The 72,089-nt window shown below is 35.6% G+C and overlaps 1 pseudogene; it reads left to right on the forward strand.

Annotated features, from left to right (window-relative positions):
- The first annotated feature begins 8,767 nt into the window (after positions 1-8,767).
- On the forward strand, positions 8,768-9,264 carry LOC100583962 (annotated as a pseudogene).
- The last annotated feature ends 62,825 nt before the right edge of the window (positions 9,265-72,089 follow it).

Below are 72,089 nucleotides of genomic sequence, written 5' to 3' on the forward strand. Positions count from 1 at the left end.
CATTTATAAGATAAAGAGGAAGCTTTTCCTGTAGGTCCTTCAATGCTTACACATATGCTGTGTGGGCAAGAGTAAAAAGTTGTAGGAAAAAATTGTATAGCAACGAATAATATACTACACTTGGAAAGTGCTTGTTTTGCCTTATTAACAAAGATAAATCTATAAGAAAATCATTTGGCTGATTTAGTTGGTTGGGGAATTCATTTGTTCCCAGAGAAGTTACATTAGGATTCCATCCAGTTCCTTATAATGTATCCAGATGCAAGAAATTTAATTTATGTTTTAAATATAGTAAATATTCTAGATTAAGGACTGAGTGCCTGCCAAATTTTAAGCTCAGCTGTTTTATTTTATTTTTTTGCTTAAGATATGAAATAATGTCTTGAACTATATAAAACCAAGTTATTTACTTCCTAATTTTTTGAATGTGCTGATTTGTATCAAATTTTGTAGTGATCTTGCCAGGCAGGCTGAGAGCCTATATATTAAAATGTAGCCCAAAGGATTTGTTTTAAAAAATCAGCTTCTATGAGATTGAAATTTAACTAAACTTACTGCCATGTGCATCTAACTTTGCTTTGTAAAATGACTTCATTAAGCACTTATACTTTTAATTTGCTACAATGTACAAAAAAATCAGTATTATCTGACAAATAGAGAAAATTAAGCATTTCTTTTCTGTTCTGGTATATTTATACATATGATTAATCTTTTAAATAAAGCATATACAGTATGGGTATTTCTTATAAAATAAATTGTCTGTGTCATGGCTGTTACCCACCATCTTTTTTCCTTAATTCTACTTATTTCTTAAATATATTCATGAAAATATAGATTTCACGGCCTTAGGTTTCAATGATTTTGTGACTGCTCTTTTCCCATGTTGTCTGTGGCTAAGTTGGATAAGAGTGAAGTGTTTAAATGTCCCCTGATTCATTAAGATAAGATGTAAGATCTCTCTACTGACGTTTAGGATATACATAGAGCTTTCCTATGCCTTTCAAAGCTCCTCAAACTAATGAGAAACAAATGGAAACAAAGAAATAAAAATAGTTACAAAAAGAACAGTTCCTGTTGTTGTTCCTTGGAGGTTGTCTCTTCACTTCCAAGGTTAAAATAGGAGACAATTGTGAGAATAACTCCAGAAAATGAAAAGCAAACACATTGACAAAAGAAGCTGGCTCAGATAAACAGATAATGACCAGCGGTTGATGGTGTTTTATTGCACATTAAATTTTAAAAAGAAGGAGTAACTGGCCGGGCATGGTGGCTCACGCCTGTAATCCCAGCACTTTGGGAGGCCAAGGCGGGTGGATCACGAGGTCAGGAGATCGAGACCATCCTGGCTAACATGGTGAAACCCCGTCTCTACTAAAAAATACAAAAAATTAGCCCGGCATGGTGGTGGCCCCCTGTAGTCCCAGCTACTGGGGAGGCTGAGGCAGGAGAATGGCATGAACCCAGGAGGCGGAGCTTGCAGTGAGCCGAGATCGTGCCACTGCACTCCAGCCTGGGCAACAGAGCAAGACTCTGTCTCAAAAAAAAAAAAAAAAAAAAAAAAAAGAAGGAGTAACCAAATTTTCAGAAAAGTAGGAAACCTCTTGCTATTCTCCTGTGAAGGTCTATGTTACTGAAACATCTCTAATGTTTGAGATGAACCTAACTGAAGTAGGGGTTTATTAAAGGACACAAAAGGCACTCCATCAGGACACCCACTGCAAGGTAGGTGGTTGTTTTCTGTGTTGCTTTGTTTTGTTTTTTTCCATTTATAATTCGTTTTTAACTTTGAAGATGGGATCCGTTTCTAGTTATTTATTTTGACTTGTATTTCATTTTATTTAAATTTTTCCTAGCTTTAGTGAGGTATAATTGATATATAAAAATTGTATATATTCAAGATGTACTATGTAATGTTTTAATATACATACATATCATGAATAATTACCAAAAACAAACAAATGAGCACATCTATAAGTACATATAGTTACAACTGTGGGGTGTGTGTGTGAGTGCCTGTTTGTGTGTGTGTGGTATCACTTAAGATCTACTCCCTTACCAAATTCCAAGTAAACAACACAATATTATTAACTATATTCACAATAAACCCACGTGCACTGATGGTAGGAATGTAAATTGATACAGCCCTTACGAGGTGGTTGTTTTTACTCCTTTTTTGTGTTTGTGTATGAAACTCTTATTCAATGAAAGAAAACAGTGTATGATCCATTTGAAAGAAAGCATGAATCCATTTGTCCATAACAGCTGATTTTTTTTCCTTTTCCATTTTTATTTTATTTTATTAAGTTCTTGGATACATGTGCAGAATGTGCAAGTTTGTTGCATAGGTATACATGTGCCATGGTGGTTTGCTGCACCTATCAACCCATCATCTAGGTTTTAATCCCCGAATGCATTAGGTATTTGTCCTAATGCTCTCCCTCCCCTTGTCCCGACCCCCCGACAGGTTCCAGTGTGTGATGTTCCCCTCCTTGTGTCCATGTGTTCTCATTTTTCAACCCCTGCTTTTGAGTGAGAACATGTGGGGTTTGGTTTTCTGTTCCTGTGTTAGTTTACTGAGAAGGATGGCTTCTAACAGATGGATATTTCTATAGGCCAATGAGGGCCCAAGGAAAAAGAAAAATGTTCTCTTAATGTATTGTAAACTTTTGCTTAGAAAAGCATCACATACCATAAATTCTTCCATTTAACGAAATTGAAGAGTTAACGATGACTTTCTCAGAAAGCAAGCTTCTCTTTACTTCTTAGGCACAATTTCTATATTTCTATGAGACTATTGATGCCTCCTTGAGAAAGCAACATCTAATAAGTTCTCAATGTTTGCTTACAAACTCTCTTTTTCTGTCAAACTCATTCATTTGCTGGGTGTCCTCTCCTCATTGCTTATTTTTGTTGACTTTGTTGAAGATCAGATGGTTGTAGGTATTAAAAACATACATCGAAATAATAGCCATCTATGACAAACACACAGCCAACATGAAATGAAAGAGTTAATGACGAATCTTTTTTAGAAAGTAAGCTTCCATTTATTTCTATGGGCGTATTTTTCTTTTTACCTTTTCTTTAATAATTTCAACTATTATTTTAGATTCAGGAGATATATGTGTAGGTTTGCTACATGAGTATATTGAGTGAAACTAAGGTGTGAGGTACAAATGATCCTGTCACCCAGGTAGTAAGCATAGTACCCAATAGGTAGTTTTTAAGCCCTTTCCCTTCTCCCACTCCTAGTAATACCCAGTGTCTATTGTTGTAATCTTTATGTCCCTGTGTACCCAATGTTTAGCTCTCACTTATAAATGAGAACATGACCTATTTGGTTTTCTGTTCCTGCATTAGTTCCCTTAAAATAATGGCTTCTGGCTGCATCAATGTTGCTGCAAAGGAGATGATTTTGTTCTTTTTTATGGCTGTACAGTGTAGTGTGTTTGCAGACTTTCTTTATCAGTTCCACTGTTATGGGCATTATTCCATGTCTTTGCTATTGTGAATAGTGTTGTGATAAACATATGAAAGCATGTGTCTTTTGGCAAAACAATTTATTTTCCTTTGGGTATATAACCACCAGTGGGTCAATGATAGTTCAACTCTTAGGTCATTGAGAAATCTCCAAACTACTTTCCACAGGGGGTGGACTAATTTACCTTCAAATTAACAATGTAGACGTGTTTTCTCTGCAATCTTGCCAGTATCTGTTATTTTTTGACAGTTTATTAACAGCCATTCTGCCTGGGGTGAGAAAATACCTAACTATGGTTTAGATTTGCATTTCTCTGATGATTCCTGATGATGAGCATTTATTTCATATGTTCATTGGCCCTTGTATATCTTCTTTTGAGAAGTCTCTGTTCTTGCCCTTTGACAAGAATGGAGTTATTTGGTTTTTGCTTGTTCAATTGTTATTTGTTTTTGTTTGTTCAATTGTTTAAGCTCCTTATAGATTCTGGATATTAGGCTTTTGTTGGATGCATAGTTTGTAAATATTTTCTTGCATTCTGTAGGTGTTTGTTTACTCTGTTGATAGTTTCTTTTGCTGTGTCAAAGTGCTTTACTTTAATTAGGTCACTCTTGTCAATTTTTTGTTGTCGTTGCCATTGCCTTTTAGGAATGATAAATTATTTGTCAAGGCCAATGTCTGGAATGATATTTCCTAGGCTTTCTTCTAGGATTTTTATAACATGAGGTCTTACATTTAAATGTTTAATTCAAGTTGAGTGGATTTTTGTATATGATGAAATGTAGGGGTCCAGTTTCATTCTTCTGTATATGGCTAGCCAATTATTCCAGCCTCATGTATTGAATAGGGTGTCCTTTCCTCATTGCTTATTTTTGTTGACTTTGTTGAAGATCAGATGGCTTTAGGCATTAAAGGAACATACATCAAAATAATGACAAACACACAGCCAACATCATACTGAATGGACAAAAGCTGGAGGCATTTCCCCTTAAGAACAAGAATAAGACAAGGATGTCTATTCTCACCATTTCTATTTAACATAGTACTGGATGTCCTAGCTAGAGCAAACAGGGGAGAAAGAAATAAAACACATCCAAATCGGAAAAGAAGTCAATTTATCTCTCTTCACTAACAATATGGTTCTATATCTAGAAAACTCTAAAGAGACCTCCAAAAGGCTCCCAGAGCTGATAAATGACTTCAGTAAAGTTTCAGGATACAAAATTATCATACAAAAATTACTGGCACTTCCAATAATGTTCAAGCTGAGAGCCAAATCAAGAATGCAGTCCCATTTATAATAGCCATGAAAAGTTGAAATACCTAGGAATACATCTAATCAAGGAGGTTGAAAATCTTTACAAGAACTACAAAACGTGGGTAAAAGAAAACATAGGTAATATAAGCAAATAGAAAAACATTCCACATGCATGGATTGAAAGAATCAATATTGTTAAAATGACCATACTGACTAAAGCACTCTACAGATTCAGTGCTATTCCTATAAACTACCAATGTCACTTTTCTCAAAATTAAACAAACAAAATATGTATATATATAATTCATACAGAACCATAAAAGGGCCCAAATAGCCAAACAAATCCCGGCAGAGCAAAAGGAACAAAGCCAGGGGCATCATGTTTCTGGATTTCAAACTATATTATAAGGCTACAGTAACCAAAATTGTATGGTAATGGTACAAAAACAGATACATGAACCAAAGGAACAGAATAGAGAGCTCAGAAATAAAGCTGCACACCTCACATCTTGTTTTCACTTCTAAGCCTGGGTGTGTCTCCAGATTTTTCTGGGTAAGGATTTGTTCTGGGCATAGCACGTAGTTGAGGTCAAAAACTCCTGACTCAGACAGACTAACACAATGGAGTTGCATTGGCTATGGAGACTGGGAGTGAATGTAATATTTTTTAATGCTACCAGACAGTCAAGACTGATAATGATGCTGTCTTCAATAAAAAAATAGCAAAGCACAGGGCAGGGGCATGGCTGAATTTTGATACTAGTAGATTAGATATGTGAGTGAAAAAACACCTTATGTTCAGGAAACCACAAGTAATATTTTCTGGAATCACATTAATTGTTCACTAATTTTAGAAGTGGGAAAGTACATAAATTTGGGATAAATATAAGATACTTGTCTAATTCTAGGAAAGGTAGAATTATCGATCTATTTTAAAATAATGGAGTGATAATCAGTGTATTTTAGGAATAATTAATGCAAAATTAATAATGAAATCAGATAAATAAGAAAACAGTAAAACAGAATAAATACTTGAGATTAGACAGGAAAGAGAAGAAAGATTTGAGAATGAATGCAAGTTTTTGGCTTGAAAACATGATTTACAGTGAAACTATATACCATTAACTGACAAAGAAATATAGAAAGTCAACCATGGTATTGATTTTTTGTATAAGAAGAAAGAATTTGGAAAAGAAAATGAAGTCCTTTGTAATAGGCTAAATTTAATAAGTCATGAGACTTACATGAAATTTAAGACATGCAAAGATGTCCAAATGGCAGTTATATCTTTATATCTATGGAGAGAGTTAGGGATTAGATAATTAATTTTCAACTACTTTGTAAGGGCTAGTTGAACTTGCCCGTGTGAAGCCCTACTGAAACACACACACACAAAAGTATGGGTTTTGATTTATCTATGTTCTTAGTTTTCAAACCAGAAATTGATAATAATAAATAGATAAAAATTTTCGTAGGTAATATAAATATAATTTGCATTTATACTCATTTGCATGTTGAACTTAAATTAATCTGTGATTTCATGAATTCAGAACTGATGTTATCTCTAGTCATCTGTATGGAGAGGAGCAAATCCTTGGGTAAAAATGCATCACTTTATGGTTGTTTCCTTTCAGCAGAGTGAGTACCCATTGCAGTTGTGTTTAAAAAACACTTTAACTTATAGTTAATACTGATGTTTTCTCTTCCACAGATTCATGTAAGAAATGTCCACAAATATTCTTGCTAGGATGACTCAAGAGGACAAGCTTGGTCTAGGGATGAAAAACCATTCCATCTGAATGCTAGCTTTTCACATAGCTCTTCTACGATCTCTATCCCTGAAAGACAAACTAGCCTACCACGGCATGTTTTAACTTCTTAAATATTCTACATTCCTCTGCTTTTCAGAATTCTAGATTCTGCCAAGTAGAAATGAGTGGGGTAGTTTAGCTAACAAAAAGTCTACTATCTAGGTATTTACTCTTTTGTTTAGGATGAACAGATTTATAATTCAGGTGAAAGTGAGAGGATTATAAAAAAATAAAATATTTGTGAACTCAGCAAATCATAAGCATATCTCCTTTCTCTTAAAAAGGTTTTAGATAAGTAAAACTGAAAAAAAGATATTCCTCCATATTTTCTTGTTATTGCTTTTAATTTTTACAAATTTCATTTATTAAAATCTTTAAATATATAGTACAATAAAAAAGTAGCATTCGTCATATTGAAATAAAATGCATAAAATTTTTTGATATCAAGGCAGCTAATAAACTTAGTAGGAAAACAATTTAGATACTAACTGTATCAGTTAAGTATTGCTAAAAATTGCCAAATCACAAACCATGTTCAAACTAAGTACCTGAAAGCAACATTTGTTTCTGCTCACATATCTCCAAGATAGCTGTGGTTTAGTTGGTTAAAGTAGGAGAGAAGGATGGAACTGTTTCTCCTTCACAGCCCTCAGAAGGAACCAATCTTTCCACCACTTTGATTTCAGAATTCCAGACACCAGAAATGTAAGAACATAAATATCTATCATTTAAGTCACCCAGTTTATGGCATTGTGTTACCGCAGCCCCAGGAAACTAATACACAGGGTCAAACAAAAAGTCAAGAGGCAAGCTATGATGAACTGTAGGGAAAAGTATGGAAGCATGAAAGGGTAAAGTATTGAGGCCAATAATTGAATCTACTACACTCCCAAAATTATTTTAAATAGATCTCACCCACTGCACTGCCGAGTCCAAACAAAATAGGGAATGAGAAACCCAAACTAAAATTCTTCACTCCTGAGAAGCATCAGCATCCTAACCTAAGCTGTAAGAAATTTTCTTGTATGTTTAATTCAACTTCATAAATGAAAATGTTTAAAATATTGTAAAACATTTCTTTAAAGTATAGAAACCATTGCTTTTAACTATACTTAGCATATACAATGGGGAAAAAGGGAATCACTCAAACAAGAGCGTTTTCAAGTCATTTTAAAAAGGGAGATAGCATTATTCAGAAAATTACAAAAACAATTCTGAAAATACTTCTCTGAGTGAATAGTATGTACGTTGGGCAAACTTAACCAATGAGTTCAATAAAAGTAGAAAATCTATTAAAAACCTGCTATAAATCACAGCTTGTTATGGATGTTACAGAAATTTCTTTAGAAAATTTATTTCCAGCTGCTTTGTCTATTAAGCTATTCCATCAATATTTATTTCATTCTCTCTGGATATAAACTGCATAATGCCTAGTGTGGTTACTAAGTAGAAAAAAAATGCTTACTTCATACTCTATGCATTTAAGAAATTTCACTCTTGAATATATACGTGTGTGTGTGTGTGTGTGTAAAATGAATACCTATAAGTAAATAATTCTTTATCATAAAGATATTTTTCCTTGTATAAAAAAATATTTAAACAATCAGCAGTAAAGTTTTTTTAATCACAGACTACAAACAGAAAAACTAATAGCTAGAGACCATTATGAACACTTTTCAAATTCAGACATAGAAAGATTTGCCATTAAAGTATAAACCTTAGATTTCGGACCTGTCAGTTACATCAGCCCCTCCCAAGGCCCCAGGAAGGCTCATGTCAATGTGATTACATGATTACATGCATTTATAATATTTTAAAACTAAAAAATGAATGACAATAACAAAATATTTAGCCATGATAATATAAAACCATTCTCCCTTTTCACTTTGAACGTCTTGCTACCATCTTTCCCTGCTTGAAGAATGGCTTTGGAGTATTCATGGACATTTTGGAAGATGAAAGCCAAAGGAAAGTTGAGTTGAGACATGTTTCTGTTGGATTTACTTCATCGTACAGATTAGTTGTTGCTGTTTTTCTGCCATTCACTTTCATCTCTAATTTTGTATTTCTATTGTATAAATTTCAACATGAACAGCTTAGAATTTCAGCATTTTTTTTCTAATTGGCTTACTAAAAATATCAGTCTATCTGAGAAATTGTTGCTAATCAAGAAGGAAGAGAGGCTTGTTATTTCCTCTGTTTCTCTTACTGAAATAGATGGTCATGGAAGGACTCATGACCACAGTCCTCGCCATCACTGCCAGCCAGAAGACTGTAGATGGCCCCTCTGGGAAACTGTGGCATGACGGCTGTGGGCTCACCAGAACATCATCCCTGCATCTACTGGCGCTACCAAAGGTGTAGGCAAGGTCATCCCTGAGCTGAACGGGAAGCTCACTGGCATGGCTTTCCATGTCCCCACTGCCAATGTGTCGGTCGTGGACCTGACTTGCCATCTGGAAAAACCTGCCAAATATGATGACATCAAGTAGGTGATGAAGCAGGCATCAGAGGGCTCCCTCAAGGGCATCCTGGGCTACACTGAGCACCAAGTCATCTCTCCCGACTTTAACAGTGACACTCACTCTTCTACCTTCGATTCTAGGGCTGCCATTGCCCTCAACGACCACTTTGTCAAGCTCATTTCCTGATATGACAATGAATTTGGCTACAGCAACAGGGTGGTGAACCTCATGACCCACATGGCCTCCAAGAAGTAAGACCCCCAGACCACCAACCCCAACGAGAGTGCAAGGGGAAGAGAGAGGCTTTCAGCTGCTGGGGAGTTCCCTGCTGCACTCGGTCCCCCACCACACTGAGAATCTCCCTTCCTCACAATTTCCATGCAGACCCCCTGAAGAGGGAGGGGCCTAGGGAGCCCCACCTTGTCAGTTACCATCAATAAAGTCCCCTGTGCTCACCTAAAAAACAAAAGAAAATTATAGCCAATTTCATTTAAAATAAAAATTAAAAATAACACACTGTCATAAATTAATGTAAGACTATACTAAAATCACATTTCATTATACATTGGGGTTATTTTTAAAGTGTGAAGCTTGTTTAATGATTAAATATCTTAAATTAGTTTATTATGTGAAAATATTTTTATTGATAACAATAATTACCTAATAATATAAAAATTAATTCTAAAATTTTCAACAATTTCTAAGTATAATTTTTTAGAAGACTAGAAAGAATGAATAGCTTCTTAAAATGCTGTTTTAAATTATCTATTAGAATTCAATGGACAACATTTGTCATAATAATAACCTAGAAGGACTCATGTTAATTTTAGAAACACAAATTGCTAATGGTGAGAATACATTCTGAGCAATGCATCATTAGGCAATTTTGTCACTCTGAGAAAGTCACAGAGTGTACTTACACAAACCTACATTGTATAGCCTAGGCTAGATGGTAAAGCCTACAGCTTCTAGGGTAAAAACCTGTACAGCATGTCACTGTGCTCAATTATGTAGGCAATTATAACACAATGGTCAGTTTTTGTGTGCCTAAACATGGAAAAGAGACACTCAAAATACAGTATAAAAGATAAAAAATGGTACACCTGTACAGGGCATTCACCATGAATAGAGTTTGCAGGACTGGAAGTTGCTCGGGGTGAGTCAGTGAGTGGTGAATGAATGTGGAAGCCTGTACACTACTATAGAATTTATCACTGTACAATTAGGATACGCCAAATATATAAAAAATATTTTTCTTTTTTCAATAATAAATTAATCTTAGTTTACTATAACTACTTTATAAACTTTTTTTAACTTTTTGACTCTATTGTAATAACACTTAGATTAAAACACAAACTCATTTCACAGATGTACAAAAATATTTTCTGTCTTAATATGCTTATTCTATAAGATTTTTTCTTGTTTTTTTACTTTAAACTTTTTAATTAAAAACTAAGACACTAATACACACATTAGCCTAGGTCTGCACAGGGTCAGGATCATCAATATCACTGTTATCCACCTCCGCATCTTGTCCCACTACAAGGTCATCAGGGGCAATAACACATGGAGCTGTCATCTATGATAACAATTCCTTCTTCTGGAACACCTCCTGAAGAACCTGCCCGAGCCTATTCTACCATTAATTTTCTTTTAAGATAAGTTTTAAAAGTATGCTCTAAAATCATGATTAAAAGTATAGTGTACTAAATACATAAGCCAGTTACAGTCTTTTATTATCATTATCAATTACTATGTGCTGCACATAAATTGTATGTGTTGTACTTTTATACCACTGGCAATGCAGTGGGTTTGTTTACACCAGCATCACCACAAACGTGAGTAACATGTTGCACTATGATGTTATGATGGCTATAATGCCACGATGCCACTAAGTGATAGAAATTTTTCAGCTCCATTATAATCTTACGGTATCACCACTGTATTTGTGGTCTACTGGTGACCAAAATGTTGTTATACAGCACATGACTGTATACTAACTGTGGTGTCATTTAATATACTCTGTGTTCTGGAAAGGACAATACTTCAGAAGATAATACAAATTGCAATGTGTAATAATTGAAAAAATAGTGTCAAGATCATAGTTTCTTGTATTTGATATGATTGAAGACTACATAAACATTGTAATAACTCAGAATTTATAAATATTAACATTTACTAAGAAGGCTGATTAAAATAACATAAGAATATAAGAATCCTTATTGGAATACTTAGAATACTTAGTTTGTAATATAAACTGCTGTGTACATTCTCAATCCTGTATTAAAAGACATTAAAATAATTAGAAATAAAATTTGCCAGATACTTGTGGTATAAAAAGAGATATCTAAAAATCTGACTGAAACACATAAAAGACATTTGGCTCATTGAAGAGATCTACTATGTTACTTGATAGTGCAAACTATGTATATTGTTCCTCCATTAAGCTATAAATGGATATCAATTTTAATTAAAATTCAATTTTGGTGAGTTTAAGAGGCATGCATTAATATTTAAATTTCCCATGGGAAAGTAAATGTTCTAAAATAACCATCAGCATTTTAAAAAGAAAAAAAGGTTGGCACTGGCTATAAATATTTAATAAGTAAAGTCAAAAGAACTGTCAGATTAATCTATAAGCAGAACTGTCATCTATAAAAGAACTGTCAGATCTATAAGCAGAAAAATTTGGTGAATTTTATGTGGGAAAGCTTACATCCATCTTTTTCAAATATATATGTCTATATATATATATATATATATTTAAGAGTGTAGGTGCTAAATAAAAATTTGCTGAATGAATGAATGAACAAAGTCAGGTTTTAAGACTGCAGTAGCCCCGGCTGACACCTTGATGGCAGCCTTGTGAGATGCTCACAGCTTGAGGACCTAGCTAACCTATGCCTGAACTCCTTGCCCACAGAAACTGAGAGACAATGTTGGTGGCTTTAAGTTGCTATGTTTTGGTGTATTTTTTATACATAAATAGATAAATAATACTCATGGAAAGATCCAAGAATTAAAACAAGTTGAAGAAAATATATGAGAACATTTGTCTTACCTTTCCCAATGGAAGGACTTCTAAACACAATGATAACTAAAGAAAATACAAAGACTGAAGATTTTGCGGCATAAACATACCCAATATACAGTTTGTAAAAATATACAAATATATAACAACCATTTGTGAAATGGCTTATGGTAAATACAACAGGAAGATGTTCAATATTCTTACTAGGTGGGCGCAAAAGTAATTGCAGCTTTTGCCATTACTTTTGTTACCTTTATTAAGAGCTTTTTCAATTAATAAGAAATAATTAAACATCACATTTTAAAAAAGGGAAAAATGAATAAAAAATAAATTTAAAGGTTACGAAAAAAAATCAAAATAAGGTTTAACCCTTACTAGTCATTAACAAGCCATACATTTAAAAAAAAAATCTACAGAGACAACACAAAAACACCGATCGGATCGCTTTTCTCATTGCTGAAAGACTTGTTCTCTGCTTGCTTTGGCATTGAAATTTCTCCCCATACACATACAGTTTCAGCAGGGTATGGCAGTTTTGTCTTCTTCATTTTGTCTTCATTTTCAATTTTGTCTTCTTTATTTTGATTGTACAGTGGGCCCACAGACTTGCCTTTGTGTATTTTCTTATCATATTTACCTGTTTTCTTGTCCATAGTTTCTATTTTAACTATACAATCGAAAGGTTATCTTTTCATTGATCTTTTGAAGCTGAAATAATAGTTCTCTTTTCAAATAACAATTTCTTATGTTTTCTCAGTTTCTGATTGTGTTTGTCTTTGACAGAACAACCTGGCTGTCAACAGCTTGTATGAACTAAGAAATTTTTTTTCTATAATGAAATCTGCATGCATTTTAAATCTGCACAACATTCTTCTTACTAATATCTCTATTAAAGTGATTATTTGTTTCCCATTTCCACTGTTCTTCAATCCTTTCTACTTTTCGATCCTTAAAGCATCCTCTTGGTTTTATTTTTTATTGATTTTCTCCCCAAATCAGTCCCCAAAGAAATAAATATCTCTTATATTACAGAGGTAAATATTGATCTTTCTATTTTTATTAATTTTTTTGTGTATGTTGTATAAGCAAATGTGTATCATTCTTTGGGATTATAACTTTCTCAAATACCCTCAGTCTCTCAACTGTGAGTAAAAAACATAAAAAAGAGTTGAAAAAATCCTTGACCTTCATGGCAAGCTTTTGAACTCTCGCGATTTTGTGCTTTGCATCATTCATAATTATATTTCCTTCCTCCTCCAAGAGTTGTTCAAAATCAAGAAAAATAAACACATGTACATATTTAGATATAAATATGAGATGTACAATAATAAATGCATAATGCATATGATTAAAAACACAATACATATGAAGTTCGAGATCCCTCCTTTCACGGTAAAGAGCTTCTTTTAAAAATCACTGCTAATATTTCTTCAATAAATGAGACTATCTTGAGATACAAAATATGTTTTTAGCAGGACACCAAAAGAACAAATAATGAAGGCTGACAAATCAAAATATATTTATGAGGAAATCTGCCAAAAGAATAAACATCATAAAAATAAAGTCAAAAGACACAATGCAGGATGACTGTGACAGACTACCAGTCCTCCTGAGAAACGAAGGACACTGGATAAATTAGAAAAAGACATCGCTTTGGAGAGCTACCAGGGGAACTGGGATTTGAGGTCAGAGCCCACAGATAATAGCCACACACTAAGGTAAGTCTTATGCCTGGGAACTGGGATTTGAAGAGGTCATATGGCCGGAATTGGTGCGTTCTTGCTCTCACAGACTTCAAGAACGAAGCCGCGGACCCTTGCGGTGAGTGTTATAGTTCTTAAAGGCGGCGTGTCCGGAGTTTGTTCCTTCTGATGTTTGGATGTGTTCGGAGTTTCTTCCTTCTGGTGGGTTCGTGACCTCGCGAACCCAGCTGGCTTCACTCAGTGGATCCGGCGCCGGGGCCGCAGGTGGAGCTGCCTGCCAGTCCCGCGCGTGCGCCCACACTCCTCAGCCCTTGGGTGATCGATGGGATTGGGCGCCTTGGAGCAGAGGGCGGCGCTCGTCGGGGAGGCTCCGGAGGCACAGGAGCCCACGGAGTCGGGGGAGGCTGAGGCATGGCGGGCTGCAAGTCCCGAGCCCTGCCCTGCGGGGAGGCAGCTAAGGCCTGGCGAGAAATTGAGCGTACAGCAGCTGCTGGCCCAGGTGCTAAGCACCTCACTGCCCGGGGCCTGCGCGGCCGGTTGGCCGCTCCGAGTGCGGGGCCTGCCGAGCCCACGCCCACCTGGAGCTCACGCTGGCCCGCAAGCGCCGCGGGCAGCCCCGGTTCCCGTCCGCGCCTCTCTTTCCACACATGCCGGCAAGCTGAGGGAGGCGGCTCGGGCCTTGGCCAGCCCAGAAAGTGCCTCCCACAGTGCAGCGGTGGGCTGAAGGGCACCTCAAGTGCCGCCAAAGTGGGAGCCCAGGCAGAGGAGGCGCCGAGAGCGAGTGAAGGCTATGAGGACTGCCAGCATGCTGTCACCTCTCAGAGCCCACAGATAATAGCAACACACTAAGGTAAGTCTTATGTCTGCCCCTTTCTCCTAAAAGCATTTTCTAGCAATATGTGGTAGGAAGCTGTTGGCAGGGAGAACTTGAGCAGAGCTTTAAGCAGTCTTCTAGGACCACAAAACACACACACACACACACACACACACACAAATGGAGTGCAGGCACACTCAGGTGGAACTGCCCCAGTAGACATTGCAGGTTTTTAGTTGGGATGCCTGAAAGACTAAATCCAGGAATAAGAATGAACTGAAAATACATAAGGACTAATAAAAACTGACCCTTAGCCTTGAATACACTTAATCCATGGTGATTGTTTACAATACCGTCAGTCAGAAGCAAAAGAAAATACTCTCTAAAGGAAGAAGCATACTCTAAAACCTCTAAAATTTTTCATACACAATGTATGGAATTAAATCAAAAATTGGAACATGAATGAAAGAAAAAATTGGAATAAAAATTTTTTTAAATGACAGTAGAAACAAACTCAGAGGTGATAGCTATAAAGATTATCATTCGCCAACTTTAAAAGAAATATGATTTATATATTAGGAAGAATATATCAATATAAAAGATTTTACTATAGATTTGGAATCTATAAAATTATATAGTTAATATAATTAATTACAAATTCTAGAAATGAGAAAAATAACTGATTTAAAGCATGCAATAAATGGATTCAAGAATAGACTAGGTACACCTAAAAAAATGATGCATGATCTGAAAAATAGATTAGTAGAAGATATTCAGGATAAATCACAGAAATAATCAACATGCGAAATACAGAATGAATTAGAATTATACAAATAGACACAGAGAGGGAGGATAGAAAGAACAGAATACAGGCGATTTTTTGAAGACATATAATAAAGATTTTTCCATAATGAATGAAAGACATCAAATTACAGATTTCAAAGCAGTAAAGCTCAAGAAGACTAAATACAAAGATTATCAAACCTGGGCATATCATAATAAAAATATTAAAAGTCAAAAATAAAGAGAAAAATCATAACCAGCCAGAAGAAAAAAGACACGGATTCTCCAAAGGACCCACTAAAACATTTACAATGTTTTCTTCAACAGAAATGTAAGAAACCAGAGATTAATGAAACAGAATGTGTAAAGTTCTACAACCAACTAATATGGAAATAATAAGTTCCCTGACCAAAATAAAAAATGAGAAAACTCATCTCTAAAAGATAAACTGTATAAAAAAATACTAAAATAGTTCTATGGGAAGAAGAAATTTGATCTTACATACAAGAATGGGAAGTTTCAGAGGATTGAAGAACAATGGAAATGAGAAACGTATCATCATCCTATCATCATTCTAATAGTAAGAGGAATGTTGTGTGTGTTTGAAATGCATGTAGATTTCGTTGTAGATATCAGTAGAAAGAAATCTTGGATTTCACAATAAATGACAAAGATTTCTATCAAGAATGTATAAAAATTCGTTTAAATGTAAATATAAATACCAAAGATTACAAAATGATAATTCATTAAAAAATATAAGATAAAAAAGAAAACACATCTATATATTTTATGGCAATATGACATGTATATGATAGCTATAGGATGCTGTCATACATATGTCATGTTGTCATAAAATATATGGATAAGAACTTGAAGTAAAGCAAAATCTCATGCTCTGATGGTGGGAGTGGAAATGGATACTACAATTTTTAAATAACGATTTGATGATTTCTTAAATGTTTACATATGAGAAAAGAAAACATACTATAATGTATACTGCAACACTTTGAAATATCAAAAATACATATACAAAATGATATGTATATATGAGAATGGATAAATTATGATATATTTATATAATGAAATATTGGAAAGTAGATAAAATGAGAGAGAACTACAAATAAAACAATGGATACATCTTCAAAATATATTTTTAAGCCCAAAAATTATTGCCAGAGGGTATTTAGAGCATAACATAATTTACATAAAAATTGAAAACATACACAATACTCATATATTATAAATACATAAATATATATGTAAGGATTTAAGAGTGTGTCAGACCAGTTTTAATTCTAGAGGGAACAGAGGAAATTGCAATAAGATAAAGATATACCTTCAGGAACTTAACTGTAATTATAATGTTCTATGTCTTAAAATAAAAAATCTTAAGGAAATATAATTTTCCTGAAATGTAAGGCAACTGATGAGTATAGAAGGCATTCTTTTATTTTGTATTCTTGTTTCTTATATTTTTATAGTAATTTTATAATAAAATACTTTTTTAAAAGTCTGTTATGATATGAGTAGAACCTGAAAGCAGAAAGCTAGAGGGTAAGATAATGGTCCAAGTACAAGATGGTTATGTCTTGGACTTAACCATATGGCTTGGACAGTAGTCACCAAGTGACAAGTGGTAGAATTAAGGATAGTTTTTTAAGTTATGGCTAACAGAATTTTCCAAGGATAAGAACTGAGAAATCACAAACGACTCCTATGTTTTTGGCTTCAGCAATATATTTCATGCAGTAATGTTGAACAAGAAATAGATTCGAGAAGGAATTAAACTGGGAGTTTAAAAGGAGTAATGTCTTTAAGATTCAAATTTATGGCATCTATCAGGTGTTCAACAATATATCAAGTAGGCAACTGAATGTATAAGTTAGAGTCAAGAGTGAGGTCAGGTCTGGGAATATAAATTGGGGAGTTAGCATGAAAATGATACTTAAGGCCAGGCGTGGTGGCTCGCGGCTGTAATCCCAGCACTTTGGGAGGCCTAGGCGGGTGGATCACGAGGTCAAGAGTTGAAGACCAGCCTGGCCAGGATGGTGAAACCCCGTCTCTACTAAAAATACAAAAATTAGCCGTGCGTGGTGGCAGGCGCCTGTAATCCCAGCTACTCGGGAGGCTGAGGCAGAGAATTGCTTGAACCTGGGAGGTGGAGGGCAGTGAGCCGAGATCACACCACTGCACTCTAGCCTGGGCGACAGAGCCAGACTCCATCCCAAAAAAGAAAAAAAAAATGATACTTAAAGCAATGATACTACTTCTGGACAGAGTGAAGATGGAGTAAAGAGGGGAGTGTTAAAGACTGTTTCTTGGAACCCTACATAATTAATAGTGCCTGAAAAAAGAGAAGGCAACTAAATATGTAAGAAAGAATAACCACTGCATCAAGAAACAGGCTCAGGGCTGGGCTTGATGGCTTACACCTGTAATCCCAGCACTTTGAGAGGCCAAGGTGGGCAGGTCACTTGCGGTCAGGAGATAGAGAACAGCCTGGCCAACACGGTGAAAAATACAAAAATTAGCTGGGCCTGGTGGCACACACCTGTAGTCCCAGCTACTCAGGAGGCTGAGGCAGGAGGATCGCTTGAACCCATGAGGCAGAGGTTGCAGTGAGCTGAGACTGCACCACTGCACGCCAGCCTGGGCGACAGAGTGAGACTGTCTAAAAAAAAAAAAAAAGGCTTGGAAAGTGTGGATCCAAATATTTAAAAAGGCTTTCATAAACAGATAATATAAATGCTAAAGATAACTGTTTAAAGTGAGGGCCGTGGATTGAATTAAAGAAGTAAGATGGATGAGAATTCTGTTTAAGTTTGTGGCTGTTATAGTAGCTGTATATTCTAATGGAAATTACCCAATAAGAATATATTGATGATGGAGAATGGGAATGGGACATAATCTTGAGCAAAAGGTATGTACATAGGGAGCATGAGTAAATCAAGTGCACAGTGCAGTAGTTGTCCTTGGCATAGCCATGCACTGCAACAGAAAGGAAGACTGTGTGGGTACATATGCAGACAGTTGTTAAATTTGCAAGTGGAAAGATGATTCAGTTCTCATCTGATTTCTTCTATTTTCTTGGTGAAATAAGAAGTGTTATGTACTAAATTGTGTACCCCACCCAAAACTTATATGATGAAGCCCTAACCTCCAATGTGACTCTATTTGGAGACAGAGTATATAAGGATGTAATCAAGGTTAAATGAAATTATAAGAGTGGGACCTTGATCTAATAGAATTTCTATCATTATAAGAAGAGACATCAGAAAGCTCTCCATCCCTCAGATCCCACCCACACACAAAAATTATGTGAGCACCAGGCAAAACGACAGCTGCCTCCAACGCAAGAGAAGAGGCTTCCAAATGAAAGCTACCTTTGGCCAAGCAAAATAATACAAGAAGCAAGATTATCATCTGAAAGTAGAAAGGAAAGGGATGATGAAAGTTTGAAAGAGAACTGAGATAGTGATCTCAGAGAGTGGGATAGTGAATTAGGGAAAGAAATTTACCTCTGGGCCATACTGAGGACTCCATAAATATTGATGGAGTGACTGAACTAGAGGAAATGAAAGAAAATAATTCAGAGAAGCACTTGAGACTAGAATGAGTGTGGAGTTTGAGGGCACATTAGAAGTGGCAGGGTGATACAGATTTGATGTTCAGAGGTATGTGGGACTAAATGAGTGGTGACTGGCGACTTGTAAATCCTAGAATTCTGCTCAATATGGAGGAAATGAGCCTGCAAGTTATATGAGGATAAGTACTAATGGTCACTTAATGGGAGATGGGCAATATTTTGAAATGTAATTATTCAACTTCTCTTATATATTTATATCCCTTTCGGTATTAAATGCTGGTAGAGGGATCTCTCTACTCTTCATTAAGTAATTAAGTAATATTACCCTTTTTTGCTTGAATGATGGGAAATGCAAACTAATTTGCATGTCCCAATGAAATAGTTTCTCACAGGCTAATTCCTAGTTATTGGTTTTGAGTATAATAATTTTTAATCAGCCTCATTCCTTGTTCTTATTCTTTTGGGCCTTATTTCAATGGACTACTTGCCCTATGCTATTTATTATAAGCTTCCTCTGTTACTTTTTGATGCAGTCAGAGAAAAAATGTTAGTCATTTATTTTAGCTCTTACATTATTTAGAGCTCACCTTTCTTACTTTAATAGCTTTACATCTTCTCTTGCCTTATTTGAAAAATGTCAATTACAGAAAAATCTACTTATCTAACTCTGGCTCAGGTTTACCTCCCCAAGTTCAATTCTTCCGAGTTGAGCCCCATCTATTAAAATCAGAACTCATTTCCTCTTTTTTAGGTTCTTCAATGAATCAAGCCTTCCTTGGGCATTTCTACATGCTCTTTTATTTTCAACATTCTCTTCACTCTTCCCTCTTGAATTTAACTATCAAAGGTTTCCCTTTAGAGGTCAATTATTTCTTGACCTCTTGACTTCTCTGTGTTCTTATTTTCTTATCAGATCAGATTGAGGGCTTGCTGTGCTTCTGCAAATCCTCCCCTATCACAGCCCTTATGATGCTATATTTTAATTATTTGTTTATATAATTTACTCCTTACTATATCATCACGTCCATGAAAGTAAACAATTTGTACCTTTTGCTTATCAGTACATCCTCCAGACTATAAATGCTTAATTCACATTTCTTGAATAAATGTATATATGCTTCTTCTGACCGAATACATTAGAAATATTCTAATTAACAGTCTTAAAATGTCTACTTTTTATATTATAACTTGAATATGAGTCCTAGTCAGTAGCCATACATTCCATCCAAAATAGCAGTGATGGTTATGAAATTATTCATTGAAAACTTTATTTCCTGTGTTATACAGATAATTTCCTGACTTTCTGCTACATTTTAATTGCCTGAATTTGAAGGCCAGCAATATAAGGGAAATTTTATTGGTCAGATTACTGCTGGATTTATTCAATTTTGTTTTACTTAACTGTGGTATAAAGAGTTTCAATTAGCACACTGGCAGTGGTAAAATCCTTTGTCAATACATTATAGCAATATTCTAAGCATGAATAAACTTTATTAGGGACACAAATCATTAGTAATGAAGTGGTCCTTTGACAGATTAAAAAAAAAAAAAACCTTAACACAGCAAAATGAGCTTATATGCATTTTGCTTATCAAGTGGAGACTGGGAATGAGTTGCACTGACAGGCAGGCTGCAGACTATCAAAGTCAGTAGTTGCCCCAAACTTTTCTGAATGTAAAGCTTGAGTTACCTGATTCTTCTTCCCTAGTTTATAAAAAATTCAATACATTTTTTTCAGAAGTAATAAAATTATAGGAAGTTAAATTATGCATTTTTAGTTGATTATCTTATTAGATGTTAAGGCTAAAACTCAGTGGATGAAGTGATTTTCCCGAGGTCTTATACCTTATAAATGACACAAATGCACCTAGTATCCAAATGTTCTGACTCATAGTGATTTATATCTAGATCGAAGTCCCCGTTTGGATTATTGGTTCCAGAATGTATGTGTCACACTTCCACGTAGAAATTTACAAATTTGTCTTCCTCGTTCTTGTCTAATTTATATTTTCCTGAAGAAATACCTGTACTCAGACCCCTGTTTCTAATATATATAGGATATTAAACTCAATTGAAAACATGCAGGCATAGATACCAGATTACAGGTTATGCTTCATTATAACAGAATTGACCCTTGGATTAGTACATTCTCATGCTGCTAATAAAGACATACCTGATACTGGGTAATTTACAAAGAAAAGAGGTTTAATTGACTCACAGTTCAGCATGGCTGGGGAGGCATCAGGAAACTTACAATCGTGGAGAAAGGGGAAGCAAACACATCCTTCTTCAGATGGTGGCAGCAAGGAGAAGTGCAGAGCAAAGTGGGGCAAAAGCCCCTTAGAAAACCATCAGTTGTCCTGAGAACACACTATCATGAGAACAGTGTGGAGATGACCACTCCCGTAATTCAATTACCTCCCACAAGATCCCTCCCACGACACATGGGGATTATGGGAACTACAATTCAAACAGGTTTGGGTAGGGACAGAGCCAAACCGTACCATTAAATCTTCATAATATGGGGACTATTCTCCTGCAGGGATAAGAATTATTGTATATTAATCTCATTTAGAATATAAAATATTTGTAACTATTTATTTCAGAGTTAATAGAAACCTCAAATTATGTATTTTTAAGGAGACAATGTTTATTTTACTAAACATACATAGAGGAATTGAAACAAATGGATAGAAAAGTACAAAGTGGAGGTCCTGACACGGCAGCTATCATGACCAGAAAATTAACTGAGTACTCTTTTTTTTTTAAACGGGCTATTGTACTTGAAAATACTCTATTAAATAAGTTGGACATTTCACCTACAAACTTATTTAAAAGTTAATTTGCTTAGCAATTCCTATAATTTAAAAATAGTTTAAAGGTAAGTTTTAACAGAGCCCACTTGCAAATCTTTACGAAATCTTATTTTAAATTAATGAGATTTTACTGTAATAAGAAAGAATTTAAAGTCCTTATTTTTATTGTTTACGTAGCTTAATCTTGTATTCATTTTCCACTTACCTAAGAATCAACTTTATGTTACAGTTTTTCCACTCTTGTAAACAGCAGATTCATGTTAGAGATTTTCTCTCTAAAATCCAGAATGTTAAATATAAATGATGATCTACTCATTTCTGACTTTACTAGCTATTCTCATTAACAATAAGTTGTTTAAAGGAATGAGAGATATAACCACAAGGAGATACAAAATTCTTGTGTGGATGGCTAGTTTGATTTTGCTATACCAGTACCTTAGTCCTCCTAAGTATTTTGCATTAAATTCCATTTAAATGAATTTTCTTTTGAGATCTGAGAGTGACTTTTTAAACTAAGAGAATTATAGATATTTTTCCTTGAGTCATACAAATGAGAATACAGCATTGTGATTTGAATGTAATCTGTGCATTAACATTGCAAAGGTTGAAATCACAGTTCAGCTGTTAGTTGTGAGATTTCCACCTATTTACTGCATCACCTTTACACTTCTCCAGGTGTGAATAATGATGCTATTAGAATCTCTAAAGATTAAATGAGATAATCAAATAAAGCAGTTAGGACAGTGACTGACACACAGTATGCACTGAACACCTAACTATTAAAGTTTATCAACTCTTACTTATGATTTGAAAATTAATGACTGAGACAATATTGTCCTTTAAAAATTAATTATGGTACAAAAATGAATCAAATGAAAAAAAGCCTCAAAATGTAAGTAAGGTAGCTTTGAATAAAGATGATAGATATTTGTAATGTATTTCACCCCTTGAGCATCATTGAATACAACAAAATAAACATATAATGAAAAGAATCAAACTCCATACTCAAAGCAGAAGAAAGTAAATTATCAAAATCTAAAGCACCAGTCAAGAAGAATATATCTCTAATAGGGAAACTGGAATAAAACAAGAAGTTGAACTCAGAGCTTGGAGCTCCTCAAAATCAAAAGAGATATGGACTGAAAAAAAAAAAAAAGAGCTTTCATCATTGAAATGTCCCTATTATGCCAAGACACTCCCTAATTGGGAAATGCCCCCTGCATGCTCCCCACTGTACCCAGAAAAGAGCAACAGATCACCACTGCACCATGCAAAGCAGCAAGTGAGGTTTTCGAAAACCTGCTCACCAGCTCTCTTTGATTACTACCGTAAGGTTTACAAACTGCAGATATGGAAGAATGAAAAAGGGAGAGAAAAATGAGCACATCATGGAGATCCTGAAGTTAAAAGGGGTCGACGGAAGGTATATGATAACTTCATGCTGAGGGAGTACACAAGACTGATAGTTGAATGGAACAGTAGAACATTCCTCTTTCCCGTGTCTCCTTCTCCACACAATTCTGCAACAATATTTGAATAAACAGCTAGCTCACACTCAACAGTATTACTAGAAAGGAAGGTGTTTGGTGAGAAGGTATACATAGGAACAGAGGAAGAGGAAAATACAAGAAGCAAAATGCAAATGCATACCTGATGCAAAATGAGAAAGCACTCTAAAAAGAAAGATATTCTTGAGAGTCACAAGTAAATATACAAATAATGTTTCCAATGATAAGGAAGCTTTGCAGCTTGGAATTTATCCTTATTTCACCTGCATTCTTAAATGATAGCTTAGCTGTGTATAAAATTATACAATGAAAATATTTAAATTTCACACTTGGATGGTAATAATTTATTTTACATCTGATCTCTAAGTATTACCGATGAAAAGTCTGCTGAAAGTCTTGCCATCAGTAACTCTTTTATACCATAAAGTAAAATTTATATATTTTAAGATTTTCCTTTGTCTTTCCTGTTCTCTGGTTTCAACACCTAGTTTCTCAGTGAATATAATTAATATCTCCCAAGTAAATGCTCCTAGTTTCTTTTGGTCTCTTTTTCAGTTTCTGTTTTTGAAAACTGTATTGCCTCATTTATTTTTCCATTTTCCTTTTCTAAAAATAGTATTAAATAAATCTTGAAATTTTCCTAATCTTCTGTATCTCTTGCCTTCTCTTTGATATTTTCTGCCTCTCTTTTGAGCTATTTCTTTAGATTATCTTCCAATTCACTAATTTTATTTACAACAATATTAATCTGGCTACTTACCATATCTGTTCCACACGCCATGGCTATACTACTTGTTTATAGATGGTACATTACTGCATTTTTCTCATACTTCTTTTTGTTTGTCTTATAACTTCGGTATCTCTTTATTAGTTCTGAAAGTTTCAGTTCCATATACTTATTTTTAAATCTCTTAAGATTATTTTATTCTCTAGTACTGGGGGCTTAAATACTCTCAAATGTTGCATCGGTTGGTTCTTTCTCCCTGTGTATTTTGCAGTTTCCTATTGTGAATTTATTCTCTGGGATATCATGTTCTATGAAATTAGGTGACCTCGGTTTTGGAGTCTTTTCTAAAGATCAATTTTGCCTTGTCTAAATGTGACCTTACAATTTTTCACCTATTATCGCATAGTTTTTATTGTAAATACTCAGCTCAGGCCTCTGTATAAACAGCATACAGTTGTGTAGATCATACATTGAAAAAGAGCACCCGACTGAGGGGATACTGGTGCCAGAAATTCAGTCTTGTGCTTTAATCAAGCCATGTATTCTGGTGTGAAAAGGCAATCATCCAGAAAAAGAGACTTTTTTCACAATTCATGCAAGGAACTATTATGGGCTGGAATCAGTCCTGCTCATCTACCCATGACCCAAGCAGATTTTTAGTTTACTTATCACTTTCTTGAGCTACTGGATGCTGTGTTTCCCAGCATATTGAACAAATAGCCCTTTGTGGCTGCCAATTTTTCACAGAAATCTCAGTTTTAGCTCATGGGTTTCACAGGCCAGATGATCATCATCCAATATTGCATGGACATGTCAACCTTAGCATCCAGTTTTAAGGCCTGTATGTAGACTTTGTACTTTGCTGAGCTGCTAATTATCAAATACCACTCACCATTCTGTCTCTGTTACCTCTGGCACTTAGGTATTTCACTTTCTTATGATTTTTTGTCTGCTTCTTTTATCCAAGAGACTTGTTTGTTTGGAAAGGAAAAATACCAGCCCACCAAATCTAGTAGAAACTTAGAACTTTCTTTTTTAATTCCTTACCATTTTCTTCATGGACATCAAAATCTCAATGTTACCCTCACTTCACTGGCTGCTTCTTTTAAATCTCTATTCTGAAAAATAATTTTTCTAATTCGGTTGACTCTTCTACCTTGGTTCTAATCCTTTGTTGTGGATTAATCTGTTGTTAATATGGTGCATTTTTTAATGTGGACAAATGGTAGGATTATTAAAATTATGTTAAAAATTCTATATCCTTAAAGATATGACAATTCTTAGTGCTCATTTGTTTCCTGGAAAGAGGTTGTATCTCCAAGAGGGAAGGCATGGAGGAAGTTTGGTGATTATCCAATCCTTTTCTTTTGATCAATCGTATCTCCCTGGAGTCATAACTTCTACTCAAAGTGCATACCAGTAATGTTACTCTTTTCTTTACATTTTAGTATATATAGTATTGTAAAAGTAACATGTTCTCATTATAAAAAAATGGAAAAAATATAGAAATGTTTTTTAAAAATCAATTCCATAAAAATAAATGTACAACCACAGTTTCCAGCCCTTGGTTACTAAATGTTACTAATATTTCTTGACTATCATTTCAATAATCTTTCTGTATTCATATTGAAATGAATAAAGAGATGTACAAAATTTTCTAGTTGTTTTATTTAAATGATTTTAAAATGTTGTATTTAATTAAGTTTAATTTGTGTTTAAATTTCTAAGAAGAAAAAGAAACTGAAGGATAGATACCTAATAGTCAGCCAGGACCACCCTAAAAGGTATTCTTCCAACATAATTACACTTAATGCAGTGGCTGTCAATATTTTCCATATAACCTTTGAAATTTCTTCATAGACAGATAAACTGTATCTTAATAATACTAAGAAAAGAGGATTAGCTGTGATACTTTATTATCCAAAGACCTGTAACTACCTGAAACTTAAATCTCCAAAATGAAACTCTTGATCTCCTCTGCCAAACCTGTTCTTCCTACCACCTGCAAATCTCTGAAATGGTAAATTTATTCTGCATATTATTCAGGCTAAAAATTTTTGTCATTTTTTGTCTCTTTACTTTTCCTTATACCCCAAATCCAATGCTGCCAGTTTTATTTTCTAAATATACCCACAACCAAAACACTTTTCATAGCAACTTAATTATAATCCTGGTCCAAATCACTATTATCATCCATGAGAAACTATTGAAATAGCATATTTTACTGCAATAGCATATGTTATTAGCATGGTCTATTTTGCCTACAGAGCTAGCTGTACTGGCTAATCTCATGGTCTGCTGGTAGAGCTGATTATATCTACCATAAGTAAAAATTTCTAAGAGATTTCCTGGAAATATAGGAAGTAAGAAATACATCTACAAGAATGTAGATAATTAATTGTCAGTGTATGATGACTTAATAACTTTCTCTAATCAAATAGTATGGACCAAATGAATTCAGTGAATGACTCCAAAATAAAAAAGAAGCAGACAACAGAATCAAGGGCTGGAGAGGAAAGGATGGACTACTCTGAAGATCTACAGACACCAAACAATAAATCTTGTGAAAATGATTCCAGCAGAAATGACCCTAATAACATAATGGACCACAATCCAGTGGTATTGAGTCCCTTCAGGAATAATCTGATGAAATGTGAAGCCAGAATACAAATGGCAGAGTAACATGGAGAGTGGCAGCAGCCTACGGAAAAGTGGAGTGGAGACTCAACAATTTAGAATGAGGAGATATAGGAAATTGAAGGAAATAACTAAAGCATACTAGAAGGGAAAAGCACAATTTAAAAAAAAAAAGCTTTCTGAAGAACTTATGAGGATGGTAAAGGATATGAAAACATACTTTCCATCATGGAGACATAGTAAACCATATTCTTTCTATGCCTTCAACCATGTCCTTCACTGTGTGGACAGTGTGCAAGCAAACAGTGAGATTTTCCAGTTAAAACTCATTACCTCTAGCACATACAACTATGTTCAACTTGAGTTGCTAGACACTGTTGATTCAGAATGTCCTTCTAAAAACACAGATACTCTTGTGGCAATTTTTTATTGCTGTCTAGAAGGTTAGTCCTGAAATTATGTGTGTGTGTGTGTGTGTGTACCTACATATATATCTAGGAGTCCTCTCACTTTGCTGAAATGTGTGCCTTTAATATATGAGAGTGTTCTATACACATAATACCCAGTCTCAGCTTTCTTTCTGGAGCAACTATACCTACAAAAGTATCTTCACAGCATGCGTATGCTCCAGTGAAATTCTTTTTTTCTTTCATAACCCATGGAGGTAAAGACACAGAAGAAGAGAAATAATACAGTAGTGCCACCTTATCTGTGGTTTGACTTTCTACAGTTTCAATTACCTACAGTCAACTGTGGTCAGAAAATATTAAATAGAAAATTCCAGACATAATTTGTAAGTTGTAAATGTATACAATGTTCCGAGTAACCTGATGAAATGTTGGGCCGTCCCATCCTCTTCTGCCCAGAGTATCTGCTCTATAGGTGCTCCCTGATTGTTAGTCACTTAGGGTTATCACCTGTCCCAGTATTTCAGTGATTGTGTTCAAGAAACTCTTACTGTATTTCTTAATGGACCCAAAGCATGAGAGTAGTGATGCTAACAATTAGATATACCAAAGAAAAGCCATAGAATGCTTCCTTTAAGTTGTTCAACTTAATAAGGAAAGAAAAAAATATATATATATATATATACTAAGCTGGCTAAGATCTACATTGTAAGAACCAACCTTCATCTGTGCAATTGTGAAGAAAAATATTAATGCATAGCATACGCAGGGTTTGGTACTATCCTTGATTTCAGGCATCAACAGGCATCTTGAAATGTAGTCCCCATGGTTAAGGGCAGGCTACTTATTACTTAATCTACATTATTCTCCTTTAGCCCTATATACACAGCTTTATCCTAACAGAATCTGAATCTTGCTGTCTCACACTGGTTAAGAAGATTCTCTCTGGCTATGCAGCTCCTCAAATACTAGTGGATAAAGTAATTTTTACCACCACACACACTCCAAAGTGTGTTTTTCTTTAAAAGAGTGGCAGTTTAGATAGTGGTGTCTTTGCTGGGTGACTGTCCTCAACATCTGGTTGGAATATCATTCTTAATGTATTTGCATACAGGATATAATTCCTTGTTGATACATACCAAAAAGGCTTGATGTTTGTAGGCCACCTTTGAACATTCATTCACTACATTTTGTATTCAAATGGAGACTACAAAGGGAGAGATTTTACTGGGGCACCAAGAAACTCTGAGGAAGATAAATATGTTCTTTATCTTGATTATTGTAATGTTTCCTAGATGCATATGTAACAATTTATCAAATGTTGCTTTTTAACAATATGTGGTTTATCATACATCAACTATACCCCAATAAAGCTGTTAAAAAAGAATTATATTGAAAACTATTATAATAACTGGCGTTTTCTTTTAACTGCACTCCAAGAGTTTATTTTCTTAATGTACTAGGATTCTGTGTAAAACACCAGAAAGAGCAGGAAAGCTAGAACTGGGAAATGTAAACTTAACTTCTAGTGGTAATTACATTTTAACTGGAGAACTGGAAAACAACAGACGGTAAATAGTCTGTATGCATATATGAAAATTGTTGATGAATACCATGGTGGAGATTTAGTAAAGTACTATGGCTCTCCTAAGAATTTTGTATTTCTGCCAAAGGCTTTTATGAAAACTCTAGAGAAGATTTAGGTAAAGTAAATCTAGTGAGGGGAATAAATAAAATGGTGTCTCGTTATTCTTTTCAGTTGTGTGATTTTTACTGTCCACTTTCATTGAACCATGGGAAGCTGCTGCACATTGAACAGAGAAGGTTATGTTAATTTGCTAAAGACACAAAGAAATAAAAACAATATACACTTCTTTTTTTTTTCTGACCAAATCCTTTGTTTTTTAAAAAAAGAGTTGGTGTATTTTCTCATTCACTTATTTTCTGGGCAGTCTCCATCTCTAATCTGTAATTTAAGGCTAAAGGTTCTATTAAGTCTTAGAATTTGAATCAAGTAATTTTTGTTTTTCATTTTTACTTGAGTGCATTAAAAACTATGACATTAAAAAATCCACTAGCAATAGTGAACAAAGATGTTATTGTAAATCTTTTATTGTTGGTATTTGTAGATATTGTGGAGCCAATTGTTTATTGTTGCCAAAAATATTTCAATGATGTGCAAAGAACTGGAGAAGGAAATACATGATAAAAAAAGTAAAAGCCTAAGACTAGAAGGCTAAAGGGTACTCAGGAAGTCATCAAAGATATAATCACCAGTATTTATTTTTACCAAAGATAAAACAAAGATTCCTAAATGACACTACCTAATAAAGAATATAAATTGCATACCTGAGGACTGTTTCCAGGTTCTGAAAATTATTAGCTTCTGAAATATATTTCTGAGGCAAAGATAGGTGGCATAGAATCTTATTTGTCTGAGCTATTTTCAATGTAGCATGCTCAGAAGTCTTGTGGAGAGAATATTTTTTTTACCATTGTTTATGTGAAAGCTAGTCAAAATATGACCAAAAAAATTCATACTAATAGCTCATTTATGTGACATCTTATGTTTTTTATCTCATATAAGGATTTTATAGATAAGATTAAGAACAGGAGTTCCAGTGTATAACAAAATAAAAGCAAAATATGACAGAGCAACAATTAACATTACACTGTACAAGGAAAAGCTGAAAGTTTTTTTTTCTAAGAACTGGAACAAGACAAGGGTGCTCACTCTCACCACTCTTATTCAACATAGAACTGAAAGTCCTAGCCATAGCAATTAGGCAAAAGAAAGAAAGAGTATCCAAATTAAAAAGAAGAAAGTCGAATTATCTCTCTTTGCCAACATGACCTTAAATACAGAAAAACCTAGATTTCACCAAAAAAACTTTTAGAATGGATAGATGAATTCAGTAATGTTGCAGGATACAAAATCAACATACAAAAATTAGTAGCATTTTTGTATACCAGTAATGAACTAGGTGAAAAAGAATTCAAGAAAGCAATTTCATGTATAATGGCTACCCAATAAATAAAATACCTAGGAGTAAATTTAACAAAGCAGATGAAAAATGTCCATCAAGGAAACTATAAAACAATGATGAAAGAAACTGAAGGGGACACCCACAAAAATGAAAAGACATCTCATGTCATAAATTGGAAGAGGAAATATTGTTAAAATTACCACGCTACTCAAAGTGATCTACAGATTCAATGCAACCCCTATCAAAATACCAATGGCATTCTTTACAGAAATAGAAAAAATACAATCCTAAAATTTGTACAAACCACAAAAGACACCAAATAGTCAAAATAATCCTGAGGAAGAAAAACAAAGCTGAAGGCATCACATTATCTGTGTTCAAAATATTCTACAAAGCTATAGTAACCAAAACAGCATAATAATTATAAAAATAGACACATAGGTCAATGGAACAAACCCCCAAATTAATCTATTTATAGCCAACTGATTTTTGACAAAGGTGCCAAGAACATTTATTGGTCTTTTCAATAAATAGTGCTGGAAAAACTGTATATCCATATGTAGAAGAATAAAACTAGACTCTTACCTCTCACCATATACAAAAATCAGCCCAAAATGGATTAAAGACTTAAAGACCTGAAACTATGAAATTACTAAAAGAAAACATAGAGAAAATACTTTGGGACACTGGTTTTGGCCAAGAATTTATGGCTAACATCTCAAAAGCCCAGGCAACATAAGTCAAAATAAACAAATTAAATTATATCAAAATAAAAAAAAAAAACTTCTGCACGTCAAAGGAAAGAATCAATAGTGAAGAGACAACCTGCAGACTAGAATAAATATTTGTAAAGTGTTCATCAGACAAGGAATTAATACCCAGGATATAAAAGAAACTCAACAGTCAAAAAATAGTAATCCAATTAAAAAGGAGCAAATGATCTGAATAGAAAACTCTCAAAAGAAGACTTACAAATGTCCAAGTCTGTGAAAAAAAAAAATACCAATCACTAATGATCAGAGAAATGCAAGTCAAAACCAACATGTGATATCATCTCATCCCAATTAGAATGGCTACAAAAAAGGCAAAAATTAGCAAGTGCTGTCGAGGATGCAGATAAAAGGAGACTCTTTTTATACACTGTTGGTGGAAGTGTAAATTAATACAGCCATTATTGAAAAAAACAGTAGGGAGTTTCCTCAAAAAGCTAAAAATATAACTACCATATGACTGGGCAATCCCACTACTGGGTTTGTATCCAAAAGAAAGGAAATCAGTATGTCAAAGAGATATATGTGCTACTGTGTTTATTGCAGCATATTGATAGTAGCAAAGATATGGAATCAATTTAAGTGCCCATCAGTGGATGAATGAATAAAGAAAATGTGGTATATACATCCAATGGAATAGTATTTGGCTATAAAAAGAGTGAAATCCTGTAATTCATGGCAATATGGGTGAGCCTGGAGGACATTATGTTACATGAATAAGTCAGGCAAAGAAATATAAAATGCTCTCATATATGGAAGCTAGAAAAGTTGATGTTGTAGAAGTAGAGAGTAGAATAGTGGTTACTAGTGGTTGAAAAAGGTATATATAGTTAGCTAGTTGGCTATAACTATAGTTAACTATAGTCTTTGTTTCCATTGTTTTCAATGTTTATTTGAACATACGTATCTTTTACATTTTCCTTTGGATCCTAGAAGAAATATTTTTTTTCTATTTTTTCCCATTATTCATTGTTTTCATTCAGTTTAACTGCTTGCAAGGTGATTTTTAATTTTGTTTTGGAGTTTTAAGATTTTAATTTTATTCCTAAATTTAAATACTTTGTTAAATGGTTTTTAAGTAAAAAGGTTGATTATTGCAACAAATACAATAATGTTAAATAAAGAATTATCTATCTGTCTTCTATTTGTATTATGTATCTACCTATTTTGTATTTTTAGTAGAGACAGGGTTTCACCATATTGGCTAGGCAGGTCTCAAATTCCTGACCTTAGGAGATTCACCCACCTAGGCCTCCCAAAGTGCTGGGATTACAGGCCACTGTGCATAGCTTAACTTTAATTTTTAAAAATATTACATCCAAAAATTTATAAGACTAAAACATTGAAACGGCATACACTTTTACCTAAATTTACAAATTGTTAATACTATTATAATTTTTATGAGCCAGCTGAAATAATTAGTGGGCATTGTAACCTCACATCTCTCAAACTTAGAACAAAGAAATCATATTCCCTAATTTTGTACAATTATTAAATTCAACAAGTTTAAGTTTAATAACGTATTATTTGATATAATTCATATTAAAATTTTTATAATGCCTCCATTCACAATTTATACGATTTTTTTTTTCTGCTCCACAATACAGTCCAGGATCATGAATTGCATTTATTTTATGTCTTTTAAATTTTCTTTAATCATGCACAGTTTCTTTGTCTTCCTTAAGTTGACTTTCTTTTTTAGGAGAACAGGCCAAATGTTTTGGAGAATGTTCCTCAGTTTGTAACTATTAATTATTTTCCCAAGATTAGATTCAAGTCAACTGTTTTTGGCAGGAATACCAAAAAAGTGATATCTTCCCAGAGTATCATGTCACACTAATTGTGTCCCATTATTTGTCATGAAAATGTTGATTACTTTGTTACCGTGGTAGCTATCGGATCACTCCACTGTAAAGGCACTTTTTCCTTTCTGATTAATATGTCACTTATGGGGAGACACTTTGAGATTGTATAACTGTCCTATTAACTCATTGGTTTTAGCATCCATTGTCTGAATTATTTTGGAGATAGTTTCCTTTTAATTCTTTTTTTTATTATTATTATACTTTAGGTTTTAGGGTACATGTGCACAATGTGCAGGTTTGTTACATATGTATCCATGTGCCATGTTGTTTTGCTGCACCCATTAACTCATCATTTAGCATTAGGTTTATCTCCTAATGCTGTCCCTCCCCCATCCCCCCACCCCACAACAGTCCCCAGAGTGTGATGTTCCCCTTCCTGTGTCCATGAGTTCTCATTGTTCAATTCCCACCTATGAGTGAGAACATGTGGTGTTTGGTTTTTTGTCCTGGCGATAGTTTACTGAGAACGTTTTCCAGTGTCATCGATGTCCCTACAAAGGACATGAACTCATCATTTTTTTTGGCTGCGTAGTATACCATGGTGTATATGTGCCACATTTTCTTAATCCAGTCTATCGTTGTTGGACATTTGGGTTGGTTCCAACTCTTTGCTGTTGTGAATAGTGCCGCAATAAACATACGTGTGCATGTGTCTTTATAGCAGCATGATTTATAGTCCTTTGGGTATATACCCAGTAATGGGATGGCTGGGTCAAATGGTATTTCTAGTTCTAGATCCCTGAGGAATCGCCACACTGACTTCCACAATGGTTGAACTAGTTTACAGTCCCACCAACAGTGTAAAAGTGTTCCTATTTCTCCACATCCTTTCCAGCACCTGTTGTTTCCTGACTTTTAATGATGGCCATTCTAACTGGTGTGAGATGGTATCTCACTGCGGTTTTGATTTGCATTTCTCTGATGGCCAGTGATGATGAGCATTTTTTGATGTGTTTTTTGGCTGCATAAATGTCTTCTTTTGAGAAGTGTCTGTTCATGTCCTTCGCCCACTTTTTGATGGGGTTGTTTGTTTTTTTCTTGTAAATTTGTTTGAGTTCATTGTAGATTCTGGATATTAGCCCTTTGTCAGATGAGTAGGTTGCAAAAATTTTCTCCCATTCTGTAGATTGCCTGTTTTCTCTGATGGTAGTTTCTTTTGCTGTGCAGAAGCTCTTTAGTTTAATTAGATTCCATTTGTCAATTTTGGCTTTTGTTGCCATTGCTTTTGGTGTTTTAGACATGAAGTCCTTGCCCATGCCTATATCCTGAATGGTATTGCCCAGGTTTTCTTGTAGGATTTTAATGGTTTTAGGTCTAACATGTAAGTCTTTAATCCATTTTGAATTAATTTTTGTATAAGGTGTAAGGAAGGGATCGTTTCAGCTTTCTACATATGGCTAGCCAGTTTTCCCAGCACCATTTATTAAATAGGGAGTCCTTTCCCCATTGCTTGTTTTTGTCAGGTTTGTCAAAGATCAGATAGTTGTAGATATGCGGCATTATTTCTGAGGGCTCTGTTCTGTTCCGTTGATCTATGTCTCTGTTGTGGTACCAGTACCGTGCTGTTTTGGTTACTATAGCCTTGTAGTATAGTTTAAAGTCAGGTAGTGTGATGCCTCCAGCTTTGTTCTTTTGGCTTAGGATTGACTTGGCGATGCGGGCTCTTTTTTGGTTCCATATGAACTTTAAAGTAGTTTTTTCCAATTCTGTGAAGAAAGTCATTGGTAGCTTGATGGGGATGGCATTGAATCTATAAATTACCTTGGGCAGTATGGCCATTTTCACGATATTGATTCTTCCAACCCATGAGCATGGAATGTTCTTCCATTTGTTTGTATCCTCTTTTATTTCATTGAGCAGTGGTTTGTAGTTCTCCTTGAAGAGGTCCTTCACATCCCTTGTAAGTTGGATTCCTAGGTATTTGATTCTCTTTGAAGCAATTGTGAATGGGAGTTCACTCATGATTTGGCTCTCTGTTTGTCTGTGATTGGTGTACAAGAATGCTTGTGATTTTTGCACATTGATTTTGTATCCTGAGACTTTGCTGAAGTTGCTAATCAGCTTAAGGAGATTTTGGGCTGAGATGATGGGGTTTTCTAGATATACAATCATGTCATCTGCAAACAGGGACAATTTGACTTCCTCTTTTCCTAATTGAATACCCTTTATTTCCTTCTCCTGCCTGATTGCCCTGGCCAGAACTTCCAGCACTATGTTGAATAGGAGTGGTGAGAGAGGGCATCCCTGTCTTGTGCCAGTTTTCAAAGGGAATGCTTCCAGTTTCTGCCCATTCAGTATGATATTGGCTGTGGGTTTGTCATAGATAGCTCTTATTATTTTGAGATACGTCCCATCAATACCTAATTTATTGAGCGTTTTTAGCATGAAGGGATGTTGAATTTTGTCAAAGGCCTTTTCTGCATCTATTGAGATAATCATGTGGTTTTTGTCTTTGGTTCTGTTTATATGCTGGATTACATTTATTGACTTGCGTATTTGAACCAGCCTTGCATCCCAGGGATGAAGCCCACTTGATCATGGTGGATAAGCTTTTTGATGTGCTGCTGGATTCGGTTTGCCAGTATTTTATTGAGGATTTTTGCATCAATGTTCATCAAGGATATTGGTCTGAAATTCTCTTTTTTGGTTATGTCTCTGCCAGGCTTTGGTATCAGGATGATGCTGGCCTCATAAAATGTGTTAGGGAGGATTCCCTCTTTTTCTATCGATTGGAATAGTTTCAGAAGGAATGGTACCAGTTCCTCCTTGTACCTCGACATATGCTTTATGCTTCCACTAACTTTCCTGAAGCAAAGCTTTCCCCAGGCTGATAGCTCTGGTCTCTTTCAAAGCCTCTTTAACCTTCATTTCAATTCCTCCAGGTCTCAGACATGGTGTCCATATTTCCCCTTGTGCTTTCTCTCTGAGAGTGGCATTTATCTGCATTCTCCTCTTGCTCAGACAGGGCTGCATTTTTCTCTTCTCCATTCAGTTTCTGCTTGATATTTTGTTCTGGCATGGCCTCCAGAGCTGGCTCTCCAGATTTGAGCTGTGTATTTCTCCACTTGCACATAACCTGTTACAGTGTTTTGTTTCAGTCACATTACAGGTCTGATGACCATGGGTAGTTTTATATTTCTTTCCTGGATTTTCTGGAAGAGGGAAAAAACAAAAACAAAAAAAAAATTGAAAGAGAGATTGAGAGATAAGGTAACAGATAGAAACTGAGAAAAATAGAGACAGAGAGAGGCAGAGAGACAGGGGTTAAGAGGATGAACAAAGCATCAGAAGGAAATAAAATAGCATGTAATAGAATAAATATGTTATTGTTATTTTTTGCCCCATATTAGGTCAGAATTTACTGAATATCTAACTTATCTTACCACTTAATTTGGTAAAAACATGACCAAGTTAACGAGTTATTTCTATAGGTTGCAGATGAATTTCCTGTTTTCAGAAGCCATCTTAACATTGTGTTTCTTTTTTTTTTAATTATACTTTAAGTTCTAGGATACATGTGCACAACGTGCAGGTTTGATACATAGGTATACATGTGCCATGTTGGCTTGCTGCACCCATCAACTCATCATTTACATTAGGTATTGCTCCTAATGCTATCCCTCCCCCAGCCCCCCACCCCCGCAACAGGCCCTGGTGTGTGATGTTCCCCACCCTGTGTCCAAGTGATCTCATTGTTCAATTCCCACCTATGAGTAAGAACATGCGGTGTTTGGTTTTCTGTCCTTGTTAACACTGCATTTCTTTATTTGATAAATTGCACAAAGATCCAGGATTTAAAATTGTTGATGAATGTGAATGTAAAAAGAAAAACATATACAAAATAGTTTATGTTAACACCACCAAATATTTTGTTATGCTTTTCTTATAAATATGTAACTTTCTCTAAAATGTATATGACACCAATTTGTAATGAAAAGAAAAAAAAGAACAAATCCTTAGTTTGATTTCAAGATGTTTCTCACTTGCTATATTTAACTAAGAAAGCTACTAATAGCCAATATATGGAGTTTTAGGGAATTTTCAAGAGGTGCATTCAGGCTTCACTGATGTTTACTCATCCTTACACTCCCACGCTTAAGGAATTTCTCTGTATGTATTAAACTTAATGTTTTTACTAATGCATAGAATTGGACTTATTTAAATGGTTCAGTGACATAAAAATATTAACAGTGTATGAGTCAATAGTTCTCTCTAAAAATCTTCTGTAATAAATGAACTGTGGCAATCAAGTTTCCAAATTCTGTTAAGCATAAAATGTAAAGTTTGACTACTTCAACCTAAGAAATACATTTAGGCATTTTTATTTTACAATAGTGAGATGGTATCAAAATGGCCCAGTATAATAATACACTTAATTTGCCATGTGAAAAATACATTTAATATTCCTGATGAAAAGAAGCTCTATTAAACTGAATGGCCTATTTCCTATTTTCAAATGTCTTAGGTTCTTACAATGAACTTCTTAAAATATCCCAATGCTGCTGAATTGCTAGTGCATTAAGTGAACATTTCATTTACCATTCTCAGATAAACATACATATAAACTATGTTTTATTTAAGACACTTAGCTGGAGTGTGAAACATAGTTAAATAAAAAATATTTAATAACCCAGTTTCAAAAGGTCAGCTTTCTATTTTAATTCCTCAGAATATGTAAATTCTTGACATCACCAGTATTTAATGAAAATTTTATTTCAATACTGTGAATAAATTAAGAAAGATCTTGTTAATACATCACATTGAAATGTCGATTGTCTCTCATGCAGACTCTAAAATTAGAGTCTATATAATGTTAAACAACTCTATATCTTTTGCACTCAAAGAGATTTTAATGTCTGTTAAAATAATTTTTTTGGACTGGTCTCCTTGTTCGGTCTCTTAATCAAAACCATTCTCCACATTATTTTAGTTAAATCAATAATTTCATCACTTTTGTGATGAAACTAAAACAAACAACTCTGACATCCAGGAACTAGCCTGATAGTCACAGTGAAGCTGTATGTTTCTCCTTTTGGATATAAACAATTTCAGAGAGCATAAACACCAGATAAGGTCATTTTGAGATCATTATAAAGTAACCCAAAACAAGGTCACTACTTAAGCCACAATATACTACACAATCCCTGACCCAACTAAAATGAATAACTGCTGCTGCTTTACCAATGACAGCTGTATCCCTCCTCTAGTCTGCCTAACCTGTAAGATTTATTGAGATACCCCATTGTGGAATTTCCCCTCTTTCTGACAGAACCTAATCTAGAATGAACTCCTCCTTCCCTAGATACTCAAAATTGCCTGACAAGAGCTCAATCCTATTATAGTTTTTTCCTAATATCGGTTATCAAGATTATCACCTTTCCCCATGGTGAGTGTTCCCCCTCATTGCAACAATAAGCCCATCTTGTTAATTATAGGTGTATTCTTTTTGGTTTAACAGCACATTGACATTGCTTCGGTGATTTTTCTTTGTCTCCATGAGTCCATCCAGTCCTTTGAACATGTCTTGCAAGACCCTGCATGCTTTTCTTCTCCTACTTGGCAGCTCATCAGCTGCTGCTACTTTTTCAAAAGGCAAATTTTTCTTCCAATCAACTTTCCTATTCCCCAAATGCTCCATAATAACAGCTAAGTCACAAGAAAAAATGAGGAGTTTGGAAGAGAAAAGGAAGGTAAAGAGGAAAAATAGAAATCCAAATTGCTCATGTGTTTTTATTTGAAAGAGATTTGAAGTGAATGCATCGTAGCCTTGGCATCAGTTCTTTTATAAGGGGATCTGAGGAGAGTTAAGTCAAGCTTCTTACAATGCTTGTCTATTCTTTACACAAAGCTCTCATCAGCTAAGACTTTGTGTGGAAAATAATGTCATCCTATCAGTTAACCACAGAATATGAAGGCTGTACTCTAGACCGATTAAATCAGAGGCACTGAGGGTGGCTCTTAGACATCAGTATTTTTGAAGTCCTCAAGATAATTTCAATGTGTAGTCAAGATCTATAGCCACCACTATGAAGAAAAACAAGAGAGTAATAAAAAGAATATTCAGCTGAGTGGTTGTTTCTGGCAAGGGGAGAGAGAGAAATGAATTCAGAAAGGGACTTAAGTATGTTGGCATATTCTATTGCAAAGGTGGCAATGATGTGTTAGGTTTTACTAATCTTACTATTATATTAATATCACTATTAATAATTCTCCTGACTGTACATATATTATTTTTGAATGAAATGGTAATTTAAAAATAATTTATAAAATTCGAGGATGATAGATTTGCCTTTTATTTTCAATAATCCATTTAAGAGAGGTCCTTTCAGTCATCAATGCTAACACATATGTAATTACTTAGATGCCACTAACCCAGTTACTTACACAGCCTGTATGTAAACAACAAAGCTCCCCCCCAAAAAAGGGAATTTATTGGATGGAGATAAATAAATTTCCATAATGAATATCATTGTCTTAAAAACAATAACAACAGAAACTTTTTTATGCAACATCTTTTTCTCTTCTATAAATGAAGAAAAAATGAGAAAAAAAAAACTTAGCACTTCGGAAATTCTGCTGTTGCTGAGTGGCTCTAAGCTGAACTGGCAAAGGCTCTCTTAGAGCTACTGGAGACCTCACTAAAGAAGAGTTGGCATTTACTCTTCTCCCACAGGATACCAATATAAGCATTAGGAACACCAATTCCATGACTCTTCTAGTACTGCCTGGCAAAGTCCTGTTAAAATTCTGCAGCTAAATCTTAATGTTCCCCTGTCATAACCAGGGGAATACTAAATCCCTTTTTACATCTCACAGAAAATATTTTCCATTAAATGGCAGTTGATATTAAGGAAATGTTTGAGGGATTTGCTGATTGTGTCAGTACTTTGTAAGTAATTGACATAAATCTAGTCACATTGAAGTGATTATACTTGTTCTGACAGTGATGGGAAAGAATACCACTCAAAATAGGTTATTGAAGAGTGCATTTGCTGTGTTTGAATACCATTTATTTACTTGTTTAAATTTCCATGTTATTTCAAACTACAGTAAGGCATTTTCAAGATTATCTGTAATTACTACAAGGATGGTATTTCTGTCGTTTTATTCTGTTTCATTTTTAGTGGGAAAATAATAATAAGGAAAGTAGTAAGGATATAAGTGACATCTAAATCCTATGATTGTCACTCCAGCATTGATTTGATTGATCTGAGTTTGTATGTGCATAGGAATTTGAGCTGGATATCAAAGAGGATAAGATCCTAAAAGATAAAAATTCAGATCTATGTTAAGAGCTTTCATCTATCTGTGTCCCAGAAAAACACATACAGACAGCCTCTCAACAGTAATATAAATAAAACAGATGTCAGGTAATATATATATAATAATACAAATCTTAGAAATACTTTCTGATAATTATTACAATAGCAGTGTTTTCTGAATATTACTCTGAGGAAGTATCACTAAGTAGTACACAGGTCTTCACACCACTGTGCATCTGGCATATTACCTATTTTTGTGAATAAAGTTTTACTTGAACACAGCCATGACTCTTCATTTATGAATGTCTATTTCTGCATTCATAATACAGCAGCCTCACTGACTTGTTGCAACAGAGAACTTTAAAACTTGCACATTGAAAATAGTTACTATCTGACCCTTTACAGAAAACTTTTATTGACTTCTAAAGTAGTAGATGAGAGTAAATATGGTACTTGCATTCAGGTTGCCTTACTTGTTACTGTGTAACTTTGGACAAATTACTTACTCTTTCTCTGCTTTAGTTTCTTCTTCCTTAATATTTCTAAGGCATATAGAGTATCACCTATGGTTCTTCAAATTTGGGTAATGTAACAAATAATATCTTGTTAAATTTACCAAAATTATTTTCAGAATGAAAAATGCAAAGCATTTTTTAAAACAATGCAACTTTATTAATCATCATCATATTTATAGATTTTCAGGAAATATCTGTTTTTGTAGTAAACATCAAAATTATGGGTCCAGATTATCTAGCCTTCCAGGAAGTTATATTTCTCAAATCACACTTTATACTTTTATTCTCCTCTCACAAATGTATTTTTATCCCCTTCAGCAAATGAGGTTTTTCCACTTGTAAAGTTAAGTGATTTGAGAAAGTTTGTCATTTTACCTTCTTTGATAGTCCACAAAGGTCTAACCGCGTCTTCCTTAGTATTGGTCATACTATTTTTTACTTTATTTTTCAAAAAGAAGGGCATTAATTTATCAGGGATTCTGTTATTTGCTGCTTAGCTTTTTATCACTTTGTCCTTCTCTAGGTGGAAAAGCGATATATCCTGTTAGGAATATTATGGTTTTGATAGTCCACCACAGTTATGTGCTGGACTGATTTTGCTGGTTGAGGTTAATGGCACAAGACTGTCCACACATGCCTTTTCACTGGATCTATTTTCTATGGCCCTCCTTATTGATAAGGGAACAACATTTGGCAATGACACAGTAAACAGCAAGATTTTAACACTGCCAAGGGACTCTGTGAGTAGTTAATGAGCCATTTTACTTTGCTAATGTCTTACCCTTTGCTCTGTGTTACTAGGTCAGTAGGCAAATTGGAACTATAAAGTCGAAGGCTGCCACACACATCACTGAAATCAAGTCTGGGTTTTGGTTTCTGTGTCCTTGTTTTGCAAAGCATTTTCGATGTCAGTTTTCAAGAAACGATACATTGTCCAATCAGAATGGTAAACATTGTCTTATGTTTGGGGATTTTGGCACTGAAATACTTTTATTTATTTTACCTTGGATCTGAATCCTCATTATTCCTCATACCTCTCAGCTGTAGCATGAATAGTTTGTGCCTTTCCTATGTCAACTAGATGATACTATTAAAACAGATGAGATCCATCTCTATCTTCTGGTCTACAGTAATAATAATTTGATCAGATAATAAAAAGTAAAGATCCCAGAATTTGAAACATGATGAAGGCATAACAACAATAAAAGGATCAAATAATCTCATTCAGTATCAGAGTTCAGTCATAATGCTTGCAAATTTTCCATATGTCATGAGACACACACACACACGCACGCAGTAATCTACAGTACTCTCTTATTTCTTTTCATTACCCTCATAAATATAGCTTACTTCAGGCTGAGATACGATGGTATATTAAAATAGTTGACTTTACAGTCAGACTTTCTGGTTTTGAGTATTGTTTAGACCTATTAGCAGCATTGTAACCTTAGGCACACTCTAAATATTTTTAAATTGATTTCCTCAATTATAAAACATAGATAACAGTCACATGTGCTTCATAGAATTATTTGAATAAATATGATCAAGCATACATATTGTTTATTATAGCACCTTAAACACAGAAGTACTAAAATGATAATATTAACCTCATAATTATTACTTAGCCAATAAAAGAGGGTTTGTGCTAAAATAAGTTATTATGTTACTATTTCTTTTTTTATCTATTTCTATTCCTTCTTTCCATTGTGGATCCTCAGAAAATGCACAGAAAGAAGGCTAGCTGATTGGATGAGTGGTTGGATGGCTTCAGGACTCTTCTCATAAATAATCCTCCTTGAGTCAAACCGTTCATAAAATGTTTTTGTAATATCTACCATTAATACTCAGATTATCAACATAGATTCTATAAATTAAAATTTCTCTATAATCTGTTAGAACACTGTCATTTTACTTTATGCTGGTCTCTAGAAGCCATGCTATGACCAGATTAAGTGTTATATTGTCATATTCTGGCCAGGAGAGCTCAACTGGACTTTGCCTTTATTTTTCTTTATTTTTCTGTAAAAAGTAAAGAGGATAGGAAATTAAAGAAAATAAAAAATTAACACTTTGAAAGTCACACCTAGATTTTTCAGATTGTAACATTTTACTGTATTTGCTTCAGATCATTTATAAGAGGAATAACACATTGCAATTGTAGTTGGCGATTTCCTCTTACTCCCTCAATTCTAATTCCAGTTTTATATTTTCTGCCAAAATGTAACCGCCACCCTATTTGGCATTTTATATAATTCCTAAAAACATTTATTATTTTTATTTCATGTATCTCTAAATTATAGATAGATAGATGGAGATGCAGATTTGTAAATATGTAGTAGTGCATCGCATGTTTTTAAATGGCATATGAGCCTTCATAATTCATATATTCTGCAATTCTTGGTTTTTACTCAACATTATCTGTAGAGTCCATATGTAGACTACAACACAGTTTATTCATTCTATTCTTTATAGACATTGGGTAGTTTTCAGTGTGGGTCTGTTTCAAATAAAAAGAAGGTACAGTGACATACTTGAATAGATGTAAATGGGCTTGCATTTTCCCTGGATAGAAGAAATAGACTTGGATAAAAGTGATACATGCTTTTACTATTATTGTATCTTTTTTCCTGTGATTGTCCAGGTATAAGAGTTCTCACTGCTATAAACTCTTTCTTGTGTCTGATGTCAGACTTTTTAAATTTTTGCCAATTTTATGATTATAAAATAGACTTCTATCTTTAATTTTTATTTTCATGATTTATGAAATTGAAAATCTTTTTTTTTTTTTTTTTTGAGACGGAGTCTCGCTCTGTCGTCCAGGCTGGAGTGCAGTGGCGCGATCTCGGCTCACTGCAAGCTCCGCCTCCCGGGTTCACGCCATTCTCCTGCCTCAGCCTCTCCGAGTAGCGAGTAGCTGGGACTACAGGCACCTGCCACCACGCCCAGCTAATTTTTTTTTTTTGTATTTTTTTTAGTAGAGACGGGGTTTCACCGTGGCCTGGATCTCCTGACCTCGTGATCCGCCCGCCTCAGCCTCCCAAAGTGCTGGGATTACAAGCGTGAGCCACCGCGCCCGGCCAGAAATTGAAAATCTTTTAAATTATTTTAATAACATGACTTCTTAAAGTTTTCTTGAATGTATTGCTTATATTATTTACCTGTTTATATTTATATGTTAATTTTTTATTACTTTTTAAATTCATTTAAATAGTCTTTATACTCTTCTTTTGTCAATTTATTCATTGAAAGTATTTTCCCTCAGACTGGCTTGCTTTTCCTTTTTTTTTATTTTTGTTTTTTCTCACAACAATGATTGAGCAAGATAATCACACATAAGCATTATTAGCAGGTGCTGACAAATATATATTACCTCTATTTTGTGGCTTTACATAATAAAATTTTTTTAAAAAATTAATTATATTGATCTTCCCAACAGGGAAAAAAATGTCATTGTAGAGAATTTAAAAGCTACAGAGAAGAATATGAAACTCTTATGTAATTAATGACACAATTATTGTTGACATTTTGGGCTTCACTTTGTTTTGAAATTTTCCCCTATGAAAAACAGGACTCTGAATATTCATAGAAATAGACTTACTAGATGAAAAATTTATGTGCATTTTTAAGGATTTTGATTAGATATTTCTGGATTGCCTTCAGAAATTTTGCACCATATTATAATCCCACCATGAATTTATGAAAGTATATTCTCCTTCACTTCTTCTCAAAACAAGATTTAAACTTTCCTCATTCTTAATTATTTTAATTGAACCCAATGTAACCTTTTCTAAATATTAATAAAATATATATATATTTTGAGAAAAATTTCTCTGAAATCAAAAAGTAATGTAAAGTGGGGAAAAAACACATTTAATCCATCCAGGAACAGGGTATCAGTGCATACTCGTTACAAACTTTGTGTAAAATTTTTAAACACATCTTCAATTTTCTTCAAAAATCCTATTCTTTGTTGGTTTTCATTTGTTTCATTGCTACTGTCAATGGAAATCTTCTTACAAGAATTACAAATATATAGGAAAACTATTGATTCCTGCTTCTTTATTCATTCTAGAAACACTCTTCTTCTGTCATTAATTATAAAAATAGTTAATGGGTTCTTTTATGCTATCTAGATACGCAAAGATATTAGCAGACATAATGAAATCTCTTTCTCTGTATTTCTATTTGTTTCTTGTTTCTGTTTTATGAGTTAGGGTTACTGATGATGGCATTTATCTACTTCACATTTTTAATTCTGAAATTGTGTTGTTTTACTTTCCAACATTACACACACTTATTGGATTGAGATGCCTTCTTTTTATTACATGAAAGAAATGCTCTTTGATTGCTTTTTTATTTTTAGCAATAATTAGGTGCTAAAATTAATGAAATATTTTTAAGCTTTTAAAATAATCTGTAATTATAGGCTTAATTTCACCTTTTATCGACAAATATGTAGGAAGGTATTTTAATAAATTTATAAATATTAGGTTTTGTTCTTGATGTTCCAATGTGTACTGGATAATAATCAGCAAATGGGATCCATACATTTACTATTTTAATGAGATTTTCTTTGCAGTTTATTATATAATCAATTTTTGATTAATACTCCTTTACCTGCTCAATAAAACTTCAATTGAGTTGTTAAATTATCCTGTAATAATCTCACTTTCACATTTTTCTTTAAATTTCTGCTATTGGCATTTGTTTTATGTATTAACCAAATAGTAATTTTGTTATTTAGTCAATAAAGGTTCATGACTTCAGTTCACATTGTGGATTTTACACATTATGAATATAAAATGACCCACGAAATTTTTTTCCTTCTATGCTTTTTATATAAAATAAATGCTGACACCATATTTGTTTGTTTTGTTTTTATATTGTTATTTTCTGGCAAATCTTTTTCTATAATTCTATTATAGTTCCTGAAACAAAGCCTAAAATTTTAGTGGCTTTAAACATTAAAATTTTATTTTAATTTTGTCATGAAAAGGTAAAATTTAGTTTGCCTAATTAATGGGAAGCTCTTCTCACACCAGTGATTCAGGAACTCAGGATTTCTTCATCTTGTTGCCTCGTGGTCTTCACCATATGGCTACCATGGTTCTGCCAGACACTGATATCAGCTGGCTGAAAGAGGAAAGGGTATGGTGCTGTGCCCTTGAGAAGATTTTATGCACCTGATCTTAAAGGGCAAACATTTCTACTCTCATTCTATTGGCCAGAATGTAGCATGGTAGTCAAACCTAACTATAAAGAGGGCTGGGAAACATACTCTTGCTCTACTCTCAGGAAGGAAAAATCAGTTTGGTCAGTAAACAAACTTTGCAGGTAATATTTTGAAGTACCTTTTTTAGATGTCATTTATATATATTTTTAATATTACTTTAATTAATTAATTTTATTTATTTTTGAGAGAGGGTCTCACTCTGTCACCCAGGCTAGAGTGGAATGGTGATCTCAGCTCACTGCAATCTTTGCCTCCCACACTCCAGGGCACCTCTCAGGCTCCAGGGTGCCTCTTGGGCTTAAGCAATCCTCCAAACTCAGCCTCCCGAGTAGCCGGGACTGCAGATGTGTGCCACCATGCCTGGCGAATTTTTGTGTTTTTTTGTAGATACAGGGTCTTTCCATATTTCCCAGGCTGTTCTTGAACTCCTGGGCTCAAGTGATCCGCTAACCTTGGCCTCCCAAAGTGCTGTGATTACAGATGTGAGTGCCTCAACAGGCCTATGTTATACATGTTTTCACCTCCATTTTTTTTTCTATAGCCAGAGGAGTATAATTTGATTATATTCATGTCATTTTGACATACTTAGCCTTATTTCTGTCAATTTTGTGCTCTTTTTTCTCTATGCTGGTACTTCTTCATTTTGATTTATCTGCTTAAATATTATTTGGTGATTTAAAAACGTTGTTTCCAAGTGCTTATTTATTTGTTATTTTTTTATTTTACCTTAAGCTCTGGGATACATGTACTGAACATACAGGTTTGTTACGTAGGTATACATGTGACATGGTGGTTTGCTGCACCTATCTACCCTTCATCTAGGTTTTAAACCCCACATGCATTAGGTATTTGTCCTAATGCTCTTCCCTCCACTTGCCCCCACCCCCTGACAGGCTCTGGTGTGTGATGTTCCCCTCCCTGTGTCCATGTGTTCTCATTGTTCAACTCCCACTTATGAGTGAGACCATGTGGTGTTTGGTTTTCTGTTCCTGTGTTAGTTTGCTGAGGCTGATGGTTTCCACCTTCATTCATGTCCCTGCAAAGGACAGACGCTCATTCTCTTTTATGGCTGCATAATATTCCATGGTGTGTATGTGTCACATTTTCTTTATCCAGTCTATCATTGATGGGCACTTGGGTTGGTTCTAAGTCTTTGCTATCGTAAATAGTGCTGCAATAAACATACATATGCATGTCTCTTTATAGCAGAATGATTTATAATCCTTTGGGTATATACCCAGTAATGGGATTGCTGGGTCAAGCCGAATCATGAGTGCATTCCCATTCACAATTGCTACAAAGAAAATAAAATACCTAGTAATACAACTTACAAGGGATGTGAAGGACCTCTTCAAGGAGAACTACAAACCACTGCTCGAGGAAATAAGAGAGGACACAAACAAATGGGAAAACATTCCATGCTCATGGATAGGAAGAATCAATATCATGAAAATGGCCATACTACCCAAAGTAGTTTATAGATTCAGTGCTATTCCCATCAAGCTACCACTGACTTTCTTCACAGAACTAGAAAAAACTACTTTAAATTTCATATAGAACCAAAAAAGAGTCCGTATAGCCAAGACAATTCTAAGCAAAAAGAAGAAAGCTGGAGGCATCATGCTACCTGACTGCAAACTATACTACAAGGTTACAGTAACCAAAACAGCATGGTATTGGTAGAAAATAAGACACATAGACCAATGGAACAGAACAGAGTCCTCAGAAATAACACCACAAATCTACAACCATCTGATATTCAGCAAACCTGACAAAAACAAGCAATGGCGAAAGGATTCCGTATTTAATAAGTGGTGCTGGGAAAACTGGCCAGCCATATGCAGAAAACTGAAACTGGACCCCTTTGTTACACCTTATACAGAAATTAAATCAAGATGGATTAAAGACTTAAAGGTAGGCTGGGCACGGTGGCTCACGCCTGTAATCCCAGCACTTTGGGAGGCTGAGGTGGGTAGATCACAAGGTCAGGAGATTGAGACCATCCTGGCTAACATTGTGAAACCCCATCTCTACTAAAAATACAAAAAATTAGCTGGGCATGGTGGCGGACGCCTGTAGTCCCAGCTACTTGGGAGGCTGAGGCAGGAGAATGGCATGAACCTGGGAGGCAGAGCTTGCAGTTAGCCAAGATTGGGCCACTGCACTCCCGCCTGAGCGACAGAGCAAGACTCCATCTCAAAAAAAAAAGATTTACATGTAAAACCTAAAGCCATAAAAACCCTGGAAGAAAACCTAGGCACCTAGGCAATACCACTCAGGACATAGGCATGGACAAAGATTTCATGACTAAAACACCGAAAGCAATTGCAACAAAAGCCAAAATTGACAAATGAGATCTAATTAAACTAAAGAGCTTCTGCTCAGCAAAATAAACTATCATCAAAGTGAACAGGCACCCTACAGAATGGGAGAAAATTTTTCAAAGTGCTTACTTTTAACTTTATTTTTTAAACAACATTTTTGTGAGTGTGAAAATATAGGAATTCTAAATATAGTATTTAATATGCACCTGGAAATCTCCAAAAAGCTTCAAGCATATTAACTCATCTAATCCTGACAACAACCTTATGACGTTGGTAGTATTCGTAGTCCAAATTTAATTATGAAAAAGTTAACAAAATATGTATTTCTCTAGTAAGATTGCAAATCTATGTGCAATTAAAATATAGCTTCAAAATGTATAAAATAAAAGTTGACAGAATGTAAAGGACAGATAAATAACAGCATTATATTGGAAAACAGTAAGATACTTCTCTTAAGTATTCAAACACAGACAACAATAAAATCAATAATTACATGGAAAATTTGAGCAAACTCTTTAGCAAAATTTATTCAATTGATATAAATATACGACCATACTCAACAAATGTAGGATGCCTATTTTTTTTCAAGTACACAAGAATGATTTACATAAACTAATGATGTGCTACATTATAATTCAGCATTTCAAAGAATTGTTGTCATACAAGATGGTCTCTGATCAAATTAGTTATAAGCTAGAAATCCAAACAAAATGAACATTAAAAAATGTCTATAAGTTCTAAATTACTAAATACATGTTTAAATAACTTTTAGGTTAAAGTAGTAGATACAATGCCAATTAGAAAAACTTGTTGAGTAGATAGTAAAGATATTACATATAAAACATTTGGGGAAATATAAACATGCACTTGGAGTGATATTCATAGTCATAAACAAATGTATTCGAGAAGAGGTTTAAGATCAGCACATTAAGCATACTCAAATACTTCGAAAGAAAGGAAATAGAAACTTAAGCCCCCCAAACCAAAGGAAAGAAAATAATAAAAATGAAAGCATATATATATATATAATTTTTTTTTCTTTAAGACAAGATCTCATTGTGTTGCCTAGGCTGTGCTCAAATAATCCTCCTGCTTCAGCCTCCTAAATAGCTAGGAATACAGGCACAGGCCACCACGCCAGGCTAATTTTTGTAGAGAAGGGGGTCTTCCTATGTTGCTCTCAAACTCTTGGTCTCAAGCAATCCTCTTTCCTGGGCCTCCCAAAGTGCTTGGATTATAGGTTTGAGGCATCTGGCCTGAGAACAGATTTTTTTTTAAATGAAAAGAAATATAGTTTAAAACAAAGTAGGAAAAAGTTCAGTTATTTGAAAATATAAATATAAGTAAAATACTTGTGATGAAACTTACCATGGTAAGACTGGTAAAAAATTCACATATGCATGTGTACATGTTCACACACACACACACAAACACACACACACACATCTCAAAATCAGTCATGTAAAAGGGAAATCAAAACAGATTTTTAAAACACTAAAATATTAAGGCAGACGTCCATAGAAATATCACATCCAATGACAGAATACATATTCTTCTTAACTGCATATGGTTCTCCAGAATAGACTATGGTCATAAGTCACTCCTCTATACATTTGAAAATTTATAAATCATAAAATGTATGTTATCTGTCCAAAATAGAATGAAAGTAGAACTCTTTCTATGAGGCCGTGTTACCATGACACTTGAGCCAGGAAAAGACATATGAGAAAAAAACCAAAACACTATGTACAGATTAATATCTTCTATGATTACAGATGCAGAGATCCTCTACAAAATACAAACTAATTCTAGCAATATAAGAAGGATAAGACACAATTACCTAGTGGGATTTATCTCAGGAATGCAATGATGTTGTAACATACAAAAATCAGTCGGTTTAATATGCCACATTAGTAGAATAATGAACAAACACCACACAATCATCTCAATAGATATTTAAAAGCCTTAGAAAAAATTCAATGCCCTTTTATTATAAAACAGTCAATGAACTAGACATAGAAAGAAATTTCCTCCATCTGACAAATAACATCTATGGAAAACCCATTGGTCATATTATACATAATCATGAAAGACTGAAAGCTTTCCTTCTAAGATAAGAAATAAGACATGATGTCCCTGCTTGATAGTTCTATTCAACACTGTGTGGGAGGTTCTAGCCAGGGCAATTAACCAGGTAAATATGCTTTTAGCATACACTAGGACTGAATAACCAATAGAGAAGGGCAATCTCTTCAAGGCTTACATTCGTATCTCCATGGAAAATAGGTTATATAGCTCATTGAATAGCAGAGAAGTTCAATGGGTGCCAGGCCAGAGCTGATCTACAATAAGTGGACAGCTTATGTCCACTCTGGAGTAAAGGTACACTGAAGCTGGCAGACAGGAGTGTAGAGGGTATTGAGGTGCACGTGGAGAAGGCTGATGTGAAAATATGCAGAGAGCTCAGTATGTGTGAGCCCACTCATTGGCAGGCCAGCATGAGATATAAAATATGCAGTGACTGCACTCAGCTCTACAGGAGACAACTCAAGGGAGTGTAGGCAGCCAAGTACGGCCGTTGGGTGCCCAGAAGTCATTGGGATCCTAAAGGGAATGTGTGCAGAGGAAGTCAAGAGTCTACGTGCAAACAGGGAGACATGAGGTTTGGAGCGCATGATATATAGGTCAGGAAAGGCACGGCAAGGTCAGGCCGGGATAGAGAGTTTCCTTAAGGATTGGCCCCTTTGAGCTCATGGCTGGGGCAGTACACAACTGCATGTTCTTCACATGAACTGCTTCAGCCTCACAGGAAAAAGAGGAAAAGGTTTTTTTTAAAATTATATATATATATATTTATTTAAGTTCTAGGGTACATGTGCACAACATGCAGGTTTGTTACATAGGTATACATGCGCCATGTTGGTGTGCTACACCATTAACTCGTCATTTACATTAGGTATATCTCCTAATGCTATCCGTCTCCCCTCCCCCCACCCCACAACAGGCCCCGGTGTGTGATGTTCCCCTTCCTGTGTCCAAGTGTTCTCACTGTTCAATTCCCACCTATGAGTGAGAACATGCAGTGTTTGGTTTTTTGTCCTTGCGATAGTTTGCTGAGATTGATGGTTTCCAGCTTCATCCATGTCCCTACAAAGGACATGAACTCATCCTATTTTATGGCTGCATAGTATTCCATGGTGTATATGTGCCACATTTTCTTAATCCAGTCTATCATTGTTGGACATTTGGGTTGGTTCCAAGTCTTTGCTATTGTGAATAGTGCCGCAATAAACATATGTGTGCATGTGTCTTTATAGCAGCATGATTTATAATCCTTTGGGTATATACCCAGTAATGGGATGGCTGGGTCAAATGGTATTTCTAGTTCTAGATCCCTGAGGAATCGCCACACTGCCTTCCACAATGGTTGAACTAGTTTACAGTCCCACCAACAGTGTAAAAGTGTTCCTATTTCTCCACATCCTCTCAAGCACCTGTTGTTTCCTGACTTTTTAATGATTGCCATTCTAACTGGTATTAGATGGTATCTCATTGTGGTTTTGATTTGCATTTCTCTGATGGCCAGTGATGATGAGCATTTTTTCATGTGTCTGTTGGCTGCATAAATGTCTTCTTTTGAGAAGTGTCTGTTCATATCCTTCGGCCACTTGTTGATGGGGTTGTTTGTTTTTTTCTTGTAAATTTGTTTGAGTTCTTTGTAGATTCTGGATATTAGCCCTTTGTCAGATGAGTAGATTGCAAAAATTTTCTCCCATTTTGTAGGTTGCCTATTCACTCTGATGGTAGTTTCTTTTGCTGTGCAGAAGCTCTTTAGTTTAATTAGATCCCATTTGTCAATCTTGGCTTTTGTTGCCATTGCTTTTTGTGTTTTATTCATGAAATCCTTGCCCATGCCTATGTCCTGAATGGTATTGCCTAGGTTTTCTTCTAGGGTTTTTTATGGTTTTAGGTTTAACGTTTAAGTCTTTAGTCCGTCTTGAATTAATTTTTGTATAAGGTATAAGGAAGGGATCCAGTTTCAGCTTTCTACATATGGCTAGCCAGTTTTCCCAGCACCATTTATTAAATAGGGAATCCTTTCCCCATTTGCTGTTTTTGTCAGGTTTGTCAAAGATCAGATGGTTGTAGATGTGTGGTTTTATTTCTGAGGGCTCTGTTCTGTTCCATTAGTCTATATCTCTGTTTTGGTTACTGTAGCCTTATATTATAGTTTGAAGTCAGGTAGCATGATGCCTCCAGCTTTCTTCTTTTGGCTTAGGATTGTCTTGGCAATGCAGGCTCCTTTTTGGTTCCATATGAACTTTAAAGTATTTTTCTTTCCAATTCTGTGAAGAAAGTCATTGGTAGCTTGATAGGGATGGCATCCTTTTCAATTTGTCAATCTTTAAACAACCTGGGCTCCTGTCTCAGGTACGACAGCAAATTAACTTTGAAGTTGGCTAAAAGGTAAAAAACAAAATCCTTCTGCCCCTTTGTCATTATACTTCAGCTTTCCTTAAAAAAAATTTTGCCCAAAATATAGGTCTTAGAATTATCTTTTTATAATAAGAAGACATTGTAAAAAAACTTTTGAGGGTGCCTGACAACTTATACCACCTAATCTGAAAAATGGATAAAGCATTAATATCGTTGAATCTGAAATGAAAGACCTTTACCTGATTGTATTGTTATTGTTCTGAGTTATAAATTATAGTGTGATAAAGAGGAAAAAAACAAATAGGTAGAACTCAAAATATGAAAATTAATTTTCTGTGGGATGCTTGAGAAAACTATTTGAAACTTATTTCTTGAACTAAAAGTTTAATACAGCACATATTCAGAATATGAATAAAAAATAAATTTAATGTACAAAATATCAGTGTTTAATTTCTAAATAAAAATCATATTATTAAATAGCATATATTATAGAAAGTACCTGAACAGCTTTACATTAACTGGAACTGAATAACAATAAAAACATGGTAGAGAGAAAAATGACTGTGTCTTGTGCCCAAGTTCTGGGGTATACAGACTATCTAAAGACAAAGAATTTTTCTCATAGAGCATCTGAAATATTCATAGATCCTACACTAGAATAAATTTATTGCTGCTATAAGGTATATAAAATGTTGATAAACTGCTTTCCTGACCTTGGAGAACTTTGTTGGCATATTAAGAGACTTTGATACATAGCAGAATGCAGACATGCTTTGTGATTTGTTGGATGCACTGCTCTAGGTCTGCACTATTAGGTTCGTGGGAAACAAGGGGAAGCTTTAGAGAAGGCAGTATGTGCGAATGAGCCATACTCACTGGCAAATGCCCCAAGTGAAAAACTCTGGGGATTTGAATGTTAAGCAAGTTCATTTAAACACCACACAACCCCAAACTTTATGACACATATATTGTTCCCTGCAGTATATCTCTTTGATTTTCTGCTGTCTCTTTGCTTTCCTCACTGGTAACATAGCATTTGACCCCTGTACCTTGTTTACAAAGCATTGCCTTATGCAGCACATTGGGGCTCTAATGAGTGACAGCCATAGCTGGGAGAGACTACATAGTGAAAAGTAAAACCAAGCAGAGTTTTAATAACATGAGTCCTGAGCCCTATTAGCTCTACAGAAATACCCTTGGAATATAAAGGCTTCAATGACAAACTGGGGTATGGAAAGTGGGAAATGCTGAAACGAAGTAAGCATTGGAAAAATAAATTTTCAAAATTCATTTTTACTTTATATCCCAGAAGCCTCCTTTTAAAACCCACTCACTACAAGATTTCTGGGAAGGGCTTTTAAATCATATTGTTTGTTTTCCTCCAATATTTAATTTGTAACTTTCATCTGTTTTATCAATGGGTGAGTTCAAGGTTAAAAAGTATACCTAGGCAACAAAAATATAATCAATTCACAAGTAATGAGACACAAAATTTAATATTTCCCATTTATTCCAATGTATCGTTTATCAGATATTTCAGTGCTTTCCCACATAAAATCTATGCTGTTTTATTGACAAAAAAATTCTATCTTTTTTTTCTGTTTTAAGAAAGATAATTAGGTGTATTTAAAAATATTTGTAATAAAGGAAAGGAGATTTTCTTCCTAATGGACTCAATGGACTCAGATCATGCTTATACAAGTCCTAGACCACAAGTAGTAAAATAACAATGGATAAAATTCTCTTCCCTGCTTCTTGCTTTGAATTTAGCAAGGATTACATTTCAGCTGTGTAGGTTCTACCCAGAAATAGATTATATGTTCTTTTGATTTACCAATTGGCCTTGCATATTTGTGGATGCCTGAGAAGACAACACTAGCGCTGTGGGTTTTTCTCCATTCTTGTGCTATTAGCAAGTGCATTCTTGGTTTACAACTAGGAGACAAACATCTGAGACTCTCCTTGTGTTGTCTATAGTGGAGGTGGGAGCATTTATGCCTACTAGACCAATAGTGAACTAGTGAACTAGTTAATTATTGGCTTTTTAATAAAAGTCATATATAACCCTACTTAGACAATCTAGCTTAAAACATTCCTTTTCAAAATTCCAGAGGTTGATGGATATAACCTTTGCCTAGCAATGTTTTACAGACACAATGCCTCTATGCATTTTAAAATTTAGAATATTGGATGGTAGAACTTTTCAGTGAGTTTGAAGGAAATATCCATTTAAGTCATCTTAAAAACAATGTTAAGAAGTTGCTATTACATCAACTACATTACTTAAATTCTCTGCTGATTACACACGTGAATAAGACAATGAAACTTAAAAAGGATATTAGTTATTAAACATATTAATGTATATTACCACTTAAAGTAATTACATTGGTCAAATGTGATCTGGTCTGGAATTGCCTCAATTCCTCACTTTTGTTGCAACACAGAATCTATTTCACTACCTGTTTTACTCACTAGGCTTGACACTAAAAGTAATTAGATTTTAGTAAATTGGACTCTTGATTAGTATAATATTATTGGATATTTTTTAATAATATATATGGATGTTTTTCATTTGTTTTTCCAGAGCCACCTTCCACTCTCTATTCTGCTCTGTATGTCAGGAAGCTGACCTATGCAAGCCACATCAACTGGCTCCCTTGCCTTTTGGCTTCCAGTTATGTTGTGCTAATAGGAGGCACCAGTCACAGATTGGCCCATAAGGGAAAACGAAGATTTGCTAGGTTTTTCTACTGAATGCCAAAGCATTTTTTTAATTCAGTCCTCTTCATGCAATTACACTTTCATTAAGCAAACGTCCTGGTCCTCTTTGCCCTGGGGTCACTGGTCTCTCACTACTGCAGCCACATAGAAAGGGATGGTATTTGCCAACACCCTTTATCAGTTTCTGTAAGCTCTTTTAAAAACACTGGAAGTAATATCATTTTTTGTTTTTGCTTGTTTGGTTGGTTGGTTGTTTTTGTTTGTTTTTTGCCACAGGAGGGGTTCATGGGCCTCACTCTGCTGCCCAGGCTGGAGTGCACTGGCATGATTATAGTTCACATGACTGAGTGGAGTGAATGGAGTTCTCTGGAGTGATTACAGCCTCCAACTCCTGGACTCAGCCCATCCTCCTGCCACCATACCTAGCCTGAAATTAATACCTTAATTAAACTCTTCAGTCACCTACTTTAAATGTGCTCCTGGGCCAGGTGCAGTGGCTCATGCCTGTAATCTCAGCACTTTGAGAAGTGGAGGAGGGCAGATCACTTGAGGTCAGGGGTTCCAGACCAGCGTGGCTAACATGGTAAAACCCTGTCTCTACTTAAAATACAAAAATTAGTCCAGCATGGGGGTGTGCACATGCAATCCCAGCTACTTAGGAGGCTGAGGCAGGAGAATCGCTTGAATTTGGGAGGTGGAGGCAATAATGAGCAGAGAGCTCACCAGAGACTCTGTCTCAAAAAAAAAAAAAAAAGTGCTTCTGGTTTTCTACTAGATCTATGAGTAATAGGTATAATTTTTTAGAGTTAACCTTTAGACATATTTTAAAAATAAGTATTAGCCAGGTGTGGTGGCGCAGGACTTTTCCTTAGTTCAGCTAAAGACGGCATCCTTGTCCGTCCCACGGCCATGAAAATTTAGGCTTGCAGACAGTTCGAAGGGTGAGCAAAGCAGGGTTTTACTGGGTGAAAAGGAAGAAAAGGGGGAAACAGGGACTCTGGCCAAGCACAGTCCCTGCTAGAGGGCTTCCTGCAAGGCCATTTGAATCTCAGATTCTACACAGGAAGAGAAGGGTCCAGGCCCCTCCCTGCTGCAAACGTCATGAACTTTTTGAGACTCCACCCCAGTGGAGTCCGGGCTGGTTGAGGTTTCTTCAGGGACCCCCTCCCATTTGGCTGTCTCATTCCCCACTCAAAAGAAGTACATCTAATTGCCGTTAGATTAAGGATAAGGATGAAGACTAATCATAACTGCTTCCTGCTGACAGGGGCACTGTTTGGGGGAAATGGCAGTCAGAGCTCCCTCAGAGGCCTATTTAAGGGTTCCCAGTGGAAGGGGTCATTGTCAGAGGTTCTACTTGCATGACTGTGTGGAGTTTGATGGACTTGAGAACAGACAAAACGGGTTATCAGAAAACATGTACCAAAATGAAACGAGGAGGTAAGGACAGCTCAAAAATTCTGAGGCCTTTTATCAGTTTCCACAGGGAGAGGGAGGCCAAAAGCCTGACTGGCAAAATATTTCACCCTTTTGCCAGCATGTTGGGCTTCTAGATTCCCTTCCCCTGAGCCCAATCTGAAGCCAACCAGTTTAAGGTTTGGGAAATTAATTCTTTCCAGTTTGGAGGATGCATCTGAGGGAAGTGTCCCGTAGTATGGAGACACAAGTACCTATCAGTGAAGAGAGGTCAGAGAAGGAGAGAAGAAAGAGGACATTTTTTCAGTTCCAGGAGTTCAGGATGCATTAAAAAGGGGTACAGACTAGAGATGAATGGCTACCTATCTAGAAAGAGGGGAGCAGGCATCCCTGGTTCCCTTCTCTTCCCAGCAGATACGTTCCCTTCTCTGCCTAGCAGATACTCGGTGTAAGTGAGGAAGAAAGGGAAGAGTGTCCTCTTTCCCCCTTCCATCCTTGCATCCCCGAGTCCTGGTGATCTTGGTACATCCTGCCATGAGTGCCAAAGCATCTTTCACCCATGAAGCAGAGAGGCCTAGAGAACAGAAATTATCCACTCTTACCTATGTCTCTCTCCCACCTACTGTCAGTAGCCTTGGAGTTCCCTAGACCTCATTTATGCCATGGATATTAACATGGCCTTTATCTATGAAACAGGAAGGTTGGGGTTGGCTTAATTGGCAGAAATCAGCCACACTTACCTGCTTGGAATTGAGTCTGGGACAGAAAAAAATGTATCTCTTGGAGGGTTGCATGGGCTCCTTATCATAAGCCAAATGCTAAGGTGAAACTGTGGAACTGAGTCCTTCTCCAACAAGGGAGGATGTCTCATGATGCATGCAGATAACTGGTCACTATAGTTATGCTTGCTAAGATTGGGGTGCTTTGGCTAGCTCCCTTGGTTTTACTTTCCCAAAAGGAAACCTCTGAGGCATGGGCATCCTATTTATTCCAATTGCCTGGCAGGATTTGCAGGATAATTGCTCAGAGCTAGAATATTGATCCATATTTCTACACCCATTCGTCTTGTTCTTTCTTGACTTCAGCGAGGGATTGCTGGGTGATTTACAGGATCAAGCAGGGTTAGGCTAAAATAGGTGAAAACTTAAAAACAACTAATGAGTTTAGAATTTAATGACAAATATACAAGTTTTGAAACATGATTTTTCTCTCTCCAGTCCTCATTTTTGTTAAAAAAAAAAATCATCATAGAACTAAATGGTTTGCAAAATAGACTTTTGTCTTAAACTTGCCTGATTATTTGCATACAGTGCAGCAAGAATAATTATTTCTTCATAGGCCTTTCGGATTGGCTGTGATGGATGTCTGTTCCATAAGGAAGGCATTTTAAAGCTACACCCAGCCATGGGTTTATCCTCAAATACCTGTTAGTTGGATGATTCTTTCCTCTTAGGGTCCCAAGGTAAACTTGGAGCTCCTAGGCCTGTTAGAAAGTGACATTCTTTACTGACCACAGGTCAGGAACCCTGTACAGGGACTGTGTAGATGAGGGCATGAGGCCAGTCTCTCATGGGAGTTTTATCAGCTCTGTAAATAGAGCTTGACTCCTTAAAGTCAAGGGCAGCATATCCTTCCAGTCAAAGTCTTGGTAAAATACTTTCTACAATTGTGTCCTGTCGCAAAAGAAAAATAGATTTTTATTGCACTAATGCAAACAACTATATTGCCATAAGAATACTCACAGGTAGGGTCCAAATCCTAGAGGAACCAGGCAGAGAGAAACAAACATGCTTCAAATCTTGATTATGAGAGTATATACTTTACTTAATTATTTAAGGCCATAAATACTTAAAAATAAGTTTCCTTGACTCTGAAAAACAAAGCATGGATTAGCAATATTCCAAACAATAGTCAAAAAATTTGATTCAGATTGCTGAGTTCAGTTCATTTAGTTAACTCTTGTTTTGCTTACTATTTGTGAACATTTCAACTCTTCATGAGTCCTGTACATTTTCCTTTATTCCAATGTTATAATCTCTGAAGTTATCAAAAGCCTGCATTTGAGAGAACCTGTTAAAATTCTATAGCTCATTATAAACCATCTTTGAAAATGATTAAAACAAGACAACAACTGTCTGTGAATAGCAAAATGTTCAGGGCAAGTACAGTTAGAAACACAATTGACGGCCGGGCACAGTGGCTCACACTTGTAATCCCAGAACTTTGGGAGGCCGAGGCGGGCGGATCATGAGGTCAGGAGATTGAGACCACGGTGAAACCCCGTCTCTACTAAAAATACAAAAAAAATTAGCTGGGCATGGTGGCGGGCGCCTGTAGTCCCAGCTACTCGGAGAGGCTGAGGCAGGAGAATGGCGTGAACCCGGGAGGCGGAGCTTGCAGTGAGCCGAGATTGCGCCACTGCACTCCAGCCTGGGCGACAGAGCGAGACTCCGTCTCAAAAAAAAAAAAAAAAAAAATAGATCTAATATAAAAATATAGGAGATTGAGATCATCCTGGCCAACATGTTGAAACCCTGTCTGTACTAAAACACAAAAAAATTAGCCAGGCATGATGGTGCACACCTGTAGTTCCAGCTACTCGGGAGGCTGAGGCAGGGGAATCGCTTGAACCCGGGAGGCAGAGATTGCAGTGAGCCGAGATGCACCACTGCACTCCAGCCTGGCAATAGAGTGAGACTCCGTCTCAAAAAAAAAAAAAAAAAAAACAAAGCACATTTAAAAATTCCTTATGCTAGCAGAAACTGTATTATAATAAACAGGAATTTTCTGAAATGAAAGATCAGAAATTGCAGAAATAAAAGGAATCATAGACAGTGTCAACCTTCACAATGTAATCATCATAACAGTGAGAAAATGAGAGCAGAGCTGGGGAACTCTGACTACCTGTCTCCTAGACAACTGAGGTTGATTTTTTGCATTGATGATAAAGTATTAAGATGGCTTTTTGCTAAACCAAGTTGTAGGAGTTTTGTGTTGTTGTTTGGTTTGGGTTTGGTTTTGGTTTAGAGGTAGGGTGTAGCTCTGTTGCCCAGGAAAGGGTGCAGGGGTGATCACTACCACCTTGAATTCCTTGTCTGAAGTGATCCTCTTGCCCTAGCTTCCTAAGTAACCGGTGCTACGGGCATGCACCACCATGACCAGCTATCTTTTTTTAAATTATTTTTTGTAGCGATGACATCTCAGTATACTTCTTAGGTTGATCTCAAACTCCTGGCTGCAAAGGATTCTCCCACCTCAGCCTCCCAAAGTGCTGGGCTTATAGGCATGAGGCACTGTTACCAGCTCAAGTTGTAGTTTTTGGTAGGCACTCTGTAGTAGCTAAGGACACATCATTCACCTAGTGATGAACGCACTAATTCATACTTTTAATTTCTAAATTTCCAAGTCAGTGCCTTTGGCTTCTGACTCTTTTGGTTTATTTTATTTTCACCACTACACTCTTTATTGAAAGCAATGGACAAAAAACTAGAACTAAAAAGAAGCTTATGTCTTTTTATTACCATCCTAGTTGGATAAACGTATGCAAGATGTTTTCCCACAGTTATTGAAACACTAACTTCTTAATAAATATAAAAGAGTGAGATAGAATTGATTTAAATTGCTCATTTGTATCATTACTATAATCATTTTGAGTGTGAGTTAACATAAATAGATGTATGACTTTTTCTACTGTCTAGGGAAAATCTCAATGGAGACACTGACAAATAAGCTTCTTCTTTATGCATGTAGCCTTTTTTACTCCATAGTCATGAAAAGATACATGCCAGTGTCTCTAATAGTTTCCTGTTCTATTTTGAATTATCTTTCAATACAGGAATTCCTTGTGTAATAAGCACACTTTGAGTGATTTAAATTTGAAGCCAACTAACTTGAAGCTCAATTACATGTCAGATTTGTCTCAAGCCTTTTATTTTTGTTTGTGTCCGAAAAGACTGATTCCATGGTCATATGTTTGAGGTTATTTGTTCTTAAGAACAATATCTGGGTTATATGTCATCGGGACAGGCAGCTAATGTTGGAGGTGCAGAAATATTCTGGCCCCACCGCAGGGTTACTGTTCATAGATCCGGTCTCTCTAGAAGATATATGAGTCCTCCCACCATTGTTCAGTGTTCAGTCCAGGAGTTTAACAGAAGAAATCAATGAGGCGCAACTGTGCAAAATAGGGGTCAAATATGTACAGCTGTGGCTCCACATATATCAGATAGCTCTGTTTGATTTTTCTCTAGACAGTATTCATTATCAAAATGGGCTTCAGAAGCTTTTTATTAAAAACAAATTGATGTTAATTAATTCAGATTGCAGTGGCCATTAGTCAGCTATCTCATTGCGGAAAACTGAATCAAATCAAGACTGTTCCCTGCAATCTCTGAGAGTTTCCTATCTTTAAATCTAATTTTGAATTGGAATTCTTATGTTTTAAGTTAAAGTAAGCTTTTTTACTCTGGCTGTCTCTTGACTATCAGCTGCCTTATTCCTTTGCTGCTTAACTTTATTTTAGGAGTCCGTATTATATTATGTTTCTACTTATTTACTGATAATATTTTATAATTTATATTTTCCTATCTATCATGTTTTTTTGGATGCAATTAAATTATATGTATTTTCACTTAAATATTTGGAATTTTAAATCTAAAGACATTTTTAAAGTAATAGTTTTTGTTTCCTGTTTTTTTTTTGTTTTTTTTTTTTTTTTTGAGACAGAATCTCGCTGTCACCCAGGCTAGAGTGCAGTGGCGTGATCTCGGCTCACTGCAGGCTCTGCCCCCCGGGGTTCATGCCATTCTCCTGTCTCAGCCTCCCGAGTAGCTGGGACTACAGGCGCCCACCACCTCGCCCGGCTAATTTTTTGTGTTTTTTTTAGTAGAGACGGGGTTTCACTGTGTTAGCCAGGATGGTCTTGATCTCCTGACCTCGTGATCCACCTGCCTCGGCCTCCCAAAGTGCTGGGATTACAGGCGTGAGCCACCGTGCCCGGCTTGTTTCCTGTTTTATAAGAGAAATATATGAATTCTAACAAATTACTTCTCTGGTGTTTTGACTATTCACATTCTATAATTCTTTTCCTGTATATTATTTTTCTTTCATGCCTTATCTCTTCCCAACAAACACACACAATACATAAACAAAAGGAAGAAAGAAGCCTGTCAAAAATCCTTTATTTTTTTTCTCTTTTCCTATAATTAGTATGAATAAGAATCAGTTCAATTGCCTTTTTTCTCTTTGTCTTGGTCGTTTGCCTCTCTGAGTGACCAACAAATCATGTATAGGCAGATTTGAAATCTGTGTGCTTCTTTTTCCTCTCCTTTAATTTGGACAGATGAACAGTAGAAAGCCAGAAATAGGAGGCTGAATCTCTAGAAATAGTATGTGAGAGAACAAGAAATGTATGTGTGAATGTGTGTGTATGCAAGGAGGGTGGGGGAGCAGAGGAGAAGTTTAAATGATTTGCAACAGGACAGGGGATTGTGGAAAGATGAGACTATTGGGGTACAAGTTGTAATGAGGAGGAAATTGGAGCTGATGTAAAAATTATGGCCAATACTGCTCTTAGATCCGCAACAAACACAGACCCCTTTCTTCAGGTGGTCCTTACCCTCTGAAGTGTCAGCTTCAAAACTTTCTATATCCTGCTTCAGTGTCTCTGAAAATCTAGGCTGGTTGTACTACTTTGCTGGGGCACCCCAAGCCCACACTGGGACTTGCAATGGCCTTGCTCTCTGTTTCTATATTATGGGGTTTCTCTGTCCCTACCCCCATCAAAACTGAGGTCATCTAGAAGACCTGAGGGGCCCCAGGATTTGCAGATATGAGAGCATTCCAGGGTTCTCTGTCCAGGTCCTTGTGTCCTGGTTCTAGAAGGGCAGGCTGGCATGTGAATTATTCCCTTTAGTTACTTAAGCATTTCTCTAATGTGATCATATGAAATCAGGCTGGCATGTTGGTGCTGACATATCAATTTGAGGTGATAATCACTCTCATTTGTTTTTTATCCTGTGTTCCCCCCACCACTCACCAAATACTGGCACCTATCCATCAGCAGAGAAATCACAGGGTAAAATAAATCTTGATCAAATTTTCCACGGGTTGTCACTTCCATTTCTTCATTGTTCTATAATGCCAATGAACCTTTTTAAGCAATGTCTTTGCTTGCCTCTAAGTGATGTGGTGACAATGTGCTGTCTTGGGTCAGTCTTAAGCCATGACAGAAAGGGGAAGTCTGTTTCTTGTGTGAATGGGACCACTAATCTCACTCCACCCACAGATCCTGTGATAGATGGAGTGTTTGTCTCCCAAAAAAGCCATATGTTGAAATCAAATCCTTAATGTCATAGAATTTGGATGCAGAGTCTTTGGGAAATAAATAGGCCATGGACATGGAGGCCTGATGAATGCCTTTTTAATTAGTGCCTTATAAAAACAGGTCAGAGATCAGGCTGTCTTTGCTTTTTGCCACATGAGGACACATCAAGAACACAGCCCTCTAAACCAGCAAAAGGGCACTCACCAATTACACAACCATACTGGCACCCTGATATTAGACTTCCAGCCTCGAGAACTATGAGAAATAAATGTGTTATTTTAAACTACCCAGTCTATGAAAAGTTGTTCTAGCAAACCCAAACTGACTAAGACAGGCCCTTACCTATACCCCCTTCCAGCTGGTGGTAGTATATATAAAAATATCTCACATGTTAAGAATGTGGTGATCACAGCCTCAAAAATCCAAGGAAAGATATAGTTGGAAGATGGATTATTAACCAGATAATTTCCTGAATACTCTAGGTCAGACTTGTATTTTTGGTCATCGTCAAAACAGTACAGTAACATGTTTTGAGAGAGTCATTGGAAGCCAGTTCTTTGGGCAGCATGATGAATGGTGCAGTCATGAGTAATGACGTAACCAGCACTAAATAAATGGTATTAGGGAACTGTGGTAGCAAGAAGATCTATATTGTTTCAATACAAACAGGTTGTGGAGAGCCTGACATTGTGAGTAATAATAGTGTTGCTACCTTTTTCAAAATGGGAGATGTGAAGTTAACCAGTTATGACATATTTGAAAGAAGAGGACATGAAAAAATGGCTCCTAGTCCTCAACAGAGAGAAATTATACCTGGACACTACAAAGAATTATCACATGAACTGACTGAATAAACAAATACCTATACTTCTCCTCTACCATTATTTTAAATCTTCACCAGTAAGTCACTAAGCCCCAAATAGGCCCACATGTTTTTAATACATATTTAATCAAAGTGTTGATATAGATAGAAACCCTGCAAGAAATATTTTTCCAGGATTCTGCATGTACTAGGGGCAAGTACACTTCACCAGTTGGATCTTGTGATCCATTTGGATACCTAGAAATGTGTGCAACATAATCATACCTTGAAAATGGCAAAAGCACCTTACATTTACAATATGGATGACAATTATAATTTTCTTAAAGAAAGAGGAAAGCGCATTATTTTCCCAATTATGAGGAGAGGTCTGTAAGAGAGACAGGAAATAACCAAAAAGGTAACTAAAAACAAATCATGGCAAAGATTTTTCTGAATATTTCTCTCCTATTTTAAGCATTCAAACAAATGTAGTTGAAAGCTAGCTATAATTCTGAAGAGTTTGAATATATTTGCTTCTTGTAGACTGAGTTCACATGTTTGAACTGATGGAATTTAATAAATTCATTCAACCTTACTTGAAGAACCACATAAGTACCAGGTATACAAATATAAAAATTATGTATTTTTTGTCTTTGAGTTGCTAACAATTTAGTAGAAGAGGAAAACATGTAAACAAATGATTACACAATATGTTTTGAGGACAAACTGAAGAAAGAAACTAAACTGTATGGGAAAACAGAAAGAAGCTTTTTATGTGGTAATTACTGAGCAGTCTTACAAGATTAATAGGCGTTTCCAGGGACATCAGTGAAATAAGTCTAATACAGGAAAATGGATATGTATGCAAATATTAACATTGACTCCAACTTCCTGTTTCCCTTACTCTGTGGCTTAGATTCCTGAGTTTGAAAATATTTCTCATAAACTTTAATTTACCTCTGCAGTTTATCAGAGTTAGAGGGGTATTAATTGGTGTTATTTTAAGGGGTATTTGTCAATTTCCAGACTTGCAAAATATTACGTGTGTAATATGTTGATGTTAATGAATTAATTCTGAATCGCAATTCCACATTCTATAGAATTCAGTGTCTCTCTCGAGTGAACACGAATTGCCAGAGGTTTATCTCTCAGGTTCTTTCACCTGGCTCCTGCTTCCATGCATGCTGTATCACTTCTGTGTCATACTGATGAAGGTATGAGACTGAGCCTTTTTACCACTTCCTTAAGAAACCACTTTTCTTATGTCTTGACATGCTCAAATCTTCTTTGACATATTCACGCTTTTCATGTCCCACCCAATTATGTGGAATTACCTAGACACTTTCCTAAGCAAGACAGCATCCTCTTTAATGATGCCTTGGTTTTGTTTTTAAGGGTGATTCCCAAATATGGCTGCATATTAAAATCACCCAGATGAGAATTACAAGACAATACATAGACCCCAGAATACCATCTGTTGATATTGTGATTTAATTGGCCACAGGTGAGTACAAGGTACTGCTTTTAAAAGCCTCCCAGGTGATTCTTATGTGCAGCCAACTATTTTATAGATTACCACAATTTGTATATGTTTGAAAAACATCTTGCTCAATTTTTTTTAGGTTTGAGCTTTATATAAATTAGACCAAAAGTATGTGTTTTCCTGTAATTTTATCTCAACATTATATCTATTGCTTATTCACACTCACTGTTGCATAATATATAATAGTATATATACATATATACACATATATATGTGTATATGTATGTATATATGTGTATATATACATGTCTGTATATATATATAGTGCAATAATATATTTAATGGATTTGAAGATTAATGCATATCTTGCTCTTAACAATGCTTCCTGAATATTTTAAAATAGCTTCTGGTGCAAATTTTCAAGTGTTTCTTATAAGGTATATATAATGTATTGAAATTTAGCAAGTTATCCCAAATTATTTTCCAAAGTGGTTGTACCAGTGTACATGTCCAACAGCAGTGTATGAAATCGTTGTACCAGTGTATGCTCTCAACAGCAGCCCATGAAAGTTATCCTTTTCAAGGATGAGTTCACATGCTCATCTGCAGGGGAAGTCCCTATCATAGTTATCTTGGCTAGTGCCTGATAGCTACCCTTTAGGGCCTGAGGAGCCCAATTATAAGGCCAGAAGTAGCCTGTTTAGCCATTCATCTTTTTCGCTGACTGACAGTGGGCAGCACTTACTATCAGTGGGCAGAGTCTCCAGGAGTTCTACTTGCTCATTTCTGGCTATCTGCCTATTCGAACAAAATGAAATCGTGAGGATAGAACCCTCATAGTGAGCTTAATGCCCTCATAAGGAGAGACACCAGAGAGCTCTTTCTCTTTCCATATAGCCACAAAGAAGAGGTCATGTAAGTATACAGAGAGATGGTGGCAATCTATAAGCCAAAAGAAGAGGCTTAAGAATAAAAACCTACTTTGTTGACATCTTAATTCTGAACTTCACAGTTTCCAGAATGGTGAGAAAATAAATTTCAATTGTTTAAGCTATACAGTATGTTAGTTTTTTATGGCCACCTAAGTTGACCTATATATCCACTTACAAACACACATCACCCACATACAATATTACATTTATGTATATTATATTCTACCCAGCACTTTTAGGTAAAAAGTGGAGGCAAAGCTTTTCTCTAAACATCTTTTTCAAAATTGTTGAAAATGAATATTCTTATATTTTCAGTGTCACATAATTACTAAGATAGTTCTTTTAATATATTTGTTATAAATTATGATCAAAATTATGATGAAAATAAATGAGATAGCTGCTTTACTATCAAAAATCCTGTTGATTAACTCCAATTCAAGAATAGTTGTAGGTGTCTGAAAGCCAAAGTTTGTGATTAAAAACTTGATGAACAGAATGTATTTGATTGGACTTCAGAGTAAAAGGAACTGAAAATAGGGAAAATGGACAGTGGAAGTTTAAGGCAATTTGCTATAATTATTAAGACATAGGCCTCTGTTAAGTGGAGGATCAGGAGAAAGTTTTTGCAAATGACTTTCTTGGGAAAAAGATGCCTACAAATCCAGAAAAAAAACAATCAGAATTTCAGAGGTGAATGCTATTTCCAGAGGCAAATTAATAGTGAATCAAATGAAGTATAATATCCACTTCCCTCTCTTGCACAGGTCCTTTAGAAGATCCTGAATCTATTTTTTATTAACAGTCTTGTTTCCTGTTTATAAAGAGTATCCCTTAAGTAATTTGGATATTTGTATCTGCCCAAATATCATGTTGAATTCCAATCTCCAATGCTGGATGTGGGGCCGGATATGTGTTTGGATCATGGGGACAGATCCCTTATGAACCATGTGGCCATCCCCTTGGTGATAAGTGAGCTCTCACTCTGAGTTCACACAAGATCTAGTCATTTAAAAGTGTGTGGCACATCCCTTCCCCCCAACTCTTTCTCACTTGCTTCTGCTTTTGACATGTGATGTGCCTATTCCACCTTCACCTTCCACCATGATTGAAAGCTTCCTGTGTCTTCACCAGAATCCCAGCATATGCCAGCATTATGCTTCCCATTTATACATTCTAGTAGCCACATTTTTAAAAGTAAAAGGAAACAGATGAAATTACTTATAATAATATATTTTATTTAATCCAATATGTCAAAATTATCATTTTAATATGTAATCAGTATAATAAATTATTAATTAGATGTTGTACATTTTCTGTATACTTATAGAACATCTCAAATTTGACAAGTTACTTTTTATGTACTCAGTAGCCACATGGGGCAAGGCACTATGAATTGTATGTACAACTATAGGAAGGAAACAAATAAGTCACTTAGGTGTTGGGACTTTCAGGTACTCTGTCCTAAACTTCCCTGGATTTAAATATCACTGGTAGAAAAGAGGTATTTTGATGGATAGACTCCTATCTAAGAAAGATACTTGAAGAAAGAACAAAGAAAAAAATGACCTAAGTTTTCTTTTCTGGATTTTCAAGGTTAAAGAACCATGGCCGTATCAGTCAGAGGGGCATGACTTTGAAGAGGTCATTGCTCAGAGAAAACGACCTAGGAGTCAGAGACATTACTTACAATAGGAAACTAAGAATTCCCCATACTAGATAGGACCAACATTAGTCCATTTAAAATATAATTACTTTTCTGTTCCTGTGGTTGTTAGCTAGGGATAATGGCCTTCAGCTCCTTCCATGTCCCCACAAAGGACAGGATCTCATTCTTTTTTATGACTGCATAGTATTCCATGGTGTGTGTGTCTGTGTGTGTGTGTATATCACATTTTCTTTATCCACAATCAAATACTACGTATTCTCACTTATAAGTGGGATCTAAATGATGAGAACGAATGGACACATACAAGGGAACAACACAAACTGGAACCTTTCAGAGGGTGGAGGGTGGGAGGGAGAGGATCAGAAAAAAATAACTAATGGGCACTAGGCTTAATACCTGGGTGATGAAATAATCTGTACAACAAACGTTTATGACAGAAGTTTACCTATGTAACAAACCTATACTTGTACTTCTGAATTTAAAATAAAAGTTAAAAATAATAACACACACAAAAACTGTTTGATGATGGCTTCTGAAATATTTTACCTAAAATGACTACCTGATAGTTAGGTCTTACAATCCCTTTGTAATTTATCTTGGGTAACTATCTTAATCCATTTTGTATTTCTGTAACAAAACATCTGATACTGGGTAATTTATAAAGAAAACAAGTTTATATGGCTCATAATTCCGGAGACTAAGAGGTTCAAGAATCATGGTGCTGGCACCTCATTGGCCTCTGTTAAGGGCCACATGCTGTTTCACAACATGATAAAGCATAAAGGTGAGTCAGCATGTACAAAGAGGCACACATGAGGGCTGCAAACACACTCTCACAGGAAATGAACTGTATCTGTGAGAGGTAGAACCCGTGTGCTCATTCTTGAGAGACAGGAGTAATCTATTCATGAGAGACCCATCCCCATAACCCAAACACCCCCTACTAGGCTCCGCCTCTCCACAGTGCCTCATTGAGGACCAACCTGCAACATTAGTTTCAGTGAAGACAAACCATGGACCAATCATAGCAGTTACAGAACTATCCCTCCATTAGTTAATTTATAAAATAGCTTTCATAGTAAGGAACAGCAGAAAAAAAATGGAAGGAAAATAGAGAAAGAATATCTGTTGTTAAGCCAGCACAATGGTTTTCTTATTTCCTCACAAAGAGATGATTTAGATTATCTAAATTGAGAAACATTATTTTTTGTTCATTTATTCATTTGCTTTTATTTTTAAATAGGCTGAATCTTTTTGATCTGTATGTGTGTGTGTTTTCTCTATAAGACTCCCACCATAAGATGCAAAATTCATGCGCCCAACCATTTAAGTGATTTTTTAATAATATAGGAAGAATAATTCCTGAATTAGGATATTCTTAGCACATTGTTCCACTCTATACATTACAAATGTAAAGCAGGCAACAGTACTGTCTCTCCACAGGGAGAATTTATGACATAGTGCGATTATAAACCCAAAGATTTTATAGTGTTTCATTTTATGGTCTACTCTGCCTAAAATGACCTAAGGTATAATTTTCCTCCCACTGATTGATGCCATCTACAAAGTGCCATTGCTATTGAAGGGTTGGGCTGAACCCATAAGAAAATAATTCTCACCTTTATAGCTTTTGCTTCTAAGCCCAGGTGGTAATGAAAGGGTGGTACATCAGTAAAAGGTTATTCATTAAGTGCCCTGAAGCATGTTTGTAAGTACACGGAATCAGAAAGACTCTAAGAACAGTTCTGACCACAACTTTTGGTCATTTGAAGCAATTACCTGAGGTGCTCTCCGTGAATTCTTCCAGAGCAACTGAATTGTCTAAGAAAAAAAGGAAAAAACATTGAATTCCTAAATAGGTTTTACAGCTCATGTGGTCTCTGTAGCCATTAAGCACATCATCTCACATGAGACCAAGCACCTGCTGATCACCTCAAAATATATTTCATCTGTAGGTGGGTACGTGTAATCTCTCAATGTCCTGTTCAAGGTAAAATACAATTCCTTTCAAAAGGTCCTTGGTAATACACATTAAAAAGAGCTCTTAGAATAATGCGCATGAATTTGGAAGAATTGACATATTTATTGTGAACAAAATATATCACTGGTGAATGTAGTCAGTGTATTTCAACTCAATCAGTGTATTTGAATTTCAATTCAATCAGTGTAATAGGTCAAGTTTTAGAAATCTTCAGTTAGGCCAGACAATCATTACTGGATAACTCAGCACTGTAGTTCTCATGTACTAACCACATACAAGCATAGTATTAATTAGAAATCAGTCAGTCTCAACTATAAACCCCAAAACTTCACTCTTCCGTCTTTAGTTATTTAGTGTTTCCCATTGGTTGTGCTTGTTTTAATGTTAGAGCTATTTGTCCCTGGTTAGATAGATGGATGGATAGATAGATAGATATAGATGTAGATATGGATATAGATATCTCACTTATTTTATTCTAGAGTTATGTTGATGCTTACATTTAAATAGTACTATTAGCCTTTCATCTTCTCCAGGATGAGGATTGTGCCTGCTTCTTATATTCTCTATAGATGCCTTAGGAAAAGATATGTTCACACCATGGGCAAAATTAATATTGAGAAGCAGTTGCCTTAGGTCACATATAAGTAAAAGACGTATCTATGAACTTTAACAAATGAAAGTTTTACGTAAACTTATTACTTGATTTGGTTACACAACTAGTTATGGAAAACACAGGAAGTGTACTAAGTGAATACTCAATTATTTTCATAGGCCATACATGCTTAAAGGTATGAATTGGTGATATGGACAGGAGACAGGGAATTTTGGGTAGAAGTGGGTGGTTCCCTGGCAAAGGCCCCACCCTCAAGCCTGAAGACCTGCTGCCCTAAATGAGGACAGGCAGTTCTGTTTTTGCACCCAAAAAGTTGTCCCTGTCACACATTCTGTCAAAGGAATCAGGGAACTCTCCCGTTTCATTGGTACTTGCAGTCAGCTCTAATTGAAACATATTTTTACCCTTTGGGAGAGAGGTGATTAGACATTTATTTTTCACTTTATTTCTTAGTTATCGAAAAATAGAGGTCAGAGTGAAAAAGCTGTTACTTCAGGTGTTCAGGTGCCACCAGGCACTTATCTGTTGGGATGGACACCAATCGTGAAGACTTTAAGAGAATTCCTTCTTAAAGGAAGAGCAGAGAGGAAATAAAAGCCTCTTTGGATAGACTACACTCTGATGCATTGATATGGTTTGGCTGTGTTCCCACCAAAATCTCATCTTGAATTGTAGCTCCCAAAATCCCCACGTGTTGTGGGAGGGACCTGGTGGAAGACAATTGAATCATGGGGGAATTTCCCCCATACTGTTCTCGTGGTAGTGAATAAGTCTCACAAGAGCTGATGGTTTTATAAGGGGAAACCCCTTTCTTTTCTCTCTTCCCAGCCATCATGTAAGATTTGTCTTTTGCCTTCCACCATGATTGTGAGGCCTCTCCAACCATGTGGAACTGTGATTCCATTAAACCTCTTTTTTCTGTAAATTACCTAATCTCAGGTATGTCTTTATCAGCAGCTTGAAAGTGGACTAATACATGTATGATCCCAAAATAAAAATATTTTCTTCTTTCCTTTTTATTTTGATTTTTTTCTAAAATATGATAGGCATTAGCCAGGTGCAATGGCTCACGCCCGTAATCCTAGCATTTTGGGAGGCCAAGGTGGGCAGATCACTTGAGGTCAGGAGTTCGAGACTAGCCTGGCCAACATGATGGAACCCTGTCTCTACTAATAGTAGCAAAATTGGCTGGGCATGGTGGCACATGCCTGTAATTCCAGCTACTCAGGTGGCTGAGGCACAAGAATCACTTGAACCCAGGAGGCAGAGGTTGCAGGGAGCTGAGATCATGCCACTGCACTCCAGCTTGGGCAACAGGTGAAACTATGTCTCAAAAATAATAAATAAAATAAAATATGATAGGCATTAATCTAAGATTGGACTCAGTATGATAACACAAAGAGTGAGAATTGTATTTACTCATCCTATGTATAGGAGAGTACAGCTTAACAAAGGCCTGTTCTCTTAAGTACAAAGTCAGCTGTGCTTGCTCAGACTTTCGGGATCATTATACTAAAGTAACAGTTTAACCAGCTTATTCAGCTCAAATTGAGACAAACTATTCTGGCAGGAGGTCTTCTTTACAACTAGGTTGATTAATGTAATGAAAATTCACAAGTTGTCCTCAATGATTTTCTAATCCTAGCTCCTGATGGGTCTTGCTTGCTTTTGAGTAATTTTTTTCATAAGCACTACCCAAAAAAGAAGCTGGAAATGAGGAGACTTCTTAATACTCC

The sequence above is a fragment of the Nomascus leucogenys genome, chromosome 11, assembly GCF_006542625.1.
Source record: "Nomascus leucogenys isolate Asia chromosome 11, Asia_NLE_v1, whole genome shotgun sequence".
Classification (NCBI taxonomy): Eukaryota; Metazoa; Chordata; class Mammalia; order Primates; family Hylobatidae; genus Nomascus; species Nomascus leucogenys.